Raw genomic sequence first — 70,189 nt, forward strand, 5'->3', positions numbered from 1 at the left:
CTGATGCAAGAATGGCAGACACATCAGTAGGTCATACTTACAAGCAGAAGTTAGTGTGCAGGAATCCAGCATCTGCTGAAGGAGGCATCACAACCCTCTCAGAAGAGGTGGCATTATTTGATAAATGGTATAGAGACAATTGGCTAACTATTTGGGGGAAAAAAATTATACCTTCTCTCACACCACACATCCAAATAAATTCCAGGTGATGAAAGAGTTAACTGTTGTTATGGGTTGAACTGTATCCTTTGCAAAAAAGATATGCTGAAGTCTTAACCCCCAGCATCTTATTTGGAAATAGGGTTGTTGCATATGTAGTTAACTAAGATAACATCATACTAGAATAGGGTAGGACCCTGATCCACTATGACTGACATCCTTATAAGAAGACACGTGAAGACAGAGGCAGAGATGGGAGCTATATGCCACCAGCCAAGGAACATCTGGGGCTACCAGGAGCTGGACGAGGCAAGGAAGGATTCTCCCCTGGAGATTTCGGAGGGAGCGTGGCCCTGCTATCACCAGACTTCCAGCCTCCAGAACTGTGAGACCATGAATTTCTGTTGCTCTGAACCACTCAGTCTGTGGTATTTTGTTACAGTGGCCCAAGGAAATTAATACAAATGGAAAAATTAGAACCATTTAAAAAATTCAAAGAAAATATAGATGAAAAATGTATGTGCTTTCAAAAGCAGTAAGGACTCATAAGCATAAAGTGATGGAAAAAATCCAAAGGGAAAATCAATGCTTTCTATATCTAAAAAACTTAAACTTACATATAAAATAGCTTTACCAAAACTAAAAGGTAAATGGCAAACTGGGAGATATGTCACAAAATGGCAAGTGGCCCTTATTCTTGCGTGGATCTCTCAGGCGTCCTGCTGTGCTGTGTAGGGAATCCTGCTGGTTGATGGATGTCTGTTTAGTTATAATTCAGAGGAGAGAGAAAAAGGGAACAACTTACTCCGTCATGATGCTGATGTCACTCCAAGTGGCCATTATTCTTAAGATAGAGGGAGAATTCTAAAACCCCAACAGAAAATTGGGTCAACAGGAGCAAACAATTCACAGAATGCACGTGACTGTAACATAAAAAATGTTTAACCTCATTAGCAATCAAATCCATATAAATTAAAAGGTGATAATTTCACCTTTCAAATTAACAATATTTTATATTAATAAGGGTGCAGTAAAAATTGTTTCCTTCTCATAATACTGTTCCAAGTGTTAAAATCAGCCAAAATATTTATCTTTTCTTCTGGACAGTGTAATTTATGGGTGGTTTCATTTTTTTTGTATTGTGGTGAAATATATATAACAAAATTTACCATTTTTAAATGTACAATTCAGCGGCGTTAAGTACATTCACAATGTTGTATAACCATCACCATTATCTATCTCCAGGACTTTTTCATCATCCCATATTGAAACTCTATACCCATTAAACAGTGACTCCCCCTTCCCCCTCCCTCCCAGCCCCTGGCAACCTCTATTCCGCTTTCTGTCTCCATGAATTTGCCTATTCTAGGCACCGTAAGTAAGTGGAATCATACAATATTTTCCTTTTGTGGCTTATTTCACTTAGTGCAATGGACTGAATGTTTATGTCCCCCGAAACATTTTAAGTTGAACTAACCCCCAAGGGGATGGTATGAGGGGGTGGGCCTTTGGGAGGTGATGAGGTCAAGAGGGTGGAGCCCTCATGAATGAGATTTATGCCCTCATAAAAGAGACCCCAGATGATCTCTTGCCCTTTCAGGCATGTGAGGTTATAGTGAAAAAATGGCCATCAATGAGGAATTGGGTCCTCACCAGACAGAACCTGCCAGTGCCTTGATCTTGGACTTCCAGACTTCAGAACTGTGAGAAATAAATGTCTGGTGTTTATAAGCCACCAGTCAATGGCATTCTGTTATGGCAGCCTGAATGGGCTAACACATTTAGCACATGTTTCAAGAGTCATCCACGTCATAGAGCAAGTATCCCAGCACTTCTTGTCCTCCACAACCTGGAATCTCTTGGGAGGAGGCTTAGCCTTTCTTTCACTTCCCCCTTTTGTCCCTTGCCTGCCTGGAGCAGTTCAAATCATTCACGGCCTCCTTAGGAAAGGCATGATCGATTAAATAATTGGCCATTGGTGATGGAGCTCAATCTCCAGCCTCTCTCCCTTCCTCCTAAGTAGAGGGGAGGACAGTAAGGGGTGGGACTGAAAGTTCCAACCCTCTAAGCACAGGGCTGGCTCCACTGGCCACCAGCCCCCAACCCTAGGTGCTTTCCCAGTCTCCTCATTAACAAAAGACACCTTTATGGTTCTCATCACAGAAATTCCAAGGGTTTTAGGAGCTCTGTGTCAGGAAGGGGATGAAGATCAAATATATATTTTTCATTATAAATCACAGTATCACATTATCTTATTAGAAGGGTGTACCTGAATCCCATCCTCTCCTTGCAAATAGTATAGGAACAATGTTCCAGACCTCTCCCTCCATCTGAGGCACCAAATGCCATGATGGGGTCTTCCCAAATGTAGGCTGACATATAGTATCTTCTCTGCAGTAGCATCCAAAGGGAAAAACCATATCAAAAGCACAGCATTTGAATATCTTTTGATTGAAAAGGGCATGTAGACAATGGAGTGTCAGGCCCAGGAGAGAAAAAAAGGAGAAACGGAAAGAGGTTGAGAGTCAGATGAATAGGGGACATATGAGAATGGGTTTCTTACAACTAGGTTTTTTGCACATACAGCCTTCACTGTCCAGCCCTGTGCATAGTGCTGGAGTCCCTCAGCAGAGGGGGACAGGAATGGGCTCTGGCCACAAGGCAGATTAAGCAACCTCTGAGGTTGACTTGGTGGACTGCGGCCCAGACAATGATGCCGGGAAGAGGAGGAAGAGAAAAGGAGAGGGTGAGAGAAACTGACATTTATTGAGCACATACTATTGGGAATGAGGCTGGGAAAGAAAGAAGATAAAATACACAAAATGGGGGCCAGCCCCGTGGTCAAGTGGTTAAGTTCGCGCACTCCACTTCAGTGGCCCAGGGTTTTGCCAGTTCAGATCCTGGGCGTGGACCTAGCACCACTCATCAAGCCACGCTGAGACAGTGTCCCACATAGCAGAACTAGAAGCACCTGCAACTAGGATATACAGGAAGGGGATGAAGGGGAAAAAAGGGGAAAAAAAAGATTGGTAACAGATGTTAGCTCAGGGCCAATATTAAAAAAAAAATACATAAAATGATAGATTGGGGAGAGATGACTGCAGATGCCCGTCTGCTATATCCCTCCTCTTCATCATCCTCAATAACCAATCGCTTAGGACAGCCATGTGCCAGGCCTTGGGGCTGGGATTACAGGGGCTGCTTCCTGCCACAGGGGGCTCAGTCTACTTGGGGAGGAAAAACCCAAAGAAATGACAAGGAAGCCACAGTAGCCCATGCTGTGTTGGTGAGTGGATGCCAACCACTAAGTGTGCCAGGGACTGAGGGAGGGATCGCAATGCCCTTGGTTGGTTGAGGTCCCCAAGGAGAAATTGGGCCTTGAGCCTGAACTTAAATACTGGATGGCACTTGAGTGGAGAGGAGGGACAGACAAATTAGTATGGACAAGGCACAGCAAAAAGAACACAGGTGGTGTGTTCAAGCAGCTTATTCTTCTTTTTCTCCCACTTTGTATTTTGGGGCCCTTTCACATACATTGACTCAGGAAATGACTCTGTTGTCCTTCTCAGTCCCAGCTAAGCCTGGAACAGATGGCCTTCAGTGAGTTCAACAGAATTAAAAGAACTCCTACTATGTGTATATCATTAAGTATTGTAGAGTATGTGGAAAAGTGTGAAATATAGTCCCTGCTCTCAAGGACAGAAAGGATTTTCCTTCTGTCAAACGGCCAGTGAAGGAGGTGTGGGGGTGACTCTGCAGCAGTGAAGCCCTATGTCTGATCAAAGGCAGTGGGCTCTGGGCAGCATGGACAAGTCTAAAGTAACCTGGATTCGCTATCTATCAAGATGCTCCATTTGGGGGTGGTCCAAAAGATATTCGTCACTGCACAGTTTATTTCTCAGAATTGGGTACCAGACTCTGTCCATCTTGTGTCCTTCACATTCTTCTCAGTATATTCCTTCACAAGCACAGACGCTTGTCTGCAAACACCAGGTCAAAACAGAAGCCAAAGAACCTGCAGGTGCACCTATAACTCATCCAAAGCGGGGCCACTAAACATCCCAATCAATGGGCAGTCTCAGACTCTGCCATTAATCCTGGAAAGGAAGAGGCACCAAGACAGGAACAAACCAACCAAAATAAGGCAATGCATGTGGGTAACTTCTAAACTGGTCCACCTTGGGCAAAGGGAAGTCTGGAAAGTTTTACTTGGCCTGAGAGAAACAAAGCAACCTCATCCTGGCCCTTAAAGCACAAGTTAGGGCTGATGGGAGAAAGCATAGTTGAGCATCACTCAGAGCAAACTGAAATACAAACTTATCTTGGGCATCCTTAGTCTGATGATGTGGCTACTTCCATGATGGAGAGCAGCCTATGGAGAAGTTCAGGAACTTTCCAAGTTGCGTGGCAGAGTTGCTACTTACATGACAGAATTGGCAGATGCCTCTCAGTCACTTCATAAAAAGTGAGTTGAAGGAATATTAAGCAGACAACTAGCTACTTGGGTCAGCCAGAGGGCATAAGACTGAAGATTCTGGTTAGTCAGCACTCACTGTGGCATATTTGACCTCCTGCCTCTTCAAATGACTGAAGGCCAAATACATGGTAAATGGGAAATCTCTGGAGCCTTGAGGTTCTCAGCTCTGAATTTTTAGTTGGAAAATCTCTTTTCAAGGCAAAAACTACCAAAGGCTACTTGGAAGTATTCTGAAGAACGAATTCACACGCCCTAACTCTGTAACAGAGGAAGCTACAGATCTCATTTCAAGACAGATGAAGTATAATCCTTGCCACAGGCTAACTCTAGAGGAAGGGACTATACATCCTGGATCAGAGCAGATTCCTCAAAATTGCCAAGCAGCCGCCCCCAGCCCAAAAAAGAAAGAAACAGCCAGCACACAATCTTAAGACTCTTTATTTAAAGAATTATCTCTGAGCCAGGCTACTGTGTAACCAAGCAGGAAAATGCTACTGAAACTTGACAGTTTTGGCTGATGGCCTTCAGTCTTGCATGTTAACAAAAATGGTTATTATCGTTGTTTTTTAACCAAGCAGTCTGTACTTCCACCTTCGTCTTTAAGTGAGAAAATTCCATTAAATAAAACATCAGGCTCCGAAGTGAAGGAGTGAGCACAACTCTTGTTGCATTAACACTCCCAAGGCAAGGGGAGGAGCTGTCCAGATAACCACAGCAAAGTGTCCCACAGGAAGACACCATACAAGGAATCTGGGTGGTGAGAAAATGGATGATTTGTCCTCCTATCACTTTCTTAAAGAGCTGCACAATAACTTTCCAAGCAGTTTTTTTTTTCTTTTTTCTGCTTTATCTCCCCAAATCCCCCCAGTACATAGTTGTCTATCTTAGTTGCAGGTCCTTCTAGCTGTGGCATGTGGGACAGGGACACCACCTCAACGTGGCCTGATGAGGGGTGCCACATCCGCACCCAGGATTCGAACCAGTGAAACCCTGGGCCGCCGAAGCAGAGGGCGCGAACTTAACCACTCGGCCACAGGGCCGGCCCCTCCAAGCAGTTGAATGATGTTTTAAACATACTGGGTTGCCAAAGCTGTCAAAAGAAATATTTGGATCTAAGAGAATCCAGCAAAGCTATCTGAATGAACACCAACTTTCATCTATTCTAAATGTTAAGATATATTTTCGAATGTTAATTTATAGATATCTGCATACTAGGGGAAAAGGTGTCTGGTGAGCAGACAGGTGACCAAGGGAAAACAGATGAGCTGACAGACAGGTTGTGGATACTGTGTATCCTCCATAATAAAGTACCTGACTCCCTCCATAGCTCACAGCCCTTCCCAGGACAGGTGTGCTGCCAAACCGCTGCACGAATGTTTCAAACTCCTCAAGTCACAATGTCTCAGGGTAACTCTGGAGATAGAGCCCTCATCCTTAAGTTCTTTCCAAAAGAAGGTTTAAATATTCTCAGGGTCTCCCCTTTATCTATTTTTAACCCAATTAAGAATCTTTTGAGCATTCACTGGTTTCCCAAGATATTGCAATGAAATAGCCATATCCCTCGGTCAGGAATGATTCTGAGAAAAACATCACTATAGCACCAGATTGGACTAGGGAAGCAAGAACTTTGGGCTATATTTCCAACTCTTTCTCTGGCCTGCTGAGTACTGTTTCTTTCTTTGCCCTATTATTTTTTTCATTCAAAAAATATTAACTCAATACCTACTATGTGCCAGGCTCAATTCTAGGTGTTGTGTCTACAGGACCAAACGAGAGAGATCAAGTTCCTCTCACAAGGCATAAATTCTAACTAGGAGGAACAAACAAATAATTTCAGATAGAGATGAATGCTAGAAAGAAAATAAACAGGGTAACAGAATTCAGTGATGGGGGCAGGATAGAGAGAAGGGGAAAAAAAGCCCTACTTTAGCCAGAGAAGGGCTCCAAGAGGCAGTGACAGCTCTATGGAGATCTGAGTGATAATCCAAAGATCTGAGGGAGAAGCTCTCCAGGTGAAGGGAATAAATACAAAGGTTCTGAGGTGGTAAACAATCAAACAAACTGAAGGAAAGCCTGTGTGGCCAAAAATGAAAGAAAGGGAGAGTGGATAAAGACAGGTAGGAGAGATGATGGGGGCTGGAGAACCTAGGGCACTGCACATTATGGAAAGGAGTTGAAATTTCAATCAAAGTGAGATGAGAAGGCACTGGAGGGTTTTAAGCAGAAGCTAAGCCATCTCAACCATGGGGCAGACCTAAGGAGGACCAAGCGTATGAAGGATACTACACAGAGAATGCTGATCAGCTTTTCTCCAGAAAGGGGCCTCAGGGCCTAGGGTGAGACATGAGGCACATCTTCAGGTCATCGTGGGTCCAAACATTAATGGGCTGACCGATCCTTACCACCTCCTCTAGCCCAATCCCCCAGTTCTGGAATCCCCTGGACAATATCATGGACTTACTACATCTACACTTCAAGAGTTCCAGAGACAGAACTCATGCTCCTCTGACAGCTATGCTAAAGTTCTTCCTTGTACTGAGCCAAAATCTGATTCCTTGTCACTTTTACACATCTGCCTCCACATATCCTTCTGGGCTCTACTAACAGCTATTACATCCCAAGAACCCCCTTCTCAGGCAGGTCAGTACCAGTTTTCTTCAGTTACTCATCTAACTTTGTTTTGTATGTGAGGAAGAATAGCCTGAGCTAACATCTGTTGCCAATCTTCCTCTTTTTGCTTGAGGAAAATTGTTACTGAGCTAATATCTCTGCCAATCTTCCTCCACTTTTCATGTGGGATGTTGCCACAGCGTGACTTGATGAGTGATGCTAGGTCTGTGCCCGGGATCCAAACCTGCAAACCCCGGGATGCCAAAGCAAAGCAAATGAACTTAACCACTATGGCACTGGGCTGGCCCCTCATCTAACTTTTTATTACAGAAAATTTCAAATGTTCACAAAAGCAGACAGAATAGTATTACAAATCTCCATTTACCCATGACCAGCTTCAATAACAATAAACTCATGACCACTTTTGTTCCCATCTGACATTTTGATTTCCTTCACCAATTTAGTCATTACATTTGTCTTACAAGTGTGGTCTGGCCAGCTCAGAGTACTAGCAGCTCACTCATTTGAGATATCTCATTCCTACTAATACAGCCTAACAGTCCTCCTGCATTCGTGGTAGCCACTGTTGCTTCATAATTGACTCAAACTCTCCCACCAGAATTTGTGCAGTAGGATTTTTGGTCCCAAGTGAGAGAATTTATGTTTGTTTCCAATGATTTTCATCTTATCAGATTCAGTCCACTTCTTCAGGTGATCACGATCTTTTTTGGATCTTGATTCTCTAATATTTATTCACCATCCCGCCCAGCATTTGTGACACCTCTAAAATTTTGAAAAGTAATGAAAGCCACCTATAACTTGAATTTAAAAATAGAAAGAATATGAACATGGATAGGAATGCATTAGAAACAGAGTTTAGAGCTGGGAAGGATCAGAGAAAGCCTGTAATTAAACTTCTTATTCTATAGATGAGGAAACTAAGGCCCAGAGAGTCTGTGTCTGGTTCAAGTCCACCCATTAGGTAAAGGCAGGTCAGGCTAGAGCCAAGGCCTTGTGCTCACTGCTCTCTCCACTACCCTCTACCTTTCTAAGTCCTCAGCATGAGGCGCACGATGAGAGAAAATGCAAGTTATCACCACCCAGGCTAGTGTCTGTGGGCCACTGCAAACTGATTTCTAGTCAACCACTAACAATTACCCACTCATCTGGTAAATAACTATCAGGCATGCTCTCTGCCAGGCCCCACTGCCCTTAATTACTTTCCAAGTTTCTCTCACCCTCAGAGATTAGGTTGGAAATAATTTTTCTCTGCTCTTAATCCCTGCAGTATACAGGACTACATAACTGAATTAGAGTTAGGAAAGTCAAAAACATTCATAAATAATAAAAGATTCACATGTATTAGAAATGAGAGATCATTTGTTATTCAAAAAGCCACAAAATATCTCATCTTAAAACATATATATACATCTTAAAAATTCAGCCCTCAAGAATGCTTTTTACAATTGTTTTCATCTGAGAAACAAAGAACTAAAATGGGTAATAATTATAGACACAACTTCAACACAATAATCCGGATAATAGGCAAGAAGCATCACGACGTTTTTCTGAGATTTCTCTTTGTGGTTAACTGACCACACACCAGGGAGAGACCAAAGTTCAGATGTGCACAGCCCAGGGGCCCCCCAACAAAGTGGCAATGCACTCAAGGGGTTTCTTACCCTCAGTAAATGACACTGGGGATGTGGGGGCCCTGGGAGCTTTATCAAGAAGCGCACAATCCCGCTTCTTATCCAGTGTGTTGCCATCATCAACTGTCAAACCATTTGCTCCTCTTTGCAAGAGGTGCTCCTTTGGAAGGTCCCAATAATTTCTGCTTATATTGTTCGACCAGCTGGTTGAAGCGGTTTTCTGTCTTATTTCCCTTAGCTTTTTTCCTAGGTGCCTACAAATGAAATGCAAGGAAACACAAGATAATCAATTTCAAGCATTAAGTATCACCTTACCCTCAGGACACCCAAGAGAGAAAATAAGTAGGTACAGAGATCTAGTCCGCTGCAAGAGGTAGACTTGCAGTGACTCTTTGAGAGAAAAATCCAGAAAGAATCATCCATCAGTAAGAAACCAGACCAGGAATGCCTAAAAGAAGGGCCCAACTAACACACTGTTCCGAGGCCTCTCCCAAGCTAGCCCCCAAATGCTCACGTGAATCTCCTCACAGATGTCAGCCCAGAGTCTGGATGTTCTGGCTTTCCCTTCTCTCACAAAGAACACTTAGGGGATTTCAGAGATAGAGCTCTGTAAGATAGTGCAGCACGGGTCAGACTTCCCAGGGACAGAGACTTCTTGAGTAGGATGGGAAGCTAATGCTTCTTTTACCTTAAAATAAAAGGACTAGGGAAGGGGAAAAGAAAGCTTGACCTCAAATGTTCAAGAATGTAGGACCACCGTTTTCTACTAAAAAGAAATAAGGCTCCTTGGAAAAATGGCTAATGCCAGGCCCAGGGAAGAAATACATAAGATGAGCTGAGCTGTCTGGTTGTATTAGAAAGCAAGGACACTACCGAAGACAGGTTCACATCAGGACTCAGAAGCCTTCTGTTCCTGGAGAGGCTTCTGTTGGCCTCACATGAGACAGGAATAATAACTGCATTTGAGTGAAACACATCAAGTATATAAAAACTCAGGAATTCATAATACTAAAAAAATCTTACTTATCACTATAGGAGGTTGGCAGGATATCAATTCATTACTCTGGAAACTGATAAAGAGAAAAAAAATCAAGCATTAACCTGCCTTTCCTATACAAATGGTATTTCATGGTAACCAAACAGTTGACAAGGGAAGGTTCTTTCTTCCAGAATTCTACTAAAAAAATGCGAAAGGACTGATACAATCAGAAAATCACCATTCTGTAACCTGCACTGAACCAATGGATCTGGATAGCAATCATCACTGGGTGCTAAAACCATTAGGTGAGAGGTTGATGGGGACTTCACAGTGGAAGATGAGGTAAACAATCCCTCAACCTAGTGATCAATCTCAGCATCGATGAAAACGGGGCAACCAGACAGTATGTGCCTTATGATGCGATGTCACAGAAAGTACACAGCACTACTTATGAAATCCTCTTGCCAACCAAGTGGAACTTGAATCTAATCAAGTCTCTACATATAACTACCATTTTATAGGCAATACGGGGTGTTACAGGAAAAAGTTCAATGACACCACAAGGAAGCAAGCAGCTAAATTCAAAATTTAACACATTCTAAAGGGCAAATGACCTGGTTTCTCCAACAAATTATCAGCATGGAAAAAAGGGGAGTGATGAGAAAGAGGGAAGATTACAGGGGAAAAAAAGACAAAAGATATAACAACCAAATATAATGTGTGGACTTTGTTTGGATCCTGATTTATATGAACCAACTATAAAAAAACATTTTTGAGGCAATGGGGACATTTTCATATGGGCTGACTATTAGGTGATATTAAGAGATGCTTATTAATTTCTTAGACATGATAATGGCATAATATATACATACGTATGTGTAAGTATTTTTAAGGTCTGGTCAATTGGAGATGCATTCTGAGGTATTTTTCTCAGCAATATACTTCATTTTCATACAAGATGTATTTACATGTGAAGCAGTTTGCTTTAAGGTACTCTAGGCCGGGGGGGGAAGCACGTATGGGGAACAGGTAAAACAAGGTAATTGTCGAAGCAGAGTAACTGATATATGGGAGTTCACTTTACTATTCTCTCTACTTTAAAACTGTGTACCTCAGCATCCTCAAAAGGTGCAGTCTTGCGTGTAGCTGCAATCCAGAAGCCCTTTTTGTTCAACTAATCAAGGCAAAAAAGTGGCTGCCAGCCCCGGCAGAGTCATGCCATACCAAAGTCTTACGCTCTACAAAACTCACCTGCTTAGAAGATAATTTCTGCTTCTCCTGTTTCCACTGGTTTATCTGGGGCTTTGGCTTTTTGGGAGGGAGAGACTTCACTTTGCCTTTGTCCCGCAACCTGAAATAAGACGGTCAAGCAAGGGTCACCCCGAGTTCTTCCTCTAATTGGTACCCCTGAGGTTCTCTCAGCCTGGAAGATAAAGTTCATTTTCTTACACTGGCTCTTTCTAAGCCCTCGATAAGTCATTCTAAAAAGGGAGAGTGCAACAGAATATCCTAAGGCTCAACATTTGTATACTTGTTTTTTCCTTTTGGCTTCAAACCTCAAGAGAATCTCAAAAACCTTCATTTATTTAACAAATATTTTGTAAAGATCAACTTTTGTTCATAGAACTAATTTGCTGCCCCAACAGAAACTGCAAGGAAACATCAAGTAAGTGGGTCTCAGCTGACAGGGGCGGCCATGTGGACAGGAAGAAGCTCTTCAGAAAGGAGAAAAATGGCATGAAAGCCTGCCCTGGAAGGCTCCTCCGAGGTCCCCTCTGCCAGTCATGTCCTGGCTTCCATTGGCCCAAGAGTGACAACTCCGCTGGTATGAAGATACTTGTGCACTACCCTTCATGTGGGACTGGCCCAGCACCAAGCATCCCTTTTATCCAAACAAAAGCCACAAAGAGGAAAAGGGTTAAACGAGAACACACCCTGAGGAGCCACCCAGTGCTCAATGCTACCATCCTGCATCTCACCTAATTTTGGGGCCTCGGTGTGAGGGGAGCACCAGGACCTTTCTTCTCTTCTTTCCATCAGGCAGCTCCACCTGTTCCACTTCAGCCTTGGTCTGGAACCCTGTCCACGAGATGGAGCCCGCCTTCCCCTTCTGCTGCAGGGGAGCCTGGCTTGGTTCCTGGGTGTGGTTTTGGGCTGCTTTCCATTGCTGGTCTTTTCCAAGCTCTGGCTGGTTCTGCTGGGGCTCGCCAGTCATGGACTTGGATTTCATTTTTTGCTGCATAAAACAACAGACTGCCATTTCTGGATGAAGTCTATTTGCTGAATACACTCAGTAGAAGAGGAGATTTATGTGAGCTTGGTAAAAGAAAGAGAATTCTTCCCCTAAATAGAGACCAGAGGAAAGTGAACACAAGTAATTCACAGGCCCTGACACAGTAACAGAAGGTTACTGAGTAAGGGACACTAAACAACCATTTCCCATTCCATATGCAGAAACAGGGGGAAAGTACATGCATGACCAAGACTCGAAAGATGGCAGAGAAAAGGAAAAGAAAAGGCCAGCAGCATGGGACAGTTACTAAAGGTGTAACGAATGTGTAATGGGAATAGCAGGAGAAGAAAGAAAGGAACCAAAGACATATTTGATAAAAAGTACTGAGATTTTTCCAAATTTAATGACAGACACTAAATCACAGATTCGGGAAGCTCAGCCAAATACCAAACAGAATAAACACCAAAAAACCTACACCTAGGCCTCTCATATCTAACCACAGAAAATCAAAGGTAAAGAGAAAATCCTGAAAGAAGCCAGAGGGGGAAAAATAAGATTACATTAGATTTCTCTTCAGAAACCATGTAAGAAGAGTATAGAGCAAAATATTTAAAGTTTTTTGGGAAAAAAAATCACCAACCTAGAATTCTGTATCCAGTGCAATTATCCTTCAAAAGTGAAAGAGAAATAAAGACTTTCTCAGACAAGGAAAAATTAAAGAAATTGGTCACCAGTAGACCTGTCTTGCAAGAAATGCTAAATGAATTTCTTCAGAGAAGGAAAACGACCCAAGTCAGAAACTCAAATCTACATAAAGAAAGGAAGAGCATTAGAGAAGGAATAAATGAAGTGAAGAAGACAAGGAAAAGACACTGTGAGAAGAAAGGCATAAAGTATGTTACAGAGTTACGTAGCATTAAAGTAGAAGATTCATGTGAAGTTAATGTAATAATAATAAGCGTTATTTTGTCATTTTCACCTTAAAAATCTAGATAGGGACATTGATATAACAAAGATTTACTGTATGCCTGTTTTGTGCCACTCTCTGTTTCTAAGTTGTAAGGGTACAGATGCAAAGAATAAACTATCTCCCTTTCAGGACTCAGCCTAATGGAGAGAAGAGATGCATACACAAATAAGGCACAGCAGACAACTAAAGAACAGTCTAAGGAAGTTCATAAAAGTGCAAGTAATGAGGTCTTATCTCTTGAGAGAGGTGGGAAAATGCTCCTTGAAGAAGTACATTTGATTTGAGTATGGAACTGAGTAGAAGCATCCTTGATTCAGGGGAAAGGGGAGACACAGCAGTATGTACATAAGTGGAGGCAACAGATAAAGCCATCTGAATTTTATTTTTTAAGCCAGTAGCCTCAGAATCACTTCTAAACAATGGCTTAAGGCAGTAAACAATTCTATACCTAGGATAACAAAGCAGGCTTGAATAACTAGATCCCAGGTTTTCCAACATAGGGCCATTGTATTAACCAGTGAAACTGGTCCTCTATTGGTCATGCTCCTAGCATACACCACAAAGACAGCAAATGTTTGATACATATGCAAGTTAAGGTATCGTATCCATGAGGGCTGTAAGAATCATGATATCAAAAATAATCTGGTCCCATGTGCCCTGAGGGAAGATGGGTAAGACAATGAGATTTAACTGTGTGCTGACCATGCAGTATGCAAGACAACTTACATGTATTATCTGATTTAATCCTCATCAATCATGTGAGGAAGATGCTGTTAATCTCATTTTACAAACTAGAAACTGAAGCTGAGAGAGGTAATAATTTGCCGAGGAACTAAGAAAAGGGCAGAACCAGAGTTTAAACATGAGTATTCCTGTGCCCAAAGTTCCTGTTCTTTCCTGTATACCACACTAGATTAAAAACAGTACTAAAACTACCAGACATCACAATTCTGGAGCCATCTAAGAAGAAAAAAGAACTATGGAAGTGATAGTTGAAATCTACAGGGAATGTAAAACGTTAATCTTGGCAATTAATTTGATATGTACGGTCAGCAAACACTGTGTAAGAACTGCTGATTGGTAATAACATCAGTCTAATTCTCCTCTCTCCCTCTCTCTTCTATGGAGCTATCACAAGATAGGCTAGCAGAGGAGAAGGTGGCCTGGAGAGTTCCAGGGAACAAAGAGCAAAGGGTAACAAAGAACCTAATGAGGTAGAGACCTACTTCAAGGCAGCAAAACCTTAAACTGAACAATATTAGAGTTTAAATACGGCCTTAAAAAAATTATCTTAGTGCATTGTACACTTAAAAACAGTAAATTTTATGTTATGTGTATTTTACCACAACTAAAAAAACAAAAACAAAAGAAACATTTCAGTTCTGTACCAGGCTGCGCTGGATCCTCAGTTCCTTTATTTTGAGTTTCCTTCGATCTTCCAAAGAGAACTCCACTATCGGTCTCTGTGTCAGGAGACAGAAAGTCATTCGTTAGCTTTCTCAATCTCCGAGTGCAACGAGCTGAACTGTCCCCCACCACTGCCCTCTTTTTTGCAAGTCAGAGGCTGCCACTCACATACTCTTCTTAAAGGTAAGAGGTCAGTTCTGCAAGCAGTCTACCCAATTTAGAGTTCCTTTTAGTCGTCTTATCATTTGAATCACAGCTCATTCCCTCCACTGACTTTCTACTCTTTCCAACCATTCAAATGTCAGAGAACACTGGACATGAAGGAGAGAAATAACCATGCAAATGGCTCTCGGCAAACAGCTGTCCCCACAGGATGAGGCCCACCTTCTGAGGTCCAAAGATTTCCGGATTGTTGTTGATATGGCGCAGGGCCACCAGGGCATGCTCATGTTCCTGGAACTCTGCAAAGGCGTAGCCTAGGGACTGACCCTTAATTTTCCCGTGAACTCCTTTAAGGTCTCGCATCACCCTACACTATGAGCAGAACAAGAAAAAGAGCAGTAATTATGAGATGATGAGAAATCTTAACAGATTCAATAAGAAATCAGATTATTGGAACAGAATCTTCATCTATATCGTCATCACAAGAATTACACTGGAATAACACTTATGTTTGTCTTATTAGAATACACCTAGCGAGAGCACAAAACAAATTAAATAGATATTTTCTCACTTCCTAAGAGTTTACAGACATCAACACAAATCTACAAATAAGCATGTAAATAAAATAAACTTCCCAAGGAAAAGTTATAATAGCTAACCGGTGACAATATGTACAACTCGAGAGGTACATGGTACTTATAATAAGTATTTATTATACAGTAAGTTGCATAATAAGTTATCACTAAGGATGACATGCTGTCCACAGATCTCATAATTGAAGAAACCACTCAGAAAGGAACTTGTTGAAGAAGGCCTGATGGCTTTAGATAAGAAAGACATTTCAGGTATGGGGAAGAGCCTGCCCAAGATACAGCCTCAGAATTACAGGAAGAAACCTTAGCCGTCTTTGCTTGGAGCTTAGATACACTTCAGCATGATTTTTCCCTAAATCCTTACGCTGGATGTAATAGACATGCTGGGGCACCGAGGTACGGTAGGATATTTTAGGAAAACAGATCATTCACATGCTATTACTCCTGGAAGCCGTAGTTCTCATGTAATGAAGAAGTCTAGGTATTGGGGACACTCGGACGCTGCATTTGGTAGACGTCCAGTATCTACTGTGCCTAGAACTGTGCTATGTACTGTAGGGAAATCCAGAAAAGCATTAAATGAGGTTCCTGTCCTCTAGAAGCTTACTATCTTACTGAGACACTATATTTACACATATGAAAGAATTAAGAGAAAATTCAATATAATGGAAATATTGTAAAACACACATAAATTGTTCTAAATGACAGGTTTTAAATGTGCAGACATTAAGTATTGTACATGTTCATATGAGAAATTACACAAGTGACCCCTGTGCCACTAACACTTTGAATAGTTTTATTAAGAGTGGTATTGGATCTATGCTGAGCGTTCACATTCTCTCATGTGATTACCCAAATACCAATACCACACATGTTGAAGAGTCTTTCAGGGATTAGAAAACAGTTTATGGTGATGAAACAAAGCAAAGCAGATTCATAATACTGGCTATGTTACTTTTTCAATAAATACTGATTGAGACATTACTATGTGCCAGGTACTATGCCAAGGATTGGGAACAATGAGCTAACACCTGCCCTCAAAGAGCTCAAACCAGTTGGGAGAAATGACTGACTGACACCACAGGACAGTGTAACAGTAAGTGCTCTACTGGAGGTATGTAAAGGGTGCTGTAGCGGCAAAGAGGCTTCTGTACTCACACCATGTCTAACCAAGTCGGTATGAATCCAGCACTTGTCTGATACAACTGTCAAAGACCCATGTGGCTCCCTGTGCTCACCATGGGGCACTGAGGACTCTTACTATAGGCTAACAGCCTAAATGGTAGTAAAATGCTCTTCTAAAGAGCAAAACAGATGATTTTCTCTGGAAGAAAATTAACATTACAGCACCTGTTATAAGGCTGAGCACACAGCAGGCATTCAATAAATGCTTGCTACAGTAATTCACCCCGGCAGGGACTTCCTCACATTCTGCTACAATTTGGTCAGTGAAAAGCAGTTCTCAGAAGAGAAAAAACAAAAAGGAAAGAAAACTACCAAACACAGCCTTGTCTGTTGACAATGGGTCCAAAAGAAAATCTGTCAATTTGCTAGCACCACAACCTGAAATAATGCTTGATCTGACCCAGGATGAGTACCAAAGTTCTGAGAGGGCAGAGCCAACTCTCACCTCCTTGATGCGCACCCCTCTCTCCCCTCTAGTGGCATTTAGCAGCAGCTTTCTGAGCTGTTTGTCATCCACGGCCTTTGGGAGGTTGTGCAGGCAGAGCCTCGTCTGGGAGACAAAGATATTCTGGTCCTTCAATTTCTGATGCTTCAGTAGCTCAAACTGAAAGAACAACAAACTGTTAAGAATACAATCCACCTTTTAAAAATGCAGGCTCATAGCTCTCCAAAAGGGAAGAACCATGACGCCCATCTAAGAACCACATCTGCAGATAAAAGGAGGGGAATTACCCACACTGCAGCCTTACGATGGCCACCCTCACAGGGAAAGGTTCAAGGAGGCAGCATGGTGGGTAGGCGGTACACACAATCATGGGCTCTGGAGTCAGACTCAATTAGATATCCATCCCCAACTAGCCAAACGTGAAATTTTTTAAGCCTCGATTTTTCAGCTACAAGTGAAACTGCTGATCAAAAAAGCAATCTCTCAGCACTGATGTGAGGCTGAAATGAGGTAATATACATAAAATCTCAAACTTGAAACCTGGCCCAGAGCAAATAATAAGTAACACTGTGTTTAACATCTATGCACAGTCCTTATTCACCCACCAACTCAAACTAATTATCTAGTCCTTTCAAAAGGAAACAGAATTTATTTAAAGAATACTTGAGAGAATGTTGTCTTGTCTCAACTCTGCCACCTTGAGGCAAAAGAGTATTCATGACCACAGAAATGCATTCTGCTTCTAGAGCATCAGCCTCAACTATGCTGCACAAAACACTGGTCTCAGAGCAACCTGTCTCTAAAGTGAAAAGATGACATTCTTCTCCTGACTTGTTTTTTTAAAATTAGGTTAGTAGAAAAAAGTTTTAAATTGAAATTTTCTTTTATTAAGTCTTCTCGTTACTGCTATTCTTTGGTAAAAGTACTAACAAATCACAAAATAAACAGATACTCTGGAAATGAGTATTACAGGGCTATTTGAGGAGGCTATCATGCTGAAGTTCAACAGTCTGATTTTTCTCCCAGGAAAAACTGTGTTTGCTGTGAATTATCATGCATATAATCTAGTGAGCTTTTTGCTAGAAAAATTCATTCTAAGAGAAAACTAAATGTGTCACTATCGCATTGTGATCAGAAAAGGGCATACAATGCCCCCCCCACACACCCCAATACCATGATTTCCAGATGCTCACTATCAAAGGCAGTTGAGAACACTGGTCTAGAAAACGAACACAGAAAAGACACACTGCCTCTTGCTGTCATTATTTTCTCATCTCTGTCCACCATCTTCTGCACTTTCAGGTTCCATAGTTAACTCTGTTACTGGTTATGCATCTTTACCATTCTAAGCTGGCTTACCCTTTTGAAAGCAAGCTATATGAGCAAAAGTAAAAATTACTGGGGACAAACATTACTGAGCAGCAAAGGAACTTAATGGTAGCAGTTATCAGTGGAAACTCCCATAATATGGAGTTTTCCTAAAATGATTTTATAATCTAGGGATATCACCCTCCTGCCCAAAATGTCTATCTTAACTTTGACTTCCAAGACCCACATCTACCTCCTTCCCTACTAACTCCAGCTTGCTCTGATCTTCCTTTCTTATGTTATTCTGCATTTATACCGATATCTACTTATAAATAGCCCTAGCCTCTAAGCGTTTACTGCATGATCTACAAACATACTATTCGGCAAATATTTACTGCTGAGCATTAGGAAAATAAAGAATAAGACCCAGTTCTTATAATGGCATATAATGCTGATATAATATTATGTATAATGTTGGGTTATCTGTTTTGTCACCTGTGTGCTTCTTTTCTAACAAAAGTGTAAGTTGGGTCTGTGATCAATACTTAGCTCTTTGATAAGCACCTCTAGCATTCATTATTATTTTTTATTGATTTATAATAAGTCATGCAGAACCTGATGGCTGGTGCCTAATCCACTCACTCGTTCTCTTTTGGCCATATCAGCAGCACTCACGCCCTCTGCAGCCTTCGTCCCAGCACGAATCACTGCAGAAAGAGGGAAACAGGCCAAGACATCAGCATGGGAACTTTCACTGAGCAACAAGAAGAATGTGATTTGAATGATGCAAGCTCTCTGTATAGGGCCCAGAGGACTATGCTGGCCAGGACACAGTGGCATTTGGGTAGGTCCAGAAATAGGCTACAGGGCTAAGTTCTCGGCTCAGAGCTGCTCTCAAGGACCAAAACTCTGAACATTTTGTGATTTTTGCTCTTTTTCTCATTCCCTCCCCTTAGAGAAGCTTCATGTACATGCCCAAAGTCAGATGGCAAGGCCCAGAGGAAGTTCTGAAAGTAAGTACATTTTAGACATTTGGAATGCAAAAATGCTCCCCCTATAACCTGCCCTTAGAATGTTGCTGCTCTTCATGTACTTGGGGGCCACTACTAAGCAGTGAATAAGCCAGCCCAGAAAACAGCCACGCTGCCATATAAAGGCCTAGTCCGAAAGGCTAATGGCCTTACATTAATAGTCTAGGCGGTGCAGAAGGTGGGCCAATAAATACTGTATGACCTTGAAGAAGAGATTCTTCTTTTTTTTTAATTAAAGCTAATTTTTTATTATCTTTCTGACATTAAGAGAAAGACACTGATTGTACATGTTAAATTCATGAATAATCCAAAAGAATAATTCTAGTCATAATTTTCAACTCCTTCAGAAAACATATTAGAAATGATGACAAGAAGCGAAGGCAATTTGAGTTTTTCCTTCCTCTTTGCCCTGGCAATCCTCTGACGAAAAGGTCTAGAGGCATGCAGGCAGAAAAACAAATGGACCAGTTAATCCACAGACTGGGTGAAGTTTGCTAAGAGAAAGCCACATCTGCTAAAGTGGAATCACAATATAACACTGTTAAAGAGACATTTGGGTTTTTAATTTGAAACATGATCCCAAACACACTATTGTTGGGTCACTGTCACAGCACAGAGCCAGCTACTGAGAAGGCTGGTTCATGTCTCCCTTCCACTACTCACAGCCTTCCCGGGCCAGATAGAGGTTCCGGGTTCCAGTTGGCTTCTTCACCTTCTTTGTCTGGAGCTTTGCAGCCTCATCACGGGTCACTGCCAAGTCAACCTTGAGCTGCCGGCCATCCAGTTTAAGCCCACCACCCTGTAAGAGGTTGTAATCCTCTCTCTTAAAATACATAATAAGTAGAAACTAAGCACCTGACAAGGAACACCAAGGAAACGGAAACAGCAAGCCCTAACTATGCTATGGAACCCAACCCCCAGGATGTTTTAGCCCAGCTGGCTGCAAGTGGATCACTGAGCCTAACAGTATTTAGTATAGTCATGCAAAAGGCCACGTGTGTACTTAGGGCAGTCAGCAGTAAATAATTTATTTTTGGGGAGTTGATTAGTCCCAAAGTAGGCCCAAATTGAGGAAAATGATCTGTAAATAGGCATATTTTTAGCATTCTAAAGAAAGCTAATGAAATAATAGTGTTAATTCTACTCAAGAAAATTTAGGAGACAATGGCATCAGGATAACTTGTCTCAAAACAATGTATACTCTTGCTCATAGAATACACAGAAAAATTCTTCATCAACCACTTTCTCTCTCAAACATTTACTCTTGGGGCTGGCCCGGTAGTGCAGCAGTTAAGTGCACAGGTTCCACTTCGGCAGCCTAGGGTTCGCCAGTTTGGATCCCAGGTGCAGACATGGCACCGCTTGGCAAGCCAGGCTGTGGTAGGCTTCCCACATATAAAGCAGAGGAAGATGGGCATGGATGTTAGCTCAGGGCCAGTCTTCCTCAGCAAAAAGAGGAGGATTGGCAGTAGTTAGCCTAGGGCTAATCTTCCTCAAAAAAACAAAACAAAACATTTACTCTACTTCATAGATGGCCTTAATCTGTTCTTGCCCCAGTCTTTCATGTCATCAGCTAGGATAAAGGCTAACACACAGATAGTGATCAAGAAATATTACATATATCATTATACCCGTTTCCTCACCTATAAAATAGGGATAATAATTGTACTTACCTTATATGCTCCTATAAGGCTGATACAAAGATTAAAATAAGGTAATACAAGTAAAGCTCAGTGCCTAACCAAGTGCTCAATAAGTGTTAGCTTTATTATTATATTATTGACAATGATAATAATATTGCTTTTTGTAAACATCAGATGTTGCCCCTGGGAGCCACTATCACCTAAGTTATAGAGTAAAGGAAATGTCTTCCTTACCTCGGTCTCTGGAGATGCAGCTTCAAGGCATTTCTGCGCTGCTTCTTGAGTCATGAACTGAGCAAATGCACAACCTGCTCAAGAGACAAAATTAAGTGAGATCAAAGACCAAAGACAACACTACAAATGGTGGCAACCTGACACAACGTGGAAGGGGTAGTAGCATCCTTTTGCTAAGTACCACGAGACAGGCACTGTGTCAGGCATTAAGAGTTCAAAGACATAAGATAGCACACCTGCTCACAATGAAATTTTATTACTTCCTTCATCTTTTCCAATACATCTTAGAGCTTTAGTCTCACCATCTCCCTCCTTAATAAGAAAGATCCATACGAAATGGTAGAGAAATTCCAGCTTAACACTTAATTCACTTACTGCATGTCTATTAGAGGACTAAAAATAAGGCAGGAACCACTTAACCCTGAAATTAATTACAGATCTCACTGTCATCACAGTCACTTGGTGGGAGGTATCAGATAAGGGCAGATCTGTCTCTTGGAGTAAAAGTTCCTGGTCTCTATCACAAGAATACAGCAGTGAACCAGAAAGCCATGAACTCAATTCTTGATTCATGCTCTAAAATTGCCACAGGCCCACCCTTCACTGGCTAGATGTAAGGCCAATCAGCCCATCCTAATTTCTGCTATTGATAAAACACAGCTTTTACAAGCAAATAAAAAAAAGTTCACCTCATAGAAAACTCCAAAAAAGAAATACAGGTTACATAATATTTTGTTAGTATTCCCTTAGACTTCAAATATTCTCTCACATATAAAAACAATGCCATATTTCCTAGAGCTACTGGAACATTGATCTTTTACCACTATTTGCAGGTGACATAATTTTATATCTAGAAAACCTAAAGAATGCAACAAAAGACTATTAGAAATAATAAGTGAACACAGCAAAGTTGCAAGATACAAAACCAACAAACAAAAATCAGTTGTGTTTCTATACACTAACAACATACTAGCAGAAAGAGAATACAATCCCATTTACAACTGCAACAACAACAACAAAATACCTAGGAATAAGTTTAACCAAAGAGGTGAAAGACCTGTACACTGAAAACTATAAAACACTTAAAAGAAACTGAAGACAACACAAAGAAATAGAAAGATAGTCCATGCTCATGGATTGGAAGAATTAACATAGTTAAAATGTCCATACTCCCTACAGCAATCTACTGATTCAATGCAATCCCTATCAAAGTCCCAACAACATTGTTCAAAGAAATAGAACAAAGAATCCTAAAACTTATATGGAACAACAAAAGACTCCGAATAGCCAGAGGAATCCCGAGAAAAAAGAACAAAGCTGGAGGTATCACACTTCCTAATTTCAAAATATACTACAAAGCTGTAGTAATCAAAATGGCATGGTACTGACACAAAAAGAGACACACAGATCAATGGAACAGAATTGAGAGCCCAGAAATAAACCCATGCATCTATGGACAGCTAATTTTTGACAAGGGAACCAAGAACATATAATGGAGAAAGGAAAATCTCTTTAATAAATGGTGTTGGGAAAACTGGCCACATGCAAAAGAATGAAAGTAGACCATTATCTTACACTATATACAAAAATTAACAAAAATGTATTCAAGACTTGAATGTAAGACCTGAAACCATAAAAGCTCTAGAAGAAAACATAGGCAGTACACTCTTCAACATCAGTCTTAGCAGCATCTTTTTGAACACCATCACTCACTAGGTGTTCACTAGGTGACTCACTATCAAAAAAAAAATAAACAAATGAGGTTACATCAAACTAAAAAGCTTCTGCACAGCAAAGAAAACCATCAACAAAATGAAAGACAAGCTAACAATTGGGAGAAGATAATTCACAAACCATATATCTGATAAAGGGTTAATATCCAAAATTTATAAAGAACTCATACATCTCAACAATAAAGAAACAAACAACCCAATTAGAAAATGGGCAAAAGATCTAAACAGACACTATTCCAAAGAAGATTTACAGATGGCCAACAGGCACATGAAAAGATGTTCAACATCACTAATTATTAGGGAAATGCAAATCAAAACTACAATGAGGTATCACCTCATGCCCGTCAGAATGGCTATAATTAACAAGACAAGAAATAAGAGGTGTTGGAGAGGATGTGGAGAAAAGGGAACCCTCATACACTGCTGGTGGGAATGCAAACTGGTGCAGCCTCTAGGGCAAACAGTATGAAGACTCCTAAAAAAATTCAGAATAGAGAGCCAGCCCTGATGGCCTAGTGGTTAAAGTTGGGCATGCTCTGCTTTGGCAGCTGGGGTTCAGTTCCTGGGTGCGGAACCACACCACTTGTCTGTCAGTAGCCATGCTGTGGTAGGGGCTCACATAGAAGAACTAGACTAAAATATACAACTATGTACTGGGGGCTTTGGGGTGGCGGGGGGAGGAGGAAGGAAGATTGGCAAGAGATTATAGCTCAGAGCAAATCTTTTCCAGCCAAAAAAAAATAAGAGAATAGAACTACCATATGATTCACTATTCCACTTCTGGATATTTATCCAAAGAACACAGAAACATGAATGTGTAAAGATATATGCATCCCTATGTTCACTGCAGCATTATTCACAATAGCCAAGACTAGGAAACAACCTAAGTGTCCATCAATGGATGAATGGATAAAGAAGTTGTGGTGTATATACACAATGGAATACTACTCAGCTATAAAAAAGATGAAATTTTGCTGTTTTGAGACAACACAGATGGACTTTGAGGGTATTATGCATGCTAAGCAAAATAAGTCAGATGAAGAAAGTCAAATACTGTACGATTTCACTCATAAGAAAATAAAAACACCACCACCAAATAAGCACATAGATACAGAGATTGGGAAGGCGAAAGGGGTGATAGGGCATATGTGTATACTGGTAGATGGTAATTAGTCTTTGGGTGGTGAACATGATGTAGTCTACACAGAAATCGAAATATAATGATGTACACCTGAAATTTATTTGTTTTAAACCAATGTTACCTCAAAAAAAAAATATATGAATGAATGTTAGCAGACTAACTGAAAAGACACATGTAGCAGGCCAACACAAGGGTCACCATCTAGGTCTTCCCTGCCTCCTCCAGGCAGAGTCAAGTACCCCACCCACAGGTCCTCCACTCACATCTCTATTACAGTACTGGTCAGGTGGCACCTTCCCAAACAGAGTGAATGCCTCAGGAATAAGGGGCATGTTTCTTGGCTGTTTGTAGATCCCTAGTACCTACCATAATGTCCAGCATTAACAGATACTCAAAAGAAACAAATAATAAATATGGAGGAAAAAATGTTTCTAATAGGCAGATCCGCCTATTCATCCAATATGAAGAAAGTGAGTAAGTACTTCTCTCTGAATGGGTATGAATTTTATCACTGGAATTTCCAGGATCAGTACTGGGTTCAGTCTTAACACTTCCCAAAAAGTCTTCAGATAATATTTAGCTCTTTCAGGCAGTGAAATGGAATGCTGACGGGGAAATATTGTAGCAGGAGGCCAAAGTTGTGTGAGTAGGCAGAAAAAGTGCCAGAAAACCTTAATACGAGCTAGGGAAAGACAATGCATTATGAAAAAATAATGAAAACTATGCTTATTAAGATCATTAACTCTCAGCTAACATTAATAGACCAAGAAAGAGACTGAGCAGGTCAACTGTAGACTACCTTCTGAAAATATCAACTCAATATACTACTGCACTCAAAAAGGAATAAAAGATACCATCAAAGTAAAGCAATATCCTTTACTGCTTAAAACATTCTATGCAACTTTAGTTGCCCATTTTTAGAAGAACATACTAGAATGGAGAAGGTCCAAGAAGTATAACTGAATATCAGAGCTGAAGGCACCTTAAGTGACTACTCTAGTTAAACCCACTCATTTTACACATAAGAAACTGAAGCCCAGGGTGCTTAAATGATTTGCCAAAAATCACCCAGCTGTTCTATGGCTTAGCTGGGATTAGATCCCTAATCTCCAGGAAGCAGTTGGATTTTCTTTCCATCAAATTGCCTTATTTACATCTTTTCTAGCTGAGTAAAAACCAAAACTGATCAGATCTCATCAATTCAGAAAATAAGAAAGTTTAGAATGGAGGTTATTAATCCATGGATAGGCTCCAGAGAGCCCACAAACCCTCAGAAGTGGTATTTTTCTGAGATGGTTCATTGCTTTTCCTAGATCTCAAAGGAATCAAGAATCATAACGAATTAAAAATTCACTGCTTTAGGAGAATGACTGCAGTTGATGAAATCAAAGATTATGAATGGAGAATGGGTTGAAAAGACGGTCCCCTAACAACAGTATACTAGAATAAGGAGTGGTCAACCCTTGAAGATCAAAAGAAACAGCTTTAGGGGAAAAAAACCTGAAGGCAGCACTACCACTACACAGTTTTCCTTCTGACTATTGCCACTGCAACAAAGTTTCTCTGTCAGCTTCCATTTCTAACAAAAGAGCTGAGGAAGATTCCAGTAATTTCAAGCAATGTGGAATGATTAATACCCAGGAAATGTTATCACATTTGAAATTCAAAGGAGAACAACAAATGGAATTCATTACCCTAAAGTAAATAAGCAAGAGCTTGAAAAGCTTAGACAAAATTACGGCTGGCAGCACCATTAAAGGTGATGAGTTTGACATGATGGAAGACAACCTCAAAATGTCCTTGGTGCTTCTATGGACCAAAGAAACCTGGATGGCCTGTGAACCCCTCAGAAGGGCACATGTTATGCTCTCACATAACCTAGTCAGTGCCTGTGGCAGTGGTCTCAATCCTTTTAGGGCCTGACCAGCTGACAGCAAATACCTTTAGAATGCTCTGTGTCTGGATGCAAGACAATGCGGACATATTTAAGGTCTCCAAACTGCTGGAGGAGCTCCCCAAGCTCTTCTTCCTCTGAGTCAAAGGACAGGTTTCTATGGAAGACAATCAGGTCACAAGAAAGGTCAATTACAAAAGTGAGATTCTGTGTTCCAGTACAAGGTGAGTGAGTCAGACATCAGAGGGTTCTCTTGTCCATGACCACCCTCCCCTGTTCAGGAATAGCACCAACAGGGGTGGCCCCCAGTGGCCAGGTCTCTGATGTATGACTCTGTCCTTCAGCCATAACTGACTGACCTGCCCAAGTCAATCAGATTCTCCTTCCCAGGAATTTAAAACTTGAGCAGACATACAACAAGGACCAGAAGTTACAGATGCAGATTCACTTCCAAACAGCAATGCCCCACCCGAGGGAAACTTCTGGGGAACTGAAAATGTTCCATATCTTGATCAAGGTGGTGGTTACATGGTAATATATATACAGCTATACATATTTGTATGTGTGTGTGTATATATATATGTATTTCATATATATATATGAAAAATTTCACTGAGTTGTACACATAGGTTAACGCACTTTACAGAATGCATGTTACACCTTAAGAAGGAAAAAAAAGGGGGGTGGGGATCCTCAGAGAAAAGACCCATGGCCTGCTGCAGCTAGGGTCTCAGAACTACCCAGATTTTCATCCCCTTCTTGAGGTTTGCTCTTTGACAAGCTTGATTCTGTGAGTCACCCTAATGTTCATCCAACAAACCCGCTTTTTCACTTAAACTGGCCAAATTTAGTTTCCCTTACTACAACCAAGACTCACAGCAGGCTAATGAGAAAAGTCAAAACTCTCCCTGTCTTTCAATTAGCCATTTTCTCCTCTGTGCTCCTATGAAATCAGGTTTCAGTTAAAATTTTACAAAAGTCATAAAGTCCTTCAAAATAATAACTCAAAAGCAAATATGGTAAAGTTTACTGGCTAAGTGCAAAAAAAGAAAATTACTTATTTCTCTCGATGGGATTAAAAAATGTTGGAAGGAGATTTTGTTCTACTAAATTTCAACACAGTGTGAAGATTCCTCATCTCCCCAGCTATGCGCAGCCTTCCAGGGATAAGAAAAACAGTCCCAAATAAATACCTATTTGACTTCTCTTACACTCAGTTCACGACCCCATAAATGATCCTGCCTTATGGAGTAACCAAGATAAAGAAGATGTTCTGTAATAAGACATATCCCAGCCACATTATTTCTTCGAATTTGCCTCATCATGTACAGTTTTTTCTCTTCCATCCCATGACTTTCTTAAGTTCTTTATTAACTAAAAGATGTATAAGGAATGGTACCCTTGGTATTGAGGTCACAGGCTTCTAAATGCGACATTTCTTCCTTCCTTTTAGATAGAATCCTCTACAAATACAAAATTATTTATATGGCAATTCTAAATAACACAGTAAAAAAAAATTATGTAGACATATGCTGCAGAGGAAGAAAATAGGCTACAGCACAGCATGCATAGGCTAAACTCATTTTTGTGAATATTTATGATACGGGCATGTGTGCGGGTGTTCTCTGAGTAGTGATTAAGGTTAATTTTTTTGGTGTTGTTTTGCTCATTTATTTCCTAAATTTCCCACAATAAACATAAATTAACTGTGTAACAAAAACAATCTTAAAAGATTGTACAGAGCCTAGTAGTTAAAGTTTAGCATGTTCCACTTCAGTGGCCCAGGTTCGGTTCCTGGGCACGGAACCACACCACTCGTCCATCAGTAGCCATGCTGTGGTGGCAGCTCATGTAGAAGAACCAGAAGAACTTAGAACTATACATAACTATGTACTGGGGTTTTGGGGCGGGGGGAAAGAAGAAAAAAGGAGGAAGATAAGCTAGAGATATTAGCTTAGGGCAAATCATCCCCTGCAAAAAAAAAAATTCTACAAGAGGATAAAATACACATTTCTAAAATAAGACCCAAGGATGAGAAGGCATGCTTGAGGTGTACTGAAGATATCCCAACCTTCTGAAAAAACCAATCTACTGCAGTCAATAGGACTAAAACAGCAATGACAACATGAAATAAAACCTAACTCCAGCCCAACTCTCTCCCTCAGTTTTCCTAGAAATAGGATGCCTTACTTTATTCTGGACACTACTTTAGAATATAAGTTAGGCATGAAGAAAGAAATCATTTTGGAGTAGCGGTGTTACTCCCTCCCCAGCACTCCTTCTAAAACAAAGGCCAGAAGCAAGATGTTTCTAATAGTTAAAGAATTGATTTGTGCCAAATTATGCCACCCCAATTACAAAGAATGGAATCTAAATGAGGACAAGATATGAAGACCCCTGCTATTTATCTTCTTTGTATAGTTCTGATTCTCCTACGTTTCTCATTGTTTGGTATGTTCTTAGGGCCAGATGTGCTAATGGTCTTAGAGGCATCTAACTTTCTGGCTTAGCTAACAGAACTAGCACCAAAAAAAAAAAGGAGAAAGAGGGAAGGAGGGAGAAGAAAAAAGAGAACCCTCTGAAGGCGACATAATCAGCAGTTGTCAAGGTAGAAGGGGATACCTGATAAAGACAGTTTTCCCTTCATTCACATCAGAGGGTAGCTTCCTCTTCTTTTTCTTTGAGACTTGCACATCTACAGTAAAAAGAAAAGTAACAAACTGAAAAAGAGTAGTGCAAGCCATACAACAATGGGTTAACTTCTTAAATATATAAAGATCTTGCATAAATCAATAAGAAAAAAATCTGATTAAAAATGAACAAAGTATGTGAAACTAAATATAGAGAAAGATGCTCAAACTCACTCATAATTAAACAAAAACATAGTACAAGAAATAAGATACTATTTTTCACCAACAGATTAGCAAAAACCAAAAAGATAGATGATATTCACTGTGGTAATGGTATGGGAAAAAAGAGATTCCCCACGTACTGTTGTGACAGTGTAAACTTTCTGAAAATATAAAATATGTAGGACATTTGAGGAGAAAAAATGCACATACTCACAAACAACATACACTATATTGTATATATGTGCGTATATATGTGTATGTGTTTGCTTATAAAGGCATTAAATATCTTTGAATACACGAGAAACCTGGTTGTCTCTGGGGAGGGGCCCTAAGTGGTCAGGAACAGGGTATAAGGGAGACTCACTGTTTGTTTTTAAAAATAGACACACATGCGGGATGTGCGAATTTAACTGCTCCACTACTGGGCCGGCCCCTAAGCTAGGTTTTAAATTCCCTAACAAAGAATCTTAACTCTCAGACACCACTCCAAACTCATTTAAAAAACAAAACAAAAACACCTTTAGAAGACAGGAATATAAAGGTTTCATCTTTAGCACTGAAACATAAATTTGACAGCACACCTCAGGGTCCTATTTAAAAAGAGGCATGAGCTGAACTGAGGCATATCTCTCAGTAACTTATTTTAAATTTAAAGGCATCTACAAAGATCCCTGGCAAACCTTCGTCCTCTTGCTCTTCAGTGTTGGTATCACTCTGAGCCTGTTCCTCTCCACTGTCAATACTCTCTCCGTCCTCCAGGTCGCCGTCCTCATCGGAATGCTCCTCTTCACTGCCTTCTGCAGGCGCTGCCCTCTTGACTGCTCTGCAACGGGACAGTTCAGAACTAAGGATCTGGGCTGAGACGGGCCTATCCAACTTCCTTACCCGTGTCAATTCTGCAATGATGGGGGCAGGAAAAGACATCACTTTTCCTCTCAGAAACAACTCTAAATCTTCCTCTGTTGTCTCAGAACAAGCTGAGCTGCTTACCTCTTCTGAATTTGCACAGCCTTCATCACCTTTGATTCTTTATTCTCCTCCTCCTCTTCTTCATCTTCTTCATCCTCCTCCTCCTCCTCCTCTTCCTCTTCCATATCATCTTCATCCTCCCCCTCCTCCTCTGCTTCCTCTCCCACATTCTCTTCTTCCCTGCCATTCTCTTTACCTAATTTCTGATCTTTAGGTTCAGGCCTCTTCTCCTCACCTACACAGGGAAGTAAAGAAAGTTAGGAATTCACTTAGTATCCAAAACAGGGTTATTTTAACAAGAGCAACTAATACCCCAAGTTCCCAGTTTCTTTGGTTTTACAGAATCTCACATAGTTTTCTTACTGTACTTAACAGGAGAAAGTATGGAGGAAAAAAAGCAAAAAAACCCAACAAAAACCCCTCATCACTGAGATTCCCTTGGAGTCTGTCTCATTCATCAGAAACCTCAAGGTTAACCTGGCTTGGAATGAGAGAAGTAGCAACCAAGCCTCCACAAACAGCCCACCACTGTGCACCACGGCCAGCACAAGCCTTGCTCTGGAGCCCAACCATGAACTTTAGTCTCAGTGAGTTCTGTTTTCTGAGAACCTGGTGACTCAAAAGCCAATTGTTTTCTAAATAAAACTCAAATTTTTAAGTCTCCCTATTCTTTATGTTCTATCACTCCCTATTATGAAAAGCTTGGAGAGGACAGCAAGTAGAGGGGACAGTGAACTCAGGCCCCACCCCTCACTTGCATCCGCATCCAAGAGGGAGCTTAGACTCAAAAGATCCTATGTTTTGGGACCAGATCACCAGATGGTATGATATGAACTGACAAAGAGCTCTGGGCTCATTTGTGAGACAGAAGGAATTCAGAGTTTTTCTTACTCTTCAGTCTCATTCTTCTGGTTAATCTTACGCTTTGGGTGTCTCTAGGCCAATGTTCTCACTGACAAGCAGGTTCCCTTATACTTTTATTGTAGATAGTTGTTTCTGCACTCACCTTGGGACATACAACCCCTCCTACCCAACACCACCACATCTTACCTGGAGCAGAAGCAGACTGAGTATTTTTATATTTATCCTTTGCCACGGCCCAATCCACAGCCACCGTCCGCCCTGTAAGACAGAAAAGTAGCATCAGAAAGGCCTTCTTCTTTTTAACATTCCTATCTCCTGTAAATGGCTTCTTATTCATCAAAGACTGTAACAGAACTAAAGGAGACAAAGAAACTGCCAATTCAGACAATGTTGGTCCTAAATAAAACTCCAGTAGCTGTCAATTCTTTTTAACCTTTAATCATTCTAACAACGAACAGAAATCTTGCCTTTCTACACAGCCACCATGCCTGGGATAAGATAGAGTAAAACATAAATAAAGAATTAGAAGAGTGCATCCAGTTAGACTTAAGTTTCCAGTTAGATTAGCAAGAGGCAAAACAGGCATTCTGGCATAATCTGCACCTTACTCAGAAGTTAGGAAGTCTCTGAGCCAATCCCTTCCTCAGGCAGAGTACCTCGTAAATCAATACCAGAGTAGCCTCACAGTCAACCTAAGAGCCTACAGATGGTAAACAGTGACGATAACCAAGAGGGAGGAACCTGCAGATCCCACATCCCCTAGACAGCAGCCTGCGTCTATCAGTGATTATTTCAGGGACAGCTCTCATTAGGGACTTAAAAGGACACTCATCACCAAATAAAGAAAAGAGAATAATGACATGGGTTCTTTCAAGTTTAACCCTAGAATAAACTACTAGGAATATTTCACCAAAACAGCTTCTATATTAGCAGTGAGACTCTCAACAATGCAAACACCTTTTGAAAATGCAGAAAGTGGGTTACTGTGTGAATTTACCCCAACACCAGAAACATCTGGGTCAATGGTATGGGTATAGAAAACTTACCTTTTATCTCTTTCATGTTCATGCTTTTGAGAGCTTTTCCTGCTTCTAGGAGGTTTTTGAACTGAACAAAAGCGAAACCACGCATCTTTCCATCTGTGTGCAAAAGTAGAAAGAAGTTAGAGGCAGCAGGTAGGGAGCCAACAGACACTAAGAAAGAAGTGACAGCAAACCCAGATGGCCCAAATCCTGCCAACCAGTCAGCCCCTTGCCCAAAGCAACAGCTTATGTCCTGCTGAGCATACCCTGACTCAGGCTTGGGGAAAGCAACGCATTTTCTCAAACTGTAACTCATCTTCTAAAACTAGTTTGATCTAACTAAAACTACCATCAGGAGAATAGCACTAGTATTTGAGTTTTTATTACTTGTCAAGGACTGTGCTTGATACTTTATGTATATCATATCATCTGGGGCTCACAAAGAGTATGACATGAACCTTGTATTTCTACTTCAAATGGCGCTTAGTTCAAAGGCGATAAGGAAAAAGACCATTTTGTAAAATAATCTTAATCTAATCCACAACAAAAGAAGGGTTGCTAGTACCTGGTTTCCTAGGGATGTTTACTTCCAGGACAGCTCCAAATTGAGCAAATATTGTCTTCAAGTCATCTTCTGAACACTGAGGCCAAAAGTGAAGAAAGACAAAGAGAGATTATCACAGCAAATAAACACAAACATCAACTACCAAAGTAGTTCACTAGGAAGAGCCTGAATATTTGCACTCCTTTTTCACTTTTGAGACTAGGACATGGAACATTTCAGAATAGAAGACATCTGGCTTTGTATCTAAAAGGCAAAAAAGACAGATATCAGAGAGCTTTTCTCCCCTCCCTTTCTCAGCAGTAGTTTCCCAAAAAGGAGGGAATCTTCACACTTACTGTCCTTAATAAGGTCTTGTTTATACAGGCACATTTTATTTTTCTTTCTTTTTTTTTTTTTTTGTGAGGAAGACTAGCCCTGAGCTAACATCTGTTGCCAATCGTCCTCCTTTTGCTTGAGGAAGATTTGCCCTGAGCTAATATCTGTGCCAATCTTCCTCTATTTTGTATGTGGGATGCCACCACAGCATGGCTTGATGAGCACTGTGTAGGTCTGCAACTGGGATTTGAACCCGCAAATCCCAGGCCACTGAAGCAAAGTGCATGAACTTAACCACTATGCCACTAGGCTGGCCCCTACAAGCCCATTTTCTGAATTCAACAAGGTTAAGGTTCATCCCCAGAAGGAAGTAAGCCCAATTACACCATCCTAGTGAGGAGTTCCACCAATGAGCATGCCTTGGTTCCAACAGCCTTCAGAACACACAGTGTTAGCCTTCTCTGTCACTTACCTTAAAGCTCAGGTTCCGAATAATTAATCTGGCTTTCTTATCTGTCACTTTGGTTTTTTTAGGCTTCAGCTCCTTCTTTAGGGACTCTGAATTTTCTAAAAAGTAGGAGGCAATGGAATAAGTCTGTGCTCCAAGACCACCCACCTCTCGGCCCAGAACACTACAGGAAAGAAGCTACTAGCAACAGATGACATTTACCACAGGGTTAAGTAAAGCAACTCCCAAGAACACCAGACTTTCCAGACTTAGAAGTAACTAAAAGACTAAAACAAGTAACAAAATACACTGGATGACTTAGAACATTAAAAGGAAATTTGGAAAGCTTTAGGTCTAGAAGCTAACCCCAGTGCCACTCTGCCTCCTCTTCACTCTGGGAGAAAACTCCCTTCACTTACTAGAAACTCACCATTTTTCCCCTTTTCCTTGGACTTGTTCCTCAGTTTTTTCTTAGCAACAGTCACGTTGATCTTGCAGCCTTCAAAAGTAGTAACCTCCTTGAGGGCCCTCTGAACATCTTCCAGCATAGAAAAAGTGACATAGCCAAAGCCTCGACATGCCTTACTCCCTGGAACAGTATCGGGGTGGGAGGGAGACGATCGTAAACCAAGAGTCCTAAATCAGTAAATTCTCAAAGTCCTAAACTAGCAGATATACAGCCGGGTGATCCTGTTGTCAGTTTGCCAAAATTCTTAGGAGGGAAAGAAACAAGGTTGGCATCAGTGGCCCCTTCTCCACTTTGCTCACAAATCGTCAGGCTTCCTCTTCTAACCTGGTGTCTTCGCTGTTAGCTCCTCTTCTTCCTCCTTTCCTGATAATCTCAAGGATATGGAGGATCCATGAAACACACTGCAGCTCCAAAGAAGAACTCAACATCAGATAGAACTGAACATCACCAGAGAAGTAAAGAAAGTAAGGTAGCTTCAAAAATTACAATGTAATAATGCAGCCCCTCCTCAGAATAGATCAGCAATGAATGGCTGAGGCCCTGACAAAAGAACCTCAAACGATAAACATTGCTTCGGGAGCCTGCAGATACCATTACCATTATTACCAACCCTTAGCAACCAATATCAAATGAAACTTTCCAAAATGGCTCCAAATCTCTTATCTCACTTTATCTTCAGAACACACCAAGGTAGGTAAAGCGAATATCATCATCCCTTCTTTCCAAATGAATACAGTCATGAGCTGCATAATGATGTTTTGGTCTAGGACTGACTTTACATAAGACGGTGGTCCCATGAGATTGGTACCATACAGCCCAGGTGTGTAGTAGGCTATACCACCCAGGTTTGTGTAAGTACACTCTATGATGTCCGCACAACACAAAATCGCCTAACGATGCACTTCTCAGAAGGTATGCCTGTCATTAAACGACTGCGTAGACACAGCAGCCAGGGAAGCCCCGACTAGCTGAGAGAGTGACATAGTGGGCATTCATGATAGTTGAGAAAATCAAATAAGATAATACATGGAAGACTCAGAACCCATCTGGCAATCAGTTAACTCTCAGTAAGCCTCACTGACGTTTTATTAAAAGTTAGCTACTTTCATTATTACAAAACCTGATCTTACATGTGAGTGCACACAATAAGCGGAAAGCGCTATATAAAGTTAAGGGAATGCTTTGACTTTCAAAAACAAACACCTAAGGACTCATCTAAAGCAGAATCAGTTTAAAAAAGAAACTCAAGGCCCAGTCCCTTCTCTTAGGGGCGGGTAAAGAATGATACGGCTCCGCGAAGTCTGGGAGGGTGTCCTCGCCCCCATCCCGCTCCCAGGAACCCCCAACCCTACCCTCGGCCGCCCCGCCCCATACCTTTCTCAGTCACCACGAAGCACTGCTTCACCGGCCCCACCTGACTGAACAGCTCCTCCAGCTGCTCACTGCGGGCCGAGGGCGGGAGGCGGCTCACAAACAAGGTCAGCCCAGCCATGAGGTCGGGAAACCGATGCGCGTGAGGCCGCAAGCAAACCAGGCCGGCGCACGAGAGTCACCGAGTCGCCTTTGCCTGCAGAACACGCCGTGCTGCCGGGAGGCCCCGGAAGTGCTCGTTACCCAAAAGAGTCCGGAGGAAAACGTGGTGGGAAGGGGAAAAAACATTCCGGAATGAAAAAATGGTGACGCCTGGGGGCTGAACTTGATTTGGGCTCCACCCCTAGTCCAGGTACCTCCCCCTGCCTCTGTAAGGAAACTCGATTTTGCTAGTTCCTACTCTGCTTAAAATCGCACTTTCAGGACATCGATCCCAAATTCACCAGGGCAGGCAGGAGAAGTCGTTTTTGCTGGCCTAACCAAGGATCGGACATACAACGGATGTTTAATAAATATTTTCCGAGGTGCCGCCCAGTCTCTCAGATTACATGCATGAAACACAGCCAGAATGCAAATAGACACAAGTATATCACATACATCATTCGGACATTTCTCACGTTCTCAGAAAATATGAGACATCTGTCAGACTGTAACAGATAACTGTAACTGTGCCTGTAACACTCCGCAAATTATACCTACTAAAGTACATGTAGGCACAGATCGCACACGATCATTCTTTCGATAAGTATTTCCTGAGCTTTTACTATGCGCCAGGCACTAGGGATAAAATTGGTGAGCTAATAAAGACAGGATCTCTGCCCTCATGAAGAATATAGTCTAGTGGGGGTAGAAAGACATTAATCCAAAAAAAAATCTTACAAATAAATCACAGCACACACACTGCAAGATCACATAAGGACACACCCAAAGCAAACATAGCATCCAGCTTATACAAACAGACCTAGAACCCAGGTCCCCCCAGAGACAGGAGAAGATCTTCTCTCAGGTCAGTTTATCAGACAGACCCAAGATTGAGGGATCTCACTGGCCAGGAGGAGATCTGGGTGCTCCTGGATCCTGGAACACAAAGAGTGTTTACCATCCCACTGAGCTCTGGCACCGACCTATGCGCAAGACTGCAGCGTCCTGCAGAATGTCCAGCTGAAAAGAGTACCCAATGCATTTTTAAAATAATTGTTTTTAAATGGTATAACCTGAACATATGGTAAGTAGAAAATTGAAAAAGTACAAAATGTACAGTGAAAAGTTTCCCTTTCTCCTCAAATCCAAGCCACTTTCAACACATTTTGGATAGATGGATGACTGGTTGATAGTGATGGGGGCAGGGAGGGAGAATGGTAAACATCATATTTGTGAAGCCTTAGCTCCAAGTAAGTAACAAGTGCTTAAAAGAAAACGCCACAGTTATTTTTAAACACATAACTCAGGAAAGGAAGTACTGAAATACAAAACAGATTTTTAAGGCTATGGGGTTAATCCTATCCAGGATAAAGAGAGACAAATATACAAAGGAAATGGGATGGGTTATTTGAATAAAGTTGGTATGGGATTCCACATTTCTCCCTCTTTTTTCTCTTCCTCTCTTGCCCCCTCACCATCTTAGAAATCAAAATTAATTCCAGCCCCAAAGACTAAATTGCAAGCTTCAGGGCCCTAGCTATGGGAAGGCCTTCCCAGTCCTGGCTGCGGGGTGCACAGGGAAGAGAACCCTGAGAAGGCTGTTCCGACATCCCTTTGGGATACCTCCTACAATGCTAAATTTTAAATGCTTCGGACTCAAATCTTCCTTAAAGGACAAAATGAAACTGTCCCTGTGCCCATCAGGGGGCAGCAGCCACCCACAGTGTGGAGGAGCTCTGTGCCCCTAGGTGGGGATAACAATGCAGCTGACCCTTTCTATACTTCCCAAGTTTCAGACCTGGCTCCCCATCTCGGTCTCCTAGCCTCAGTTTCAGCCCCAGCCCCTCCTATCTATTGAGGCCACGTGGTTCTTAAGTCAGGAATATTTGCTCATCCATCTACCCAGGACACATGCAGCGTTCTTTATTAAATAGCAGGAGTCGTGGTACACTGCACCACACCAGCAACGTGGCTTCCAGGGGAAATAAACTGCTGGCCTCTCCCTCATCCATCACTGTGCAGGAGCCTGGAAAGGAAATAAGAGAGGCCTGGGCTGTGCTCAGCCAGCTTCTCCCAGGCCCCATCCCTCAGGCTCCACTCCCCCTTGCAAGCCAAGCCGTGTTCTAACACCACATACATCTTGTTCTTAGCACTTTTCACAATTGTAATTAGTTTCTTGTGCTATTTTAGTTATTTGTGTGACTAGTTGTTTAATATCTGCCTTCCCCAAAAGACTTTCAACTTCATAAGTTCAGGGCTAGTATCCGCCTCATTCAGCCTTCAATCCCCAGCACCTAGCACCTTGTAAGCATTCTATACAATGTTTTAAAGACATTGAATAAATGAAGGTGAGTTTGTTTCTCAGTCGCATACAATACGAAGAATAGGAACCCAAGGATGTACACATTAGGATCTACCTGGACTCCTCTGAGGAACCTGCTTTGGGTAAGAGCTGAGGCATGAGACAAAAGGGAAGGATTGTCTCACCAATCTCGGCCTGTTTATTAAGTCAAAGGGCTGAGGTAATTCTTGCTGAGGAAAATCAAAGAAGTGTTGGAGCTGGGGAACACTTAGCTGTATTCCTTCGCCCCCCTCCCCATCTCACCAGCCCCGTTCAGAGCTTCCAGACAGAAAAGGAGTGTGTGTGTGTGTGTGTGTGTGTGTGTGTGCGTGTGTGGGAAGAGAGAGAGACTGACTGGGGGCATGTGGGCCTTGGACTACTTTGTCAGGAGGTGTGTGCATGAATCCCAGGACCCTTGATGGAGAGAGTGAATGAGCAAGAGCAGCTGGCAAGGATTAAGGTGAGGAAGAGATGGCAGAGAGGAGTTGAGTGTGAGCAGAGGCAGATGACAGGCAGATGGAAGAATAAGTGGGGAAGAAAGAGAGCAATTTTTCTGAGCAGCAAGCACTCCTTCCACGACACAAAGCAGCTCCGATGCTGGACCACTACAGCCACTACGACACCAGTGAGAAATGCCTGTAATTAGGAGGCTGGCAGTTCTCTGGGCCTCAGCCCAGAGTGACAATGCAGAAAGAATTTCTGAGCCAAGCTGAGCCGGGTGATGGAGGAGACACAGTCAGAACCACTCTAATCCCATCCCTCGGCCGTGCCTGCACCACCCTCTTCTCATTTCTCTTCCCTACCATGACGCTCACTCTCCCCCAAACATCACTGACTCCCCTCCTCCTTCTGAGGGCCCAGGCCCTGGATGCTCCACTCAGCCAAGACAGATCTTCACGTGCAAGGAGAGCAGTGCTTTAATTCTTCCACTAGTGCGACGGACCTCGTCTGGCCAAAGGCCTCACCCCCTCCCAGCCTCCCTGCCTGTTTCCCTCACCTCCCTTCTCAAAACCCCTGGAGCTGATGGGCAGAGTTGGAAGAAAAAACACTCCTATTCCTGTTTCTCCACTTCAAGCCTAGTCTGTGTGCCCCTGCAGGTCTCCCTGTGATGTGCAAGACAGCTGCCAAAACACTGCTTGATTTTTGTTTTCAAACCTAATCTACAATCCTGTTTTAGTGCCACTCTGAATTTACAGCATTTTAGCCAAATGACAAATGCATACTACAGAGCTCAGAGCCAAACGCTCCAGACAAGGGAGGGATTACAGAGCAGTTGGCAGCCGGATGTGGTCCTGGTTTTCTGCACTGTGTGTTCTGCTTTGGTAGGTCGGATGGGACTGAGGTTTGGGGAAGACAGATTTTCTCCAGGGAGGATGTGCACCTATGGGAGATGTGTGTTCTGCAGGGGAAGGGGGAGTTGTGAGTCTAACCTTGCAGAGGTTCTGTTGTTGGATGGAGAAGTTTACTCCATGAACCTCAAACTTGTGGGAACATGGTAGAGGTGTTGCTGGGCCTCCCAGCTCAAGGTGATCAAGCCCTTGACACATGTATCAGGAAGAACTTTACCACTAACTAGTCCCTAGGCTGCTGTCCACCAAGACTTGAAGCCAGACTCTTAGGAACACAGACATTTCCGCCAATGACTGCAGAGTTTCTGCTTCACCCCTGGGGGCCATGTACCACCTCTGAAAAGCCACTTCCCAGAGAGTCTGAATGGTCTTCAAGGGGCCACTTTCAGGACACTCACTCATCCCAGCCACTGGATAAGATTCTTTGCAGTCAGGAGCGAAGGTCACTGGGGTCTGAGATGGACCCACCCCACCCAAACGCTGCTTCTCTTCCAGTTCTGATGAACCACCGCTGCTGTTGCCTCATTGAGCTTTCCCAAGAAAGTCAAACCTTTCTCCTCTGAAAATATTTTATTGATAAATTAACTCCGAAAGCGTTCACCTCCCACCCAACTGCTGTGAAGTCTGCTAGATGGGCCACAGACCCTTCTATGGGAAAGAGTCCCATGGAGGACAGGGAGTCTCACTCACGCAGGGATGGGATTCCTGGGCATGGCAGAGGTGGGTATGGGGACTGAGGCCAGTCCCGAGGTCTTCTGAAGACAGCCCCTCTCACTCAGCACCAGAGTGGGGAGTGGTGGTCAGGAGTGGAGCACCTTGGAGCTTTATTGCTGGTGAATGCCAAGGAAAGTGGGACCACTGCCAGCCTAGGATTGCAGCTGAGGGCATCACGCCCAGGGCTCCAGAGAAGGTGGCACTAATTCCCAATCGACAGAGCCTGGCTGCTGACCCACCCACCCAGGGGCCCCTGGATGGGGAAGGAAGCCGGGAGAGGTATCTGAGCCAGGCGGGATTGGGGAAGGGTTACAGTGTGCAGGTCTCAGGCAGAGCAGGCGCCAGAAGGGGGCGGATGGCTGGGACAGCGAGGGAGCCCCCTCTTCACAGGTCTATGGTGTCGCTGCCCATGCTCAGCTCGTCGATCTGTCGGCAGGCGTCCAGGAATTGCTCCTGCAGCAAGGCCTCTTCGGCCTGTAGCTCAGGAGCAGGCTCCGGAGAGTCGTGGGAAGGTGGAGACAGGGCCTGGTAGGATCCTGAGGCCGGGAGGCTAGGGCTGCTCCCTGAGGGCCTTGGGGGACTGAGGACGCAGACCAGCGGACAGCGGGGGGGCCTGTCCGGGCTGGAGCACAGCAGCATGGACGAGCTGTCCCGCGAGAGTCCGCACAGCGAGCCGGATGAGGCACTGCTGCCCGCGGCCCAGGCCCCGGGAGAGGGGAGCTCTGGGGGAACCGGGGAGCCAGGGGCCTCCTCAAAACTCCCACTAGACCCGGCCCCCGTCTTCGCCCCCAGCGACGTGGTGCGGTAGAGGCCTAGTCCGGGCAAGGCTTCCCCGAAGGCAGGGCCCTGGAAGAGGCCGGGCGTGAGCAGAGCCTCGCTGCAGAGGGCCTCCTCGATGCTGCGCCGCAGGTTGATTGGGGAGGGCGGGCGGAAGTCCACGGTGTAGTCGCTGCAGGGGGAGGAGGCCGGGGAAGGTGCCGGGTTGGCCGCCGCGCCTTCGAAGCCCCGGGAGCCACCTCCCTGGAGTAGGAGGTCGGGGCCTGGCCCCGCCAGGGCGCACAGCTGCAGCAGCTCCGCGTCGCCACGCGCGATGGCGCTACCCAGGGGCTCCTTGTCCGGGGGCCCGGTGACCCAGCCTCCAGGCAGCAGCGGGGCCGCGTGGCCCGGGGACAAGCGGAAGAGCTTGGCCCAGCAGCGCGGAGGCACGCGGGGGCTGCAGAGCGCGGGGTAGAGGCCCAGCAGTGCCAATGGGAGCGCGACGCCCACCTCGCCCAGGCGCAGGCCTAGCTGGAAGGCCCACCAGGACCAGGGGCCCTCCAGGCCAGGCTGGCCGCCGTAACCCAGGGCATGCAGCACCTCGTAGCCCTGCAGGGCTCCGCTCAGCAGCCCGAAGGTACCCGCCACCGGGGCCGTGCGCGCCGCGCGCCGCCAGGACTCCCGCGGGGCAAAGGGGCTGCGCGCCTGCGGGAGAGGTGTGGCGCCCTTGAAGCCGGACCCTCCCAGGGGCGCTCCGGCGCGCCGCCGCCGACCCCCCCAGCAGGAGAGCGCCAGCAGGAGCCCCGAAAGGAGGGCGGCGAGGAAAGCGTGCAGCCCGCGGGAGGCGAGCCGCAGGGGCCGCAGCGGGCGGTGGGCGGCGCTCCCGAGGGCGGCGGCGGCCGCCAGCCCCAGCCCCAGGAGGAGCAGCGCGGCCAGGCCGGCGGGACACCGCGGCCGGCGCGGCCGGGCCAGCAGCAGGCAGGCCAGGCCCAGGCCGGCGGCCAAGCAGGGCAGCGGAAGGTCCTGCAGCAGCAGCCAGGCGAGGGCGGGCAGCCGGTCGCGGTGCCCATAGGCGTCGTAGAAGAGCGGGAAGGCGCGCGTGGTCCCGGCCGAGAACAGGAGCAGGTCCAGCAGCGCCAGGCAGGGGGCGCCGGGCGGGCAGCGCCAGGGCAAGAGGGCCAGAGCCAGCAGCGCCAGCAGGGCCACCAGGCCGAAGAGTGCGCCTACCCCGTACACATGGGCCTCCCAGGCCAGACCCCAGCGAGCCCTGGCCTCTGCCCAATCGGCCTCCAGGGTCAGGAAGAAGAGGGGCAGCCGGGCCACAGGAGGCTGGCCCTCCCCTTCGGGCAATTCTCCGATGCTGCAGACCTCTGTCCCGCACTCTGGCTGCACCGAGGGGTTCCCAAGGCTGGCGGCAGAGGGGTCATCTGGACCAGAGGTGGGGATGGCGGGGTCTGTGGGCAAAGAATGTTTGTCTGAGGCAAATGTGCAGCCCTGCCCCTGCCCACCCGACAGCCAGCAGCCTGTATGCCAGTCAAAGAGTCCTCATGGCATCCAGGATACACTTGTCTTAAAGATGACACTGCCTGACTTCTCAGCTCCTCGCTTTCCCCTCCCCCATCAGACTCCTCACGCAGTGGTTTCAGCTCTCATCCCTTCCCTCCGCCCCAACCCACCCCCAGTTCCCTGCTTTGCTCATTTCCCCTCATCACTCTATGATTTTACTGAAAAGGGTTTTTCTTAAGAAGTCATGGAATTTTACAACTGGAAGGAACTGTAGAAGCCCCCTCTAGTTCAATCTTCCCACCAGGAAGGAAGCTTTATTAAGAAGAGGGATTTGGGGCCAGCCCGGTTGCCCAGTGGTTAAGTTCAGGTGCTCTGTTTCCGGGCCAGGGTTTCACTGGTTCCATCCTGGGTGGGGACATGGGACCACCTCAGGCGAGGCTGAGGTGGTCTCCCACATGCCACAACTGGAAGGACCCACAACTAAAATATATACAACTATGAACTGGGGGGATTTGGGGAGAAAAAGCAGAAAAAAAAAGAAGCTTGGCAACAGTTGTTAGCTCAGGGGTCAATCTTTAAAAAAAAAAAAAAGTACAGGGATTTTTGTTTGCTTTGCTCACATCTGAATCCCCATGCCTAAAATGGTGCCTGGCACAGAGTCTGCAACGAGCAGATATTCGTTGAATAAATGAATCCTCTTATTTGCCAGATGAAAATACTGAGGCTCTGCCAAGAGGCAAAGTGACTTATCCAAGTTCATAAATTGGCAGAGCTGCAACTAGAATCCAGATCAGAGCACCACTCTGAGCCCCTTTCCATGATTTCAGACCCTCTTCATAATACTAATTTGTGGGGCCATCCCGGTGACACAGCAATTAAGTTCTCACGTTCTGCTTTGGTAGCCCAGGGTTCGCCAGTTCGCATCCCGGGTACAGACATGGCACTGCTTGTCAAGCCATGCTGTGGCAGGCATCCCACATATAAAGTAGAGGAAAATGGGCATGGATGTTAGCTCAGGGCCAGTCTTCCTCAGCAAAAAAAAAAAAAAAAAAAAAAAGAGGATTTGTGGCAGATGTTAGCTCAGCACTAATCTTCCTCAAAAAATAAATAAGTAAAAGTAAAAAAATTTAAAAAAACACTAATTTGCTTGTCTCTTGTTCTGCACCCCGACTCCCAACTCCTACCCTCAGTGCTAGGAGAAGCTTCCCCTGCCCTTTTTCATCTGCCTACCCCTTCCCCTGTCTCTTCAGGAAAAGCCCCTACACTTGTGCATGCGCAGCAGGGGAAGAGGTAAGACCCTCCTGTCCCCAGCACCTTGAGGAGAATACGTTTCCTATTGACTGGCCTTTCTGCCCACTATACCCCCAACCCTCGGCTTACCCATGGCTGTGGTCCCCATCCTGACTCAACCACAAAGCCATTGATCTAAGGCTCTTAATATAGATGCCCCTTTGGTTCTCCCCTTTTACGGAAGGTGACATTGAGATGGAGTCCCCTGGGCCTTGAGGCTACCCTTGAACTCCCCAGCAAGGAACAACTAGGGAGGTCACAGTGGGATAAAATGCCATCTTAGTAAGTGAGCCCCTTAGGTGCTCTTGGGTTTGCTAACTCAAGCTTCCAGTCCCCTCTTGTGCTTCAAAATCTTCCCCACATTCCTTGGGGAAAGGGAAGTCAAGTAAGAGAGGGCGAGGAGTAAGATCCCTAATTCTCCTCTCCTAGAACAAGAGAGGAGTAGAAAGAATTAGACTCAAGGATTCTCTCCATGGCCAGGCAGCAAGGGAAGATACTTCTGGCTGAACCTCTCCTTACCCTACCTAGCAGGTTCAGCAGAACTGCATCTACAGGCAGGGATGCAGTGAGGAAGATGATGGTGAAGGATGGGGACAGCCTGGTGGGGATGGGGAGGAGCACAGGAGGCAGATGCAGAATGGAGGGGGGCTTCTGACAACTAGACTCCTGCCCCAAATGCCTAACCATGCCTCAGCTGGACAATACAGGAAGACCCCAGGAGCACCCCCCGCCCCCCAGGGAGTGCCAGCTCATACTGAGAACAGGCGAAACAGAGCAGTCCTGAGAATAAGGGAAAGGAGTGAGGGGGCAGAATGTGGCTCTGGAGAGAGGGGAGAGGAAGATAGAGTTGGACAACTGGGGAGGGCAGAGCAGAAGCAACCAAAAAATTAATTTCACACAGCTCACTGCCTACTGCAAATGGCAGCATGTGCCCTGGTTCCTGCTCCATCACATTCCTTAAGTCTGAAATGGAGAAGAGTACGCACTGCACAGGACTGTTATGAGGATAAATGGATGATGTGTGCAAAGCTCTTTGGAGTGTCTGGTGCATAAAGAGCATTCAATATATGATCATTGTTGGTAGCATCATTATCAGCTAACGTTTATCATCAATCAATTATCAGTTCATGTTTGTGTGAATGTGACCATTTCTGGCCTCAAACTAGGTCTTGAATTGACTGATAAAAAGACTGTTGTCCCTTAGCACATCCTAAACTTGCTTAGAAAGTTAACAGTTAGTCAAATGAGTGAACATCAACACATTGTCTCACTTTGTAAACTCTGTTTAAAGAACACCATTTGGAGGGACTGACAATCCCTAAACACCTAATGAAGACACAGCCACAAGTTAAGTAAGGAACCAGTCACTGGGAACGGACAGCTTGCTGATGGGGGGGAGGGCATCAGCCTGAGGTTAGCGGGATCAAACACACACACACACCCTCCCACCCATGCTTCCTTGGTTCCCACCAAAGCCCTTGCCCAGCCCACTTCTTTTGCAAAGCAGATGAGTTTGCTTGGCCTTTCCTTGGCCTTGGTGGGCTCTGCAGAGAGGCAGGGAGACCAGGAGCCCCACACCGCTTGCGCCAGCCTGCTGCTCCTCATGCCCTCCTCCTTGCTCACTATACAGACAAGTGCAGCTCTCGGATGTCTGCTCCACCTCACCTTCTTCCAGCTGCACTTCTCACGTGAGGGCCACAGGAAACCCCGTCTCTCACCTCTGACCAAAGCACTATGGCAGCTAGAGCAAATTTCAACATTCCTAAGAAGCCAAAAAAGGCTTAAAAACCAGAAAATAGGCAAAGCACTGGCATAGCGCGGGTATTGGAGGAGGGAGTTCTAAAGCAGCAGCACTGCTCTCAGGGGGCAGGGCATGCCCCTGTGCCCAGCCCTGGGCCAGGCACGGGTGGAGACAGGGGAAGAAGACCCAGCTTCTGCCTTTGAAGGGTCCACTTGACCTCATCTCCTGTCTCCCCATTCGAAGCTTCCCCAGAAGGAGCCCTTGGTTTCCCCCAGAAGACCCCAGAAAATAATGACTTCCTAGGATCCCACTCCTGAGCAGGCCTCCCTTTCAAGGTGGTCTCACTCTGGCCCCATGGCCCCTCTTGACTTCAGGGGCAAGGGAGGAGATTGCATGTCAACACGAGTAATTGGTGAGGCTGGAAATGGCTGGGGAGGAGTCAGGGAAAGGGGCCGGCTTGACTTTTGGAAAAGTCAGGCCTAACTATCCACCAGCTACCCAGATCAAAGGCTGGGGAATCACTCTCCACTCTGGATGCCAGAAGCTGCAGGTTGTTTGGTGGTCTGGCCCCATCATTCTCCCCACCCCCACGTTCAGAATCATGAGGATGGATACTGTTTGTAAGGGTGACAGTCGAAATATTTAACAAGTGGAAATGGAAATGGTGCCAGCCAATCATAACAGATGCCAGCCAGGGTGGTCAGGGAGCAGAGGGGGCTGCTCAGGGGGCTAAGGGCAGTAGCTACTTATCAACTGCTATGAAAGTCTTTCAATATGCTAACGATGTGTACAACCGTTCCACTGAGTACTGGCTGAATACAAGCTCTGTCCGAGGTGAAGGGGACCTAATGGAAGAGAAGAGAAGCCCTAGGGTCAAAGGTTAACTGCACCTAGATTAGAAAGAGCCTAGAGGAGACACAGAGAGATTCCCTTTGTCCCCTAACTGCTTGACACTCCTCCCCACACATGCTGCTGGCATGAGCAAGTCCCCTTGGCCTTCTTTCTCTAGGAGGCCTGAAGCCCTTCTGGGTTTATCCAAGAGGAATAGCCAGGAAGAGGCTGGGTTCCTGCAGCCATCAGTGAGGCGGGTGAAGGAGGGCGGGGCCGGTGAGCTGGGCTGCCTCTGATACTGTCCAGACTCATTAAACCTGCCTGGCCAGCGCTGTCACTAAGGCTGACAGACTGCCAGCCAGCATCCTTCCCCTGAGGCCACAGAGCCTGCCCCCATCCCACAGCAGATCCTGCCACTGCTGCACACTGGGCTGGATGGGGAAGGGACGGCAACCTCCTCATCCACATGCCCGGGAGTTCTGTGACCACGTAGGAGTGAGCGAGAATCAGGCACTGTGTTGTCTGGAGCTGGAAGAAGCTGGAACGACCAGTGGTTTCCACCGCCGAGCAGGTTCCTAGTGTGGGGTGGATGCACAGCCACAGTAAACCCTCTGCACAGCAAAGCTGGGCCTGGAGGCTCCTCTACATGGCTCCCTTGGCCTCACCTACCAGAACCTCTCCTGGAGCAGTGTGCCCTCCGCCCTGTGGGATTTGTGTTGTCCCATCACTTCTTAGGGCTAGGGTTGTGGTGTCTGAGATGTAGGGTCTAGAAAGTGTATTTGGGGAAGAAGCAAGGTTAATAGCTTCTATTTAATGAGCTTCTACTTTATGCCCAGCCTCATGCCAGGAGCTTACATTATCTGGATGCTTCACAATAACAAAATAGGTACTGTTATTAAATCCTTGATATATGAGAAAATTTAGGTTCAGAGAAGTTAAGTCACCTGCCCAAGGTCACCCAGCTAGTTAGTAAGTGAACTGGGATTCAAAGCCAAGTCTCAAGATTCAAGAGTCGCTGGTCTTTCCTCTGCACCACCAGCCTATGTGCATGTTCTGAAAGGCCCCTTTGAATAAGGATGGCGTCTGTCTGCTCAAGGTCTCCTCTTCAACGTCTTCCCAATGAGGGCCCAGCTCTGCCCATATCTGACAGCAAGTCATGTCAGATCAGACGGCAAAGGAGAAAGCCCCAAGGTTGGGGTGGGGGGTGGGAAGGCAGCCAGCACAGACTGGAGCGGAGGGTGGGGTTAGTGCTGAGGCTGTGGAAATCATGAAGGCGTTCCTGTGTCTGTTGGCCTCTGATACATTTGTCTACATCCTGCTCTGCCCGTGATTGCCAAACTCCCAGAAGACCATTACTTAACTCTGTGTAGGACCGTCCCCAGCAACACTTGTTCTCAGAGCATTAATATATATCTCTATGGTGATGATGAAGAGAATGGTGATTATGATTATGAGAATGAAATAAAAGGGTCCCAAAATGCCAGTGAGTGGCTAGGAGGTAATAAGTGCTCAATAAATAATTGTCAAGTTCAAATGAAGAGGATACTTACCTAACAATGCTGTTGCAATCAAGGCAGAGCTTAGGGAAGCAGCTGGGTCCAGCGGGCTTTGGCTTGAGAGCTTTCTCTCCAGGGGGGCTGGGGGTGGGGACAGAGAGGTGCCAAAGAATCCTGCAAAGGGAACATGTTGGGCTCTAGTGCCATCCTACCACCTAGCCTTAGCCTCTGGGGCTTTGGAGAAAATCCTGTCCTTCCCCAGAGCTTGCACTAAGGGAGTCACTGTCTCAGGGATTATAGCCACATGTCCACCAGGAGCTAAGCCACAAGGACCAAACCAGACTCAGTATGGCAAAGAAGGCATTTCCTCATGGGAGCTGTGTCTCATGTCCCAGGGCCTGGGAGAAGCGATGCAGGCCTCCCTCGAGTCAAGGAAGAAAGGGAGGTGCCGGTTAGGCCTCCAGCATAGCACCTGCCACATAGAGGTCTTCCACAAATGTTTGTTGCAATGAAATAAACCCTCACCTGGAGAATCCGAAACTCTGAAGGCAGAGGCTGGGGATGTAGTTGGGCCTGGGGAGCTGGAGCCTGAGAAGTTCCGGAGTGGGGATAGAGTAGTGCCGAAGAACCCTGCAAAAGGATCCCAGGCTGAAGCTTCCTCCTAGCTGCCAGGGCTGCCCAGCAGGGGCTCTCCCCAGGATGGGGTGGGTACTCACCAAAGGGTCCCAGGCGCCCAGCAATCTCTGCCAGGCTGGCCCTCAGGCTGGGCAGCAGGGGCAGCGTTCGATGCCCAAGCGTGGGGGCTGCACCCGCTCTCAGTGCCATGTCAAACTTCAGCTCCAGCTCGCTCTGGTGGGGCCGGGGAGCACTGGATGGAGATGCTGTGGCCGTCAGAGCAGTGTCCCAGGTCACGGTGCCCATCCTGGGCTGATAGGGAGCAGTGGGCTGGTCGGTGGGCCCAGAGAGCGGGGATGTGGATTCCAGAGGCAGGGAGGAGGCCCAGGGAGTAGAGCTGCCTTCAGCAGAGCCCCACTCTGGGGGGGAGTTCCCAAGGGAGCTCACCAGCAGTTCCCAAAGGGGGTCAGTCCTCAGCCCACTGGCCACCTCTTCCACTGGTTCCCGGCTCAACCCAGGAGAGAGCGGCTGGGTCTCTGTGACAGGGCTCCCCCAAGCAGCGGCAGGTCCCCGAAGGTGGAATTTGAAGTTAAGTCCCAGGTTGAGAGACAGCATAGAGGCCTCACTCTGAGGTGGTGGGGTCAAAGTGGTGAGAGGGGCACCTGGGATGGAGGAGGCAGGCTGGGGGCCCACGGGAATAGCAAGCAGGACCCAGCAGAACAGCCCCAGTCCCAGACAGCCATGCCCTGCCATGGCCCCACCTGGTCTCGGGTGGCCTTGGAAGGCAAGGGGCTCAGTTCTTCTGCACCTTTTGAGCACGAAGTTCCTGGAGAGAGGAGAGGCACTATGAGCCCGGGGTACCTGGGATCTGATGGCCTAGAGAGAGGCTTCTGATCACAGAGAAGCAGGGGGTGGAGGCAGGACGCAAAGGTTCTGCTCAAGGAGAGATGCCAGCTCCTTCCTGTACATTCAGGCCCCAGCACAAATCTCTGCCCAGCAGTTTCCTTTCTCTTCCAGCTAAGCCTCCCTCTCCCTAAACCCTTGCCTCCCCGACCTGCTTAATCTGGGAACCAGGGTCTGACGGCAACCAGCTGCCCTCATCCTTGACTGATAGCAGATGGGGTGGACTTGACTCCCAGACCCAGATCCCTTCTCTCCCTCTCTTCTCTCTATCCTCTCTTCTACCCTCGAATACTTGTTGAGGCCTACTATGTGCCAAGCACCCTCTGGTAATACAACTGTGAACAAGCTAACCCTCACAGATGAGTCTATTCAACCTATTCCCACTCCCACCTCTGGCCCCAATCGAAGATGTTGGCCCCCTCACTCACTCAGCCCCCAGGGGAGCACTGTGCCCTGGGAGGGGCAACGCACAGGGCTGAGCGATCTGGAGAGATGGAGAAGGCAGCCTGGCTCTGCTAGAGAAGCAGGGAGCCCTGGGCAGGAAGAAGCTCTGTCCCTTCAGCCTTTCCCCCTTTCCTAGGGTTTGGCCTGTGCTCATCCCCTTAACCCTAGAAGTATTTGGGGGAGGGGTAGTTTGGCCATCTCTGGCTTCCTGGGGAGATGGCCAGGCAGGCAAACTGGCCAAAGGGCTGCTGCCGCAGACTCCTCCCCACTCCCCAGAATCCCCCTCCACGCACACACATCTGGTGGGGGAAGGGGAGGGCCAGCCAGGGACACACGTGCACCGGGCACCCTTACATCACACATACACAGCCACACCTAGCACCCCTGACACACTCACCCACTCACCCTTCACACACCCCTGCACAGAGTGCACGCACACACATAAACACACACATTCGGTCCGGTCCTGCTGAGCCCCCCTCCCTCCTACGTGGGTTCAGACCCAAGCTCTGTGAGCTCCCAGCCTCCTCTCTCTCTCTCTCTCTCTCTCTCTCACACACACACACACACGCACTCCTACCTCACAGACATACACAGTATATACAGTCACATAGGCGCACACACCTCTACACACGCATTCACACACTCTTTAAGACACATATCACACTGTCATCCCCCCACATACACACCCCTACACACCCACCCACCCGTGCAGGCGCGCATACACTCTCTTTCTCCCCCTCTCTCTCCTTCCCACTCCCCGACCTGCTCCTCTCGCTCCCTCCCGAAGGCGGGTCTCCTCTGCCAAGTCCCCCGAGAACGGGCGGTCGCGGCGGCCCAGGCGCCCAGCTGGGGAACGCTCCGCCGAGTCTCGCCGGCTCTCCCGGCCGCTCCCGACGCCCCCTCGGCCAGTCCCGGCGACTGCGGCTTCGCCGACGCGCTGCCCCCGGTCTGGCAGCCCGGCCCGCGGCCCGCAGCGCCGTCCCCAGGCGGGCAGCCCGGCCGGCACCCCGCGCTCCCTCCCCGCGGCGCCGCCTCCCGGCTGCGAGCCTCCCTCCCCGCCAGAGCGCCCGCGCCGGGCTCCGCGGCACCGCGCTCCGCCCGCCCTCCCCGCCTCGCTCCCGCCCTCTCCCCTCCTCCTCTCGCCCGGCCCGCCCCCCGCCCGAGCCCGCGCACCGCAGCGCCCAGCCGCCGCCGCCTCGGCGCGGGTCGCCCCCCGCGCGCTCATTCACCCAGCGCTGCCAATCAGCCGCGGCCGGCGCGGGCGCCGCGTGCTCAGCCCGGCGGTGGCAGCACACTCGCCCGGGGTGGCCCATCACACGCGTCCACACGCACGCCTTCCCCGGGCAACACACCCGCGGGCCCGGGCACCGCGCGTGCACACACATTCGTGTGCGCACACGCACGCACACACCGGCAGCCTGCCCCAGGATGGCACCCCAGGCAAGAAGAACCACTGTGCTTATTAAGCCGTGAGTAGAAGTGTAATAGGCACTTCTACACCTCTTATCTCATTAGTCCCCGTTTCACAGATAGGTAAATTAAGGCTCAGAAAAGTAGCGAATTTGCCCAAGGTTACACAGCTTGGCAGAGACTCGAACCCAGTCTCTCTGATGCCCTCTCCACCAGCTGGTGACTTTCAACAGTTGTACCCCTACAGGGAAGTGCCTCCAACACTTCACAGGTGAACTGCCAAATGTCAATCCCTGTGGAACACTTCTTTTTGCTAAAACCGATCACTCAAAAATACTTAGAGTTTCAGAAATGCCTGCCAGGAACAATGGTGAGCTCAGCTGCTGTGAGAGGTGGATTACAACTTGTTTCCAATAAGGGCCAGAGGAGAACAGTGAAGTCCAAGAAAGTGTGCACACTCAGGAATGTAAGAGAGCCCACAAGGCTGCCACAGTGTTGAAGATGACTAAGGAGCAGGGCCGTCACTTTGTGGACCATGTTATGCTGTTGCAGTGACTGATTTAAGTGATACTGGTTCATTTATGTTGTCTTGAGTCTCTAGATCCCCTCAAGTGTCCCTCGAAATCCAGACATCCTACTGTGTGCCAAGAACCGGGCTGGATGCTTTATGAGTCTCCTCACTCATTCCTCATCACAGGCCAAAGAGAGGGAAAAATTATTGTCACCGTATTACGGCCTTGGATGTGACCATGACCCCCTTTCCATCCACCCCTCCCTTGCTGCTCTGCAAGGTTGCGGAGGGGGTGCTTAAAGATTACCTAAGGCTGGTTCTGTCTCAGGTATAGAGAGCTAGCAGAGGACTTTACCAGGGCAGGTGCTCAGTGAGTATTAGATAAGTGAATAACAAACGAATGAATGATTCTAGGCCCCAAATGGGCAATGGGTTACATTTCAGAAAGGCATCCAGGACTCATCATCTTATCACAGAATCCCCCCATTTTATGTAAGATAAAATCAGGCCACCAGCTGAGCCCCTTTCCAGGGAATGTCACGATGAAGTCTGGGATCTATTCTGGGTCCCTAAACAAAATATTGCAAAGGGCATTCCCTGCATGCACCTTCAGGGGTCGCTATAGGGTCCCTCCTTTAGCAGGACACCCCTCTCCCAGTCCTTTACGGGCTGCCTGGAGGCTGCATACTGGGATCCAGCTTCTGGTTTTCATATACTTAATAAAAGTTATCCCGCTAGAGACATTTTCCTTGAATCCTCCTCATAGAAAGGCTCATTTCCTGCTAATCATGCTCACTTGAAGACTTCTAAAGGGAAACACAGAAATAAACATACCCCAGTACGTTAAAATAGCAATCCTCCATGACCAAGTAGGGTTATTCCCAGGAATTATATTTTAAAAAATACATCGAAAAGGGAAGTTAGCTTTCTGGGTTAAGATGGTGATTGAATGCATATATCTAATTTCACTCCCTCCCAAAACCCCACTAAAACTTCAATAAAGAGATTTTTAAATCAAGAGATAAACCTACAAGGATGGAGAGAACAGAAAAGAGACAACAACCACACAATTTTTGAAGCAGGATGGCAGACAGCCATGTGGTTACTGACTTATCAGCCCTGAGGGAAAAGACAACGTCTACTGGCAGTGGGGGAAAATTGAGAGCCAATTTGACTTACATTGCAAGGTTCTCAGAAGGCACAGAAGTCGGCCATCCAAGGTACCTCTGGAACCGTGGAAGAGGTTGCTAAAACAAGGACCAGGGTGAGAAGAAGTTAGAGCCTGAGATCTCTTCCCCAGCTGCTAGCCACTGGGCAACAGTCCTCCCCTATCCTAGTAAAGTCTGGAGGATTTGCCTATGGAGGAAGTAAGATAGAGGGTATCTGGTTTGGAGAAGCTTCAAGCACAGTTGTGAACGGAGATACCATACTGAAAATACTGAGAACAAGGGGAGTAAGTGACCATGTCGTATGGAATGCTGAATGCAGAGACGCTGAGCCCTCTGCTACCATCGGGCTCCCAAAGTGCTGGGAGCAGGACCTTTGTCCTCTAGGCAGAAAACTGGAAAACTCTATTCTGGGGTATTTCATCAGCCCAAGAGGAAAGACCTAAAGATACTGACACAGAGGTTTCCCCGCATACAGCCCAGCTAGACCTGCCTACAGTGGCAAACGCAACCTGTGAGCTCAGAGTTTCTGACTAGCCTCCCTCTCACCTCCTGCAACTCTAATCATGGCCAAGGATTACCAGGCATCCAAAAAACTTTCTAATGTAGAAGAGAGAGACAAAACAAACAATCAGAAAAAGTAACTTAGAGGAAACAGGTTCTATTGAGAGAAGAAAGTGTCAAAGAGACCATTGTTGAGTGTCAAAGATAGTGCATCCATGAACCAAGAACAGGTGCTATACAAAGGAACACTCACAGGATAGCAACCACCACAAGTATGTCTTGAAAAACAAAATCATGACAGCAGAAACGATAATGTCAATAGAATGATGGAAACATAAAGTTGATTAAATCTCCCTAGGAAGTAAAGCAAACATGCTAAGAGATAGAAAATATAGGAGAGAAAAGAACAGTAAAGGATAATTCAAGTAGTCAACATCAAAATACTATAACTAAAAAGAAAAAAAAAAAAGAGGAAAATGGAAGGAAGGAAATCATCAATGAACTAATTTGAGGAAATTTTCCAGAACGGAAGGGTATGAGCTGCTAGATCACAAGGGTGGGTTGGGTGAAAATAAACCCAAATGAAGGCAATTTAAAGAGAAGAGTCTAGAAACTTCCAGAAAGAAAAAAAGCAAGTAATTTGCAAAAGATTGGATATCAGAAAGGCTTTGGATTTCTCAACAGCAATACTAGAAGTTAAAAGCAGTGCTTTCAGAATTCTGAAGAAAAGTTACTTTCAATCTAGAACGTATACCCATTCAAGCTATCAGTCAAGTAAAAAGAGTGTATACATTTTCAGAATATGAGATTTCAGAAAGTTTATCTCCTATGCACATATTCTGGAAAAGCTACTAGAGACAGTGCTCTAACAAAACTGGAAAGTAAATCTCAAATGAGATTTAGTCAACTTTATCTTCTTATCTTTCTATTGACGTTTTTGTTTCTGCTGTCATGATTTTGTTTTTCAAGACGTAAGAAAACAGAAAGCAGAAACCGTGGGATGCAGGACACAGGAGATTCACTACAGGTTGAGAGACAAAGAGAGCTCCTTGGAAGACAGTGAAGGGGATCTCAAGATGTCAGCCGTGCACCACATGTATGTAGAGGGACACCAGTTCACATTGGAGCAGTGTGACTGACTCAGGAGATGGAGGAGTTGACGGCTGTCATCACCAAGACCCTTGATGCCAGCACACCAGCTTTGGAACCTCAGGTCAGATAGTCTTGGTGAGGGTGGCCCCAATTTTTATTTGTACTTGCCTTGTCTTGACCAAGTGCAATGAAGCCACGATTCTCCCCTCCATGCCTCTCTGCCTGCTCAGGAAGTGCTCCACTTTGACCTGCTCCTGAGAGAAGGAGACAGGAGTGAGCTCAGAAGCAGAGAGCACAGAGCAGCCCACTGCCCTGACCATGTTCCATCCAGATATCCGGTCTGGTTGACACTACAGCCCTAACTGCAGTGAGCTCTGTGTTTCCCAGGACTCCTGCCTAACCTTGCCCACTGACGTTCCCAGAAGAGGTTCATGTAAATTCTCAGAGAAGCCAAAGCCAAACCAAGAACCAGAGGCTCTACTCAGCATCTCTTCTCCCAGAAGTCTTCATGTAGCCCAAGATTGTCCTTTCCTTTTACAGTTAGAATTACGATTGCTTCTCAGCATTGTTTAGGAATATACACGTATGCGGTGAAACCATAAACAACAGCAGGGGAAGGATTAACCAGAAAGTCAAGAGACTGGGGTAGGGAAGAGGTTATGGCAAGGAGGGAATGGTTACAATGAGGGGAGGGGAGCTCAGGGGGCTTCTAAGATGGTGGTCACGTTCTATTTCTTACCCTATGTGGTAGATACATGGGTGTTCATTTTATTTTTTTTAAAGGATATACATACCTTTTCCTTTTTTTATATATGTACCCTTCTGAATGTCTGATACACTTTTCAATAAAAATTTAAATGTATTAAATAATATATCAATAAGTCAACTAAGAAAAACATATGATCATTTTAACAGATATTCAAAAGGTATATCCAAAAATTAGGGGCTGGCCCAGTGGCATAATGGTTAAGTTCTCACACTCTGCTTTAGTAGCCTAGTTCTCCAGTTGGGATCCCGGGCACGGACTTACACACTGCTCATCAAGCCATGCTGTGGCAGCTACCCACATGCAAAATAGAATAAGATTGGCAGAGATGTTAGCTCAGTGACAATCTTCCTCAAGCAAAAAGAGGAAGATTGGCTACAGATGTCAGCTCAGGGCCAATCTTCCTCACCAAAAAATAAATAAATAAGTAAATGAATAATGGAAGGATATCTCCTTAATTGATAGAAAGTCTATTTCGAAATAACAGCTAGCTCCATACCTAACAGTGAAATACGAGAGCAATTCCTATTAAAATTAGAAATGGAGACTCTGTTATCAATGCTGACATTTAACTTTGTTTTATAAGTTGCAGCCAATGCAAAAAGATGCGAAGAAAAAGGAAGAGGAACAGGAAGAGGAGAAATAATAAGTAAAAAATATTGCAAAACAGTAAAGGAGAAGTCAAAATGTCATTATACTACTGTGAAACATTTGGAAAACCTTTAGGAAAAAATATAATTAGATTAAAGCTAAATATCCCCATTAATGGCTTTTCTATATAAGACTTGAGAGAAAAATCCCATTCACTATGTGCAAAATGCACAAAGGAAGAAAGAAACGTATTAAGAAACGAAAAGAACCTATGTGAAGAAAACTACAAAAGTTTACTGAGAGATATAAAAGAGGCCTTGATAAATCCTTTCAGAATGTATACACGTATCAAATCATCACACTGTATACTTCAAATATATTACAATTTTATTTGTCAATTATACCTCAATAAAGCTGAAAAAAATTTAAAGAGGGTTTGATTAATGAAGAAACAAATCCTGTTTCTGGATAGAACCCCTCAATATTTTATCAGGTTATTAATTCTTTCCAACTTGATTTATGTGTTGAGTACTATTCCAATTAAAATATCTATGAGATTTTTTTTAATTTGAAAAAATTATTCTAAAGTTCATCTGTAAGAAAAACAGGCAAAATACCTAAGAATCTTTTTAAAAAGAAGAGTAACAAATAGGATGTCTGGCAAAAACTTTCTCCTTTGGACAGTATGTATTCATTTACATAAGTACTAAACTATGTTACAAAGGTGCAATGATTTTTTGAAAAACCTGTGATTCTGGCACAAGAATCAACAGAAAAGTCAAAGCATTGGGAAACAGCACCAGCCAAGTCCCTGCCTCATTTCTTTGCTCCTCACAGCAGAACTTCTCCAGTTGTTCGCACTTTCTTGTCTCCACTTTCTTACCTCCTACCAGGCTGGCTTCCATCCTACTGCCCTACAGAAACAGCGCTTTTCAAGTCGTGATGACCTTCAGGTTGCCAAGTCCAGTGGACCCGAGTCTTCTTCCTTGACCTTCCTGAAACGGTAAATACCACTGATCACTGATCCTCCTTGAACACTCACTCCTCTGGGGTCCGGAGACAATGCACCTGCCTGGCTTTCCTCCTTCGCCGTTCTGCCTCCTCCGCTCATGGTCTACCTAGGTAATCTCACTTAGTAACATGGCTTTAAATATCAACTCTGACCTCTAAGCTCCAGACTCATTGTCCAACCACCTACCTGACATCTCTACTTAGCTAAGAGATGCTTCAAACCTGTCATGTCCAAAATAGAACTCTTTTTCCCATTCATTTCCCACAAAAAAACAATCAACCTCCCACCAAAAGAACTTTTCCTTCAGCCTCCTCCATTCTTTCTTCTTTTGTTTAATAGTACTAGCTTTCTCTACTCAGTCAATTTAACCAAAAATCTAGCTGTTGCTCCTGATTCCTCTCTTGCTCTCACCTTACATCTAATTCATGAGCAAATCCAGGCAGTTTTATCTCCAAAAGACTTCTCACATCAGTGCCCCGCATCCCTCTCTGTCACCATCACTCTCCCACCTGCATTACTGCTTCCTCTCCCCAACCCCTGGCAATGACTCATCCTTTTACTGTCTCCATACTTTTGCCTTTTCCAGAATGTCATTTGGTTGGACTCAGACAGTATGTAGCCTTTTCAGCTTGGCTTCTTTCACTTAGTAATATGCATTTAAGATTCTTCCATGTCTTTTCACAACTTGATAGCTGATTTCTTTTTAGTGCTGAATAATACTCCATTGTCTGGCTGAATCACAGTTTATTCATCTAGTTGCCTTCTAAAGAACATCTTGGTTGCTTCTCAAGCTTTGGCAATTATGAATAAAGCTGCTATAAACATCCATATCCAGGTTTTTGTGTGGACATAAATTTTTAACTCCTTTGGATAAGTACCAAGGAGTATGATCTCTGGTCATACGGTAAGAGTATGTTTAGTTCTGTTTGAAACTGCCAACTGTCTTCCAAAGTGACTGTTCCATTTTGCATTCCCACTAGTAATGATTGAGAGTTCCTGTTGCTCCACATCCTGCCAGCATTTGGTGCTATCAGTGTTCCGGATTTTAGCCATTTTAATAAATGCATAGTAGTATCTCATTGTTTTAATTTTCAATTCTCTAATAACACATGATGTCGAGCGTCTCCTCATCTGCTTATTTACCATCCATATATTTTCTTTGGTCAGCTGTCTTTCAGATCTTTTGCCCATTTTTAAATCTATTTCTTTGTTTTCTTGTTGTTGAGTTGTAAGAGTTCTTTGTATATTTTGGGTAACAGGCTTTATCAGATATGTCTTTTGCAAATATCTTCTCCCAGTCTGTGGTTTGTCCATGGTTACTTTTTAATCAGAAAAAAAAGAGTTCTTCAGATTTAATACAACATACATCACCCAGGTGGACATCTCAACACCTTAAACATCTCCATCATCTGAGCATCCTGTGATCTTCCTAGGTCCCACAGCAGGATCCCCCTCACCTCCTCCCAGTGGCTTGGCCAACATCTTCCCCAAGGCCACTTCCCCGTCAAGCCTTCCTGAGTTCAGCTGTTCTCCCTCACTCCCTCTCCAACCATCCTCTGAGGCTTTCTGCCCCTTCCCCTGGGACAGAGGCTGCAGCTACGTTGCAGAGATACTCCTAGGAGGGGACAGTGGACCAGGAACAGCGTGGGACTTATGCACCAGCCACTTGAGAGTGGAGTTTGGTTTGGTCCTAGGAGGCAGAGGGAGGGGAATGACACAGCAAAGGGCCGTGGCAGGAATCAGCCTGCAGGTCTGTGACGAGAGAAGAGACAGGTCTGGGACAGGAGCTCCTCAGCCCCGCTCTGTGGGGCGGTCCCTTCTCAGCAGGTCAGAACACCTTCCCAGGACCCAGAAGGCCGGTGCCTGCAGGTGACTGCCTGCTCCCTCCAAGAGAGATGAAGAAAAAAGGGGGTGAATGAGAAGCAGAATGGTGAAGGGAAGGAGGCTTGGGGAACAGAGATGGGGACCAAGGAGCCTGACGGTGCTCTGGTCACCATCCTCCTTCCTTCTGCTGCTGGATCCTAGGGCGGGGGAGCTGAGGCAGGCTGGCAGAGGGTCCCTCCAGTGAGGCCCTGCATTTCATCTCTTTGTGTCTTCAGCTCTTGGGGATCAGGGGTGGAGACGGAAAAGGTCAGGGAGGTCTGCTGCCCACATTACTTTGTAATTAAAAAAAAAAAAGAACAGTGCTGTAATCTTTTGACAAGGACAGCTGTTCCCAAATGTCTGCTTTGCAGGCCTCTATCTCCTTGTTTCTGCCGCCTTTAGACTTAACTCAACCTTGTCGTTTTCCAGTGTATCAGATTCCTCATGCGCAAAATGGGGATAATAACAGAGTTATGGGACCACTAAGTGAGTTAATATATATGAAGTGCTTTGAACACACAGAAATGGCACATAGAAATATTATGGAGGGGCTGGCCCCGTGGCAGAGTGCTTAAGTTCCCGCGCTCCGCTGCAGGCGGCCCAGTGTTTCGTTGGTTCGAATCCTGGGCGCGGACATGGCACTGCTCATCAAACCACTCTGAGGCAGCGTCCCACATGCCACAACTAGAAGAACCCACAATGAAGAATGTACAACTATGTACCGGGGGGCTTTGGGGAGAAAAAGGGAAAATAAAAACCTTTAAATATATATATATATTATGGAAGTGTTTTCTACTATAGTACTATGTGTTATGGTTCCAGGAGTGGCAAAGCCTCTGGGGGGAATAGATGAGGTGGAAAAGTTGGGGGCAGTGAACAGAAGAGGCTGGTGGGGGATAGGGGCACCAGGAGGCAGAGGGGCACAAGTGAGACATGAAAGTGGCTCAGAGAGGAGGATTCCTACCAGGGGACGGGCCACAAGGTGCGCTCTAGCCAGCAGGTAGAGGTAACGAGGTTGTGGCTGGTAGGAGCTGTGATGCCATCTGCAAGGTTGATCTGTTTAAGTTTTATAGGGCAGAGTAGGCCCCAGGGAAAAGTGTCCTGGTTCTCACATCCCTGTGAAAAAGCTCACGCCCTGCTTGGAGCACAGGTCCCCTCCTCTGCCCCTCCCACCCTCTGCAGAGCCTTGGACCACCCAGGCACAAGATCAGGGGGATGGAGTGATGGGTGGTTGATGGCCGCCTTGGTGGCTCTGTTCCAAGCCCCTCCTCCCACACGAAGGCGAAGGCGGGTTGGAGGAAATCTCAGCTGGGCTTTGGCTTTTGACAGCCTGAAGTCTTCCTACAAGTGCCTGGAGAGCTCAGCTGTTTCCCACAGCAGGGGAGGGGAGACCCGATGCCCTGAGCCGCTCTCTTCCTGTGACCCTCGCCCTCCCTGGTAACGTCCCCATCCCTCAGCTGCTTGGAGGACAGAGAGGAGCAGCTGAGGGGCTTGGGGGGCTGAGGGAGGATGACAACAGAGCTATCACGGCAGCATTCACGTGAGGCCTGGTTAGGATGTCGGCAGCATTCACGTGAGGCCTGGTTAGGATGTCGGTAGGGGAAGGCACTCCCTCTCCCTCTGCTGCCAGAGGAGATGCCAGCAGCCCCAGTACAGGTCCGGCTTCCCCAGCTCACCTGTGCCGGCCTCCCTCCCTCTGCAGCCAAGGGCTGAGAAGCAGCCTCCCAGCAGTTTCTGGTCTTCATCTCAGCCCTGCTCCCTGTTTCCTGAGACCTGATACCTTCATTATGTAAATGGCAGGATTACTAAATGGCAAAGTTGATGCTGGGGTGACTCTTCTGCCTCACCTACCAGAAGGCCTGGGCTGGGCAGGGAATGAGGGGCTGGATGTGCTCTGTCCTGGGGGCTGGTGGGAGAGAAGAGAGGAATCCATCTGGGTGCCCTCAGGTCCTTTCTGTCTCTCTCCTGCTCCCCCCAGCAGCCCCTCTCCTGCCCTCTCTCCTGGGCTGTGGGTGGGAGGTTTGCCATCCAGAGTGCAAGCTGTGGGTACAAGCAGCTTGTGTTCCACATCATTTCCACCCTCTGTGCCCCACTCGTACCATAGGTGTAACTCCTGATCAGGTTGCCTGTAGGAGGGGGGCTGCAGGAGCCCCTTTGTAAAACCTTTCCAGGAGAAGGACATGGGTGAAGGGGGCTAAGCAGAAATACGATTGCCTCGGGAACTATTGGAGCAGACTGCTTAAAACACACTTCTTGTTTTATAAGGTGAAATGAGCCATTCATCGAACTCAATCACCGATTCTGAAATCCTCATGAGGTGTCTGAATCAGCCATATGTGGGAACTGGGAGACCTGTGTTCCAGTCCTGTCTTGGGCAGGGCTGTGAAGAATGTTTCCCTCCTCTTCTCTTGGGGCTGGGCCACTGCTGATAGAAGGGTGAAGTCACGTCTGCGAGAGCAAGGACAGGAAAAGCTTGGAGGGCGGGGACCACCAGGAGATTTGGGGCAGGCAGGAGCTTGGGAGGTGATAAGGGAACCAGGAGGTGGACATTGAGAAGCTGAGGTGAGGAGAGCTGCTGCATCCTGGCACCCTGGGCAAGTTCATGCTCTGCCCTGATGGACCAGACTCTGCCAGGGGAAGGAACGCGGGCAGGCTGCTCCTGCCTAAGCCCTCACAGCCAGTGTCTGGGAAGAGGGGTATTCGAGGTGACAGGGGTGATGGGGGAAGGAGGGGAGACAATGATATATTGTGAGGGCTCAAAAATATTGAATCATTGAATGAATGGTTGGGAAAAGACATCAAGGTGGACCCTCTAGATCCAGGATTCTTCACAGTAGGCTCCATGGACCAGGAGCATTTGCATCAGCTTGCTTGCTAGAAAAGCAGAATCATGGGCCCCACTCCAAGACCTGTTGAATTACAATCTGCATTCAACAAGACCCATAAGTGACCTGCCCACACATTCAAGTGTAAGCATTGCTGTCAAGAGGAGGAAGCGGGGTTGCTGTCCACCCCGTCTGTGTCTTCTTACAGGCCTTGGTGACCTGAGCTGGTCTAAACCAGACCCAGGAAGCTCCCTTGTCCTGTGGCCAGCCAGGTCTGGGTGGGTCCTTCTGGAATGTGAAACAACAGGTTAGGAGCGGGGGGCAGTATGGGACAGCCCCTTGTCCTACCACCTCCTCACAGCCTGCCCGGGCCTTCGCCCCTTGTGCTGAGTGAACCCTGGCAACAGAGAAGGGAGCCCAGGAAAGGGAGTGAGGGCAGGCCCCAGAGAAGGGTTCCTTCCACGTGGATTATCTGGGTGGCCCCAATGTAATCACAAGAGTCCTTATGAGAGGACCCTTGATCCTTGGAGGTCGAGCTCCTTCTAAGAATCTGTTGGAAGTTCTGCTCCCTCTGCCCAGAAAAATGGACAGATACACAATTTTGCACACACAGCAGGGGGTCATAGATCCTCCAGAGTCCATCCATGGACCACAGTCCACAAACTCCTCTCTCCTTCCATCCAGACATTGCCCAAGAACCTAATCCTTCATGCCCCACGCCAGGGCCCCAGGGGCTAGGACACAACCCCTGCCTCAGGGAGCTTGCAGGCCAGACCAAGAAGCAAACCGAAAGGTCTCAAAACCAAAGCAGAGGAGACCCTATGGGAGTTCTCAGATGAGAGGGGCTCATTTTCAATCTAGGAAGGCAGCCTTGGGACTATGGCAAACCCACAGGCCCCTTGTCTATACAGCAGGGATCCATGCTCACCTCATAGGGGTGGTGTGAGACAGTGTCCACAGTACTTAGCATGGAGTGAGGCTCATGGTAAACATGCCTCCCTTATAAGAGGGAGGCAGGAGGGTCAGAGTCAGAGCAGGTGTGAAAAGGGAAGCAGAGGTCAGAAAGGCAGGGAGATTTGAAGATGCTGTGCTGCTGGCTTTGAAGATGCGGGAAGGGGCCACGAGGAAAAGAATTTGGGCAGCCTCTAGAAGCTGGAAAAGGTGAAAGAAAGGATTCTCCTGTAGAGCTTCCAGAAGGAACACAGCCTGGAGGATCCCTTTTAGACTTCTGACCTCCAGAACGGGAAAATATTTGTCTTTTTTTTTTTTTTTTTTGAGGAAGATTAGCCCTGAGCTAACATCTGCTGCCAATCCTCCTCTTTTTGCTGAGGAAGACTGGTCCTGAGCTAACATCCGTGCCCATCTTCCTCTACTTTATATGTGGGACGCCTACCACAGCATGGCTTGACAAGCGAGTGCCATGTCCACACCTGGGATCCGAACCGGCAAAGCCCCAGCCGCCAAAGTGGAACATGCGTACTTAACCCCTGAGCCACCAGGCCTGCCCTAAATATGTCTTGTTTCAAGCTGCTGAGTTTGTGGTAATTTGTTACAGCAGCAACAGTAAACTAATACACTGGGCCTTGCCAGAAGAGGCCAGAGCCTGCTGGGGCGCAGCTGTGGTGCAGGAGGAAGGTCAGAGGGGAATGTTTGCAGCCAGGCAGGGCAAGGAGCGAGCCTGTGATGAAAGGGAGGAGGGGCCGGCCACGGCGTGCTCAGCAGTGACCTCACCCTTGGCCAGCCGCAGCTGCCCTGGCATCCGGACGCCTGTCAGCCCGGGGTTATATGCCTCACTGGGCCAGAAAGGGATCCAGTGTAGCCAGGCCCCAGGCAAGGGTGGGGGTGTGGCAAAGAAGGCTGGTGCCAGGGGAGGGAGTCCAGTCAGTCCCAGGGCTACAGAGGCCACACAAGTGGAGGGAGGAGGCCAGCAGGGGCTGGCGAGGTGCCCTGTCACCCAGAGCCCCCTGCCAGCTCATCCTGTTCTACTGCTCTCCTGCTGGGCATGAAGCACTCTCTTCCTCTCTTCTTTTTCCCTCTCCACCCCCTGGCTCCCCTGGGAGAGTGGGAGGAGTAGGGACTTTGGGGCTAGAGAGCAAGTGATGGGGTCACCATCTCAGCTCATTGACTGAGTAGCTGGGTGACCTCAGGCAAATTGCTTTGCCTCTCTGAGCCTGTTTTCTCCTCCGGAAATAAGGATGATAACAGTCTACACTTCCCAGGGCTGTATTAAATCACATAACACATGAAAACACAGTGCCCGGCACAGAGGAAGCTCTCCAAGAGCAGCTGGTCTTTGTGTTATTGTCAAATATACACTCTATTGCCCACAGATAGGACATAACGTTTATCTCCCCGACGAGGTGCCGAGTTCCTCCAGGGAACACTTGTTGTGTCTGTCTTTGTATTCTCAGCATTGCTACACTTCCTGGTGTGTATTAGCTGATGAATAAGTGTTTTACATATTCATTCAACAAGTATTTATCAGTGACACTGCTTTCAATGATGAAGACATAGGAGGGACAACAGACTGTGTACGTATAACCGAGGAGTATGTTTGTGACGTTGTGGAAAACAACAAAGCAGGAACAGGGAGCCCTGGGATGGGGGTAGGGATGGTTTGCTATTTTGCGCAGGGTGTCAGGGAGGGTCCATCTAACAAGATGTTCCTTTAGCAGAGACCCCAGGGAAGTGAAAGAGCGAGCCACATGGATGTCTGGGGGAAGCGGGGGGAACTGGCCAGATGGGAGCATTCAAGGACAGCAAGGCTGGTATGGCTGAAACAGAACCGGTGAGGCAAAGGGGACAGAAGCAAGGTCTGACATAGTGGGGCTGGATCATGAAGGGCCTTGCAGGCCTCAGTAAAGACTCTGGATTTTACTTTGACCCCAGGGGAGCCACTGGAGGCTCTGAGCAGAGGCAGGATATGCTCTGGCTGACATTTTAAAAGAATCACCCTGGCTGCCGTGTTGAGAAGACTCTGTAGGGAGACAACAGTGGGGGCTGGGAAAACTGGAGCTCACTGCAGTAACCCGGGGAAGAGATGAGGTGGCCTGGGGTGGCACTGAGACGGAAGAGACTGGAGGAAGTGGTCAGACTGAGGGTCTATTATGAAGGCCGTACCAGCAGGATTTGCTGATGGATTAAACACGGAGTATGAAAGAAAGAGGAGCCAAGGGTGGCTCCAAGGTTTTTTGGGTTTTGTTGTTGTTTGTTTGTTTATCCAGGCAACCAGAGGAACGGAATTGCTATTTTTTGAGATGGGGTAGATTTAAGGAGGACCAGTCTGGGAGGATGGTGAAAGAGCGTGATGGTTAATTTTATGTGTCAACTTGACTGGGCCATGGGGTGCCCAGATATTTGGTCAAACATTCCAGGTGTGTCTGTGAGGGTGTTTCTGGATGAGATTAACATTTGAATGGGTAGACTGAGTAAAGCAGACTGCCCTCCCCAGTATGGGCGGGCCTCGTCCAATCAGTTGAAGGCCTGAGTGGAACAAAAAGGCTGAGTGAGAGAGAATTTCCTCTCTCTGCCTGTCTTCTAGGTGGGACATTGGTCTTCTCCTGCTTTTGGACTTAGACTCGGACTGGACGGCTCCCCTGATTGTCAGGTACAAATAAATGTATCTTCTACTGGTTCCATTTCTCTGGAGAATCCAGACTAACACTGGGTGTTGGTTATGTTCAGTGTGAGGTCCTATTCGATATCCCGTGGAGATGTGGAGTAGGCAGGGGATGAGATGAGGAGGGAGTGAGATGAGACTAGATCTCAGAACTGAATTTGAATCCTCCAAATGTCTGTCCGTCGCCCCAGTTGAACCCAGCTTTCTCTCCTGTACAACTGCTGAAATGGAGTCCTTTCCTGCTTCTCCTGCCAGGAGCAGTGCTGGGCTCCGGCTTAATGTCCTTCTTGGAGAGCTCTCTGGCCCTTGGTTTCGCTAGATGGGTCACGTGACCTCCAGAATTCCTAAATCCCCTCCCCTCCAACTCTGTGCTTCTCTGACAGAGGGGCGCCCCACCGCAGGGTTGGGGGAGCCCTGAGCAGAGGGGTACCCACCCAGGCCGGGCAAGGAATATTGGGCCAGAAGGGGAGGATTGTCTCCAGCTCTCTAATCTACAGATGCTGCTCCTGGTCTCCCAATGGGCCTCGCCCCCAGACCCCTCATGCCAGCTTCCCTTGGGGTCTTGGACGCTTCACACACACCAGGAGGTGGACTGGAATGGTCGGGGAAATCCAGGCGGGCCCAGCTTCCTACCCAGGTCCACCTCTTATCAGCTGGTAACTTGGCCCAGTCACTTTGTTTCTCTGAGCCTCCTTTTCCCCGTCCATAATAAAGGAGTATGTGCTGCTGACTTGTAGGGCTGCCGAGGATAGGGTGCACCTACCACAGTGATGGTGCTTAGAAATAAACAGCGGAGGAAAGCAGGTCCTTTAGACTCTTCTCCCCACCCCCAGCCAGCCTCTCTTTTCTGAGAGATTAGATTATTTTACTCCCATGCCCCTCCTGTCCTTCAGAAGCCAAATTTTACTATGGATGTGGGCAACCAGGGAATGGTTGCCAAGGGCAGGGCTTTCAGAAAGGCTGTCTGTTGCCTAGGAGACTGCCCCACTCCGGTCCCTGGGGTCCCACAAATCGCTGGGTCCTGGCACCACCTGCTGGATGCAGTGCTGCACTGCGCCCAAAGCAGCCAGACCAGGGAGTCCCGCATCCCGGAGCAGGGGACACCTTCGGCCCCTTGCCCCTCCTCTCCTCGCAACACCTGCGCCATAAAAGGTTCTTCCTCCTTTTTGTCCTAGACTTTCCCAGAGACCACAGGCATGGAAGGAGCTGGAAGCACCGCGGAGCAAGGGGAGGCGTGGGAACAATGTACTTCCACACGGAGAAGGACTCCTTTGAGTGCGGGGTCCAAAGGAAGTCCCTCCCCTTAATTGATTTCCTGAAGCTCGGAGTCCGCAGTGCAGACACATATTTTGTTTCCCACTAGCCCGCTTTCCACAGGGAGGGAGCAGTGGGAAGGAAGAGGTTAAAGCTGGGGGTGGGCGAGTGACGTGTGGGGTCACAGCAAGGTCCTTACAGCGACATCCTCTCCTGGCTCCCTCCTCCTTCCCAGCTGCTCTGCCCCTGGCATCCCTAGTCCCTACTTTCCTTTTCTTCTCCTCACCCACCTTGACAGCTTGTCAGACGAACCCCTTGTTGCCTCAGATCATCCTGCCTCAAAGGGAACCCCAGAGGCAGAAGAGGGAGAAGCAGAACAGCAGAGACCGGGTCTCCTGGGTGGGACTGCAGCCTGAGGCCCCCCACCTGCACTGGGCTGCCCTGAGATCAGCCTGCCCTGAAAGGTGAAGGGTGACGTGGAGCAGCTGATGTGCGGGGTCAAAAGCCAGGGAGCTATTGGGAATGCCTCGCGGCGGGGGGGGGTGGGTTGCTCCTCTTTCTCAGTTAGGATCACAAGTAGAGAAACTGAGGCACATGGAGAGGGAAAGGCTAGTCTCTACCTGGCTAATACTACACCTTGTAACTCACATGCCTTCTCTCCGACTCTAGCTGGGCGAGGGGGGCGTAGCTGACTTGGGAGCCAGACACCCAGGCTCTCAGCCCAGAAGCTGATGGCACCAATGGGCAAAGAGGCGTTGGAACAGGAGGCTGGGGACCAAGGTCTCCTGGATCTCTGATCCCACCCCTCTTCCCTCCTGAGCTGAGCTGGAAGGTAAAGGAGGAGGCTGGTGGAGGTGACTCCTGCACCCTACAGGTGAGGGACCTTGTCCTGAGGACGAGGTGTGGGGAGCCGGGTTGTGGGGCTGGGGCCTGGGAGAGGTTGCAGGGGGCTGCATGCTTTGACCTTGGCACTACCCTCTGACCAGATGTCCTGCCTCCGAACTCTCCTCAGCTGGGGGCAGAAGGGCTGCTGGGGGTGGGGTGGGGTGAAGCAGATAACCCCCTAATAAGGGGGACCTGTGTGTAAAGCAAGGGTGGAGGGGAAACCCCCGAGAGGCTGGGGTTGAGGCCTGGGCCTTACAAGCCAGGACGGATCCTGAAGGGACAGAATGCTCAGCATAAGGGTGGAGGGAGTAGCTGCCTCCCCCTCCCCCGTGGCTGGTCCCTCTTCCTCTCCAGACCCCACTCCTGGATGTGAGGAGAGGGGATGGAGGGAGGGATGGAGGGCAGCAGCCGAGCGGCACACAGCTGGGGTGCAGACCCCTCCTCTCCAGGCTGGCTGCCCACCTCCTGATCAGCTCTAGAACCGCAGAAGCTGAAAGAGCTCTCAGAGGGCTAGTCCTGAGCTCCCTGGTCAGGCTATCTGAGAGCCCCTGTTCTCAGCCTGGCCCGCAGGTGTGCAGGGAAGTGTGGGGCCAGAGTCGAGGGCCACCCACCGCTCCTCCTCCGTCTGTCCTCCAGGGTGCTCCAGCCTGGCCCCCCAGCCACCTGCACTGTAAGCAGAGCCTCTCAGGATCCCCTGGGCCCCGCCCGCCACTCCTGCTCCTGCTTTAGCTTGGAGGCATGGCTGGCCAGCTGCCCAGGCCAAGTATCCATAGCTCTACCTGACCTGCTGGCTGTGAAGAGCGCACTAAGCCACTTCCTGTGCCCATGTAGGGGCCTGAGTGCTGCCCAAGTGCTTGTGGGGCTTTGGGGTTCTGGTGCACTGGCTGGCCACCCACGGGTGGTACACACCCTCTCCCTGGGTGGCTACACCTTTGCGCGGATGCTGCTGCTCATGAGCCAGGACCTGAGGCTTCACACAGCAGGATGGCCAGGCGGCTGTGGGACCACGTCTTTGACAGCCTGGGGGTGAGCAGCCTGGACCACGTGGCGCTGGGTGAGTGTGCCAGGGTGAGAGTGAGGGGGCACCTGGGCCACACAAACCAGGCTGGACTCCAGGTGGACACGTTGTGCTGACCGTGTGGTCTGTGATCTGCATCTGTCCCCAAAGTGGCTCTGGATTGCCTCTGAATGTCCACCTCATGTGGCCTTCCTACCTGGAGCATCTGTGCCTTTGTCTCACCTGGGTCTCCCCCACCATGGCTGAATTTACAACCCTGAGTGAGCATGTTGTCTGGGTCCAGCCTGGGTTCAGGCTGGTGTTTACCTCCAGCCTCTATTCCTCAGCGAAAGGGGAGGACAAATCGGACATGATAAGACTCATCTACTGAGCACCTGTAACCTTGCATACGTCCTCTCCCATAATACCCACAGTGAGGCCAAGATGTAGGTACTGTGTCACCTGAAATTCTTTTCTTAGAGCACATGCTTTGGAAAGAGTCTCAGAAATCATGTAATTGGATGCACAGATTCCCCTGCACCAGTGATTCTCAAACTTCGGTAGGTCTCAGAATCACCTGGGCTGAGTGACGGTTCAGAGGCCCAGATCCTTTCCTACTTCAGTGAGCTTGGGCCTCTAGGTTCGTTTTTAGCTCTCCAGCTGATTCTGATACACACCAAAATTTGAGGACCACAGCGCTTGAACTTCTTTCAAAGGGCCAAACTACTGATAACAGACCTCAAGTAACAGGAAGGTCATTGTTACACAGTAGCCCATTCTAATGGTCAGCTCTAAATGACCAATTAAGTCTAGTACAAAAGGAAAATTCTCCCTCTGAACCACTCACACTCTTGATGCAGTGACTTGGCATTTCTCTAAAAACCCTTCGATCATTTCCATCTCACTGCTGGTCAAGCTCCTTCCTGTATGGTTTTTTGTAAACCAACGTGCAAGACAAACCATGAAATATGGCCTCACTTTGGTCCATCCCCTCTCATCTTTTACCATCCCCTGGTACCCAGGCATCCTTCTCCCCCTGAGCTGAGTCACCTCAGACCCTTAGGTGCTCACTGAGCCCACAGACTCCAGAGCACAGGCCTCCAGGGACTCTCAATGACCTGGTCACTTTGCAGCAACTCCTGGACCAGTTGCTGAACCTGCTCTGAACCCACCCAACAGTCCTGCCATCTAGCTCTCTCCCTCTTGTCCCTGAAGGTGCCACAAAGCTGGAAAATGCCATAATGAAAGGCTGGCCCCAGACCAAGTGGCTCTTTCAAGAGAGGCCTGGGAGAGGGCAGGGACTGTCATGGCATGGCAACAGTGGGCTGTGACAGCCCCTCCCTGGCTGTCATGGGACTGTTTCCAGCTCTTCACTTCCCACAAACTAGGGCCTTCCGCACGCTCTGTTCATTTCCGACACCAGAGCATTCCAAGGCCATCTTCCTTGCTTCTGCCCCTGAGTGGTGTCTCTGCCTCAGTGGGACAGCTCTGTGCCCACTGTCCAACTATAACAACAGAGGCAGAGGAAGGCAACATGAATGTCCCAGGACCCCCAACTCCAGGGATATTCAGCAGCAGCCCATGTGTCAGTGCTGTCTCTACCAGGAGGGGTCCGAGGCTGGGAGGCAAGTCCTGAGGAGCACATGAACAGTGGGAGCCACACCCCGACCCCACTACCACACCCCACTCCCACCCTCACCCTCACCCCCCACCATGCTACCTGGGACTCACAGTGTGTCTCAGCTAATGAGACCGCAGGCCCTGGGCCCAGTGGTCAGGGCCATAACCATGCTCTACTTCCACCTCTGCCCAGGCTGAGCGGTTCGTTTGGTACTACGAGGCTGCGATGGGCGCTTTCTGGCAGCTGCCTGTGAGGCCCCCGATGCTGGTCTTCTACAGCCACAATTACCCCTCTGCAATACTGCCCACCTGCATGAGCTGCTGGCCAGCTGGCAGCAGGAGGGCATGCTGGTGTGGGCACGGGCCTGGGAGACCTCCCACCATGCGACCCACCTGTGCCAGCACCCCCCTGAGTACCGCAAGGCCTCACCACCTTCCTGAGGAGGCTGGGCCTGATGCCCCCCATCTCCAGCCCAGCTCTCATGGGGCTCTGGGCTGTGGTTCACCACCAGGATGGGGGCCAAGTGCCCAATGGACAAGGGACAGAGACAGGATGACAGAGGTGTTGAGACCTCTTGGTTTATTCTGATTATTTAATATACAATGATGCAACTATGATCCCAAGTGTGCAAAGTTAAAGCCTTCAACTGCAGCTGAGAGGAGAGGGCGGGAATGGTACACCTGGGGATGGTAGTGAGTCAGGAATGATGGGCAGCCTCCTCCCCAGGGCCAGGGACAGGGGGAGTGGCCTGAGGAGCAGGGCCTGGGTAGCCTAGGACCAGGGGAAGGGGGCAGAGACCTCCCTCTGGCCTAGGTCAGGAGCCCAGAAGTGCCACATCATTGAGGGGGCAGCAGCCTGGGAAGGGGCCAGAGGCAGGGCCAGGAGAGCACCATTTCTGGGTGGGGGGTGGGGAGAGAGGTGCCCTACGGGAGAAGCCAGGAGGGGCCACCTGTCCCAGGAGTAGGAGCCGGGCTGGAGCAGGCTGCAGCGAGAAAGACCTGAGGCAGGCACAGGGCCTGAGAGCCCAGGCTGGCTGGGCTCAGGGGGACAGAAGAAGGGGGAACCCAGGGGCCTCCCAGGGCAGCCTGGCCCCAGGAGCAGTCCTGACTCTGCGGGGGATGCCCAGGGAGGGGCCACAGACCCTCAGGGCCTCCCCTTCTCTCTCCCTGGAAAGGAGCTGAGGAACCCCTAGTGCAAATCTGTGGACTGCTC

The 70,189-nt window shown here is 47.0% G+C and overlaps 3 protein-coding genes across 14 annotated transcripts in view; all 3 read right to left on the bottom strand.

Moving 5' to 3' along the window:
- Window positions 1-5,058: 5,058 nt before the first annotated feature.
- On the bottom strand, window positions 5,059-35,028 carry RBM28 (RNA binding motif protein 28). Of its 2 annotated transcripts, none has more exons than XM_014854290.3 (19): window positions 34,735-35,028; window positions 33,322-33,480; window positions 32,916-33,010; window positions 32,129-32,204; window positions 31,588-31,680; window positions 30,728-30,799; window positions 29,699-29,912; window positions 29,389-29,531; window positions 28,479-28,551; window positions 25,904-26,013; window positions 21,089-21,162; window positions 19,875-20,010; window positions 18,823-18,887; window positions 16,873-17,031; window positions 14,872-15,021; window positions 14,469-14,543; window positions 11,857-12,113; window positions 11,129-11,228; window positions 5,059-9,152 (listed from the first exon to the last, which is right to left on the bottom strand). In XM_014854290.3, the coding sequence occupies exons 1-19, from the start codon at window positions 34,850-34,852 to the stop codon at window positions 9,018-9,020; spliced, it is 2,304 nt and encodes a 767-aa protein (XP_014709776.2). In that variant the 5' UTR covers window positions 34,853-35,028; the 3' UTR covers window positions 5,059-9,017. The 2 variants fall into 2 exon arrangements, 1 of the variants encoding a protein (XP_014709776.2); XR_011504361.1 differs by having other exon boundaries at window positions 8,611-9,152; window positions 11,857-12,220.
- A 4,092-nt stretch (window positions 35,029-39,120) lies between these two features.
- PRRT4 (proline rich transmembrane protein 4) lies at window positions 39,121-49,949 on the bottom strand. Of its 8 annotated transcripts, none has more exons than XM_044754406.2 (6): window positions 49,624-49,948; window positions 47,613-48,337; window positions 47,422-47,526; window positions 46,951-47,070; window positions 41,260-41,486; window positions 39,121-40,225 (listed from the first exon to the last, which is right to left on the bottom strand). In XM_044754406.2, the coding sequence occupies exons 2-6, from the start codon at window positions 48,262-48,264 to the stop codon at window positions 40,040-40,042; spliced, it is 1,290 nt and encodes a 429-aa protein (XP_044610341.1). In that variant the 5' UTR covers window positions 48,265-48,337; window positions 49,624-49,948; the 3' UTR covers window positions 39,121-40,039. The 8 variants fall into 8 exon arrangements, with proteins under 8 accessions (XP_044610341.1, XP_070368990.1, XP_070368971.1 ...); XM_070512889.1 differs by lacking the exon at window positions 49,624-49,948 and adding an exon at window positions 48,843-48,995 and having other exon boundaries at window positions 39,121-41,486; window positions 47,613-47,823; window positions 48,273-48,337; XM_070512870.1 differs by lacking the exon at window positions 49,624-49,948 and adding an exon at window positions 48,843-48,995 and having other exon boundaries at window positions 39,121-41,486; window positions 47,613-47,823; window positions 47,959-48,337.
- A 19,581-nt stretch (window positions 49,950-69,530) lies between these two features.
- IMPDH1 (inosine monophosphate dehydrogenase 1) overlaps window positions 69,531-70,189 on the bottom strand; it is a 16,570-nt gene continuing 15,911 nt past the window's right edge. For all 4 annotated transcript variants that reach the window (XM_070512898.1, XM_070512899.1, XM_070512911.1 and 1 more), the window contains one exon: window positions 69,531-70,189. This exon is cut by the window's right edge and continues 99 nt beyond it. In XM_070512898.1, coding sequence (XP_070368999.1) covers window positions 70,188-70,189 — 2 coding nt within the window. In that variant the 3' untranslated portion in view covers window positions 69,531-70,187.

This window comes from Equus asinus, chromosome 1, assembly GCF_041296235.1.
Source record: "Equus asinus isolate D_3611 breed Donkey chromosome 1, EquAss-T2T_v2, whole genome shotgun sequence".
NCBI lineage: Eukaryota > Metazoa > Chordata > Mammalia > Perissodactyla > Equidae > Equus > Equus asinus.

Excerpts from the sequence above, each read along its gene's own strand:
- PRRT4 (XM_044754355.2), bottom strand. The coding sequence starts at position 48,264 with ATGGCAGGGCATGGCTGTCTGGGACTGGGGCTGTTCTGCTGGGTCCTG. Across the intron at positions 47,071-47,421 it reads CAGAGTTTCGGATTCTCCAG|GATTCTTTGGCACCTCTCTG; the intron begins GTGAGGGTTTAT and ends TTCCCTTTGCAG. Across the intron at positions 41,487-46,950 it reads GATTGCAACAGCATTGTTAG|ACCCCGCCATCCCCACCTCT; the intron begins GTAAGTATCCTC and ends CTTTGCCCACAG.
- RBM28 (XM_014854290.3), bottom strand. The coding sequence starts at position 34,852 with ATGGCTGGGCTGACCTTGTTTGTGAGCCGCCTCCCGCCCTCGGCCCGC. Across the intron at positions 32,205-32,915 it reads TTCGGAACCTGAGCTTTAAG|TGTTCAGAAGATGACTTGAA; the intron begins GTAAGTGACAGA and ends TTTTGGCCTCAG. Across the intron at positions 15,022-16,872 it reads GAGGGGTGCGCATCAAGGAG|TGTAGGGTGATGCGAGACCT; the intron begins GTGAGAGTTGGC and ends TTCTGCTCATAG.